Below are 72,089 nucleotides of genomic sequence, written 5' to 3' on the forward strand. Positions count from 1 at the left end.
CCTTTTCTGGTGCCCCCTCCATCCCCATTTTCTCCTATTTATTTATTTATTTATTTATTTTTATCTTTATTTTATTTTATTTTTGTTTCCAAAAAGCTATCCACTGTCACCAGCAAGGTCACCGGCTAGTCGCCGCTGGCAAGCCCTAGTCGGCTGGCAACCTTCTCCATTTTTCTCTCATTCTCTCACTTCCCCGTATCACTCATTTTCCATTATTATTATTATTATTATTATTATTATTATTATTATTATTGTTATTATTATTATTGTTATTGTTGTTATTTTATTTTAATAGTAATTGTTGTTTGTGAAATTTGGATTGTTGAATTAATATGAAATTTGGGGTTAATTTGTTGTTGGTAGATTAATATGTAATTTGGTTTAATTTATTGTTAGTGAATTAATTCGAAATTTGTTAATTTGGGTTTGTGGGTATATTGCATTTGGTGATTAATTTGAGATATTTGGATTATATCAATTGCTTACTATTTATTTGGACTTAAGCCTATTGTTAATTTGTTATTTGTTTAGGCTCGTTGGATTGGGCTTAGTACATTATTACCTTTGGCTATATATATTATTAATGTGGACTTGTTAATTGGATATTTGTTTGGGATTATTAGATTGGGCTTAAGATATTATTTCTTTTGGTCATGTGTATTATTAGTGTGAGCTTGTTAATTGATATGAATTTTGGGGCCCATAATGTGAGTTGGATTTGTTGGATTATTTGAATATTTGATATGAGCTTGACCAATTTGAGTTATTTAATTTGGACATGAGACAATTGTGATGTATATTAAAGTAGGCTTAGATTATGGAATATTAAATTTAGGCCTAGTATAATTTATATTAATTTATCCAATTTTAGGTTTGGTTGATTGTGTTTGTATTTTTGGTTATTAATTTGGATATTTTGGGTTAAGACCTATAGTAATTTGGACTCATTTTAATTAGCAAAACTTACGAGACTAATTTGAAATTGAAATTTGGGTTTGAATATTAGTTTGAGATTTTGCACTTCTCCGGATATTTACATTTGTGCTATTTTTGTTTTTGCATGAGCCCATTCCGCAATTATGTTGGTTGAGTATGGATTTATGACACATGGAGCATGGAATTTCATAGAAGAATTTGTTGTAAGTTTATTTGGATACATATTTATGGACCCCGCATTTCGTGCTCATGCGTTTCTCACTCGATGGCGAGCTCGATTTATGTTTGAAAAATTGATTTTATTTATTCAAAAATGACCTGGAGTCGCCACTTATTTTTGTTTTATTTTTAAGAGGGTAACCAAAATAAGAAAGAAAAACCCTAAATGTGACTCCTTATTTTGGAAAAGGTGGTATGCGAAAAACCGGATCGAGTTCGGGGGTCAGGTTACTTATCGGGAAGGTACGGTAAAGACCGTAGCACCCCTCTAAGCCCCTAAAGTCGGATCTCTACTAATAAAATGAAGCTGACGTGGCAATCAATAAGAAAAACAATGGATACCTAAATCGATCATGCACACGTGGGAACCAAAACATGCATAGACAATAATCATAGTAAAAGTGGGTGCGTACCTTGGTATCAAACGATTAAGGCGCTATCAAGAGAGGGGGGTTAGTGAATAATTAAAGAATAATCTCATACATGTCATAAAGCAGAATGGATCAATCAAGTGTGACACTCCAGTCAATCAATCAACCAATCAATCATCAAAGTCATGTATGTAGGGCCCCCACCAAAGCCCATTTATTTTTGCATGAACTAATTCCATAAATTCTATCATTTGGAATTACGCAATTAAATTCACACTTATTTTAAAAACATTTTTTTGAAAAACAGAGGAGATGTGAGGATTGCTCGCCAGAAAAGAAAATGGCGGCAAAGTTTTATTAAAAATGGGATTTTTGAGGGATTCTAAAAAAAAAACTAAAGATGAAAATTAAAAAAATAAATAAATTATTTGATAAAAATAGAGTTTGGAAAATTAAAACAAAGAAAACTAGAATCCGAGAAGTTATGTGGAAAATGGGAGTGTAGGGAATCATTTCAAAATTCAGATAAGAATAAATAATAATAAAGAGAAAAAAAACACGTGACTTAAGGTGGCATGGCCACCATGCAAGGCCTTCACCAATGAGGTTTGATTGGGTGTTTGTCTGGAGAGATTTCCATTGTTCCCATGAAATCCATCTAAAGAAAATTCATCATGGAACCTCGGGAAATTAAAATCCTCAATTGTTGGCTTCAAGAATAGTTGCAGCGGACATAGAGCAGTTCCTGTGGCGTCTCAAACGCACCCTTAGCACAGCATCATATGCACATCGAGGATAGAGATAGTAGCATTTGCCTAGTCGAACACGGCTAGCTATTCCTCTTCTCATTTAATGCCTACCTCTTGGGATTTTGGAGCAGCCTTGTCAAACAGGCTTTGAGGCTCTTTGTTGACACTGTCACCTTCTCAGCAACCAGAAATGCAGAATAGAACCCAACACCAAATTGACCAATCAACCCATTATCAGCCCCGAGATCCTGATTTTCCTTAAGAGCCTTCATAGACCTCAGACTTGATCCGCTTCAGATTCTACAAGTGGGAAGGCGGTGAGGCGGCAGCAGCCACCATAGGGTTCCTGGAGTGATAGGTAGTGATGGAGATGGCAGGGGCGAAGATGGGGTGATTCTGAAAAGGGAACCATTGAACTTTTTCAGTGGGCGTCGCCGGAGACGAAACTCGCGACTGTCGCTCCTCTGAGCTTCCTTAGTGCCGCGGGTGGTATTAGTCAGACCCGAGATCCTCCTGCAGTAGTGAACAAGGCGTCCAAACACTTGTATCCTTCTCAAATATTCATTCGGAATGGTCAAGGTCAGCTAGACTGGAGTGTTATCAAATCACCCACGTTCCGCTGCCCTAAAGTGGTCCAACACTTGGCCATGTCCTTCATCATGTAGCTGCTGTTAAGGAGCACGTTTCTCTCAACTGCTCATCGTGTGGCAAATCAGAGAAACGTGGCTTTGATGGGAAGCCACGTTTTCTTTGTATTTTAAATATCGGTCTTGGTCCCGAGCTCCTCTCTCATGCTGCTGAAAATCTTCAGAAATTACACCATCCATAAGGAGAGATAGAGCTTTGGAAACCAAAGACTTGCAACCCAACAATGGCTGGAGGTAAGTATGGCATAAGTTACATTCTATATGCATTATGAATTGGCTACATGGAGTAGTTCGATGAAGACAGCAGCAAGATTGCACTCACGGCAAGGTGCAATGGCGTCTGGTTCGTCAACCAAAATCAATCATATATGAAATAAAACTCACAACTCAGAGCACATGATTTCCGGGCGTCAAAGAAATCCCAACAGGATAAGCCCCGTGTATTCTTGTTTTCACAGTCGACATCTTTTGGCAGGATCATCATTGAGATTAACTTCCTTGCTACCTCGGGCAGAGGTGAGAAAATAGATGCTCACCATGACCAATATCAGAAACAGGGAAAGGTAGCTAAAACAGGGCACACATGGTAGAAACAAAAAAAAAAAAAGAATTCATACAAGCCACGTTCCATATTTTTATCAACGGGCTTTGATGGTGGTGAGTGAAATCAAGCCAAATATCCCTTGAAGTTGCAAACAAAACAAAACAAAACAAAGATTTCTATGTGATATATGGTGAAGCTAAAACAGAGCCATTCTCGAAACCAACCAGAGAAGTGAAGAATGTAGCAGTAATAAACCATTAACTCAAACATGAATCATGAAATCAAACACATAATCAAACAATCAACCACCACTGTTGAGAGAAAAATAACAAGACCATCTACTGATAAAGTAAATCCCAGGATTTATGGTATCCATACCTCTCTTTTCTTCTCCCAAAAGCCCTCTCCCGTTACTCCTATTTGGTGTCTTTTCTTCCAGAAAACTTGCCCTTCAAACTCCCTCTATCTCTCTCCGATCACTCCCCCTCTCTCTCTCTCTCTCCGTAACAGCCTAAGCTCCAAGGAATCCTCTCCAGAAAAATCTCCTCCTCTCTCTAAAGCTCTCTGCTCCGTCACCAGCCTCCCCGGACTCTCTCCAACAGAAACGCTGCAATATCTCTCAACAAACACGTCCAAAAAGCAACCTGCACCCTCTGCAGCTGCCAGACGCTCCTCCATAATGGCCTGAGGATTTTAGAATATCTCCATGCCATGCGTCAAACTCTCACTCGCTCCTCAATTCCACTACTCTGATTCCCAGCAGTCATCCATGAGCAGACAAGTGGTCTCTCGAAGCTTCTCCTCGTGGCAAGACAAACTGCATGAAGAATGAGGCCCAAGTTGGGGTCTACAATATTTTATTTACCACTTTTATTTTATTTTATTTTTATTTGTTCTGGTAAATATTTGTTTGTATATGTTTATTTGTTGTGTACAGAATTGGTGGTCAAACAAATTAGAAATTTTGTTTAAATAAGGGAAATAATTCAGTAAATGTGTTTTAATAAAATAATGATTTTATAATATTCTAATAAGAGAGTTTTTGTTTATTTATAAATATTCAGAAAAATGCATTTAGAAAAATCCAAAAGAATTGTTTTTGATAGAATTTTAAAAAATTGTCCAAAAATTTCTTCCTTTAATAAAAATTGTCAAAAATTGTTATGTAAATAAAGTTATCCCAAAAATTATTTTTTAATAAAATTGTCCAAAAAGTGTTTTTTTAAATGAATTCTTTTTTTTTTCCTCAATTAAAATGTGATTAAAAGTATTTTTTAGAAATAGAAGATTTATTTTTTTTCTTTTTAATTAAGATTTCTTTTGCAAATAAAGTTTTTTTTAAAAAATAATTTGTATAAATCACTTTTTCTAAAATGAAAATGAATCAAAATGCTTTTGTAAATAAAATCGTAAAAATTCATTCTTTTTTTTAAAACAAGCAAATGAATTCTTTTGATACAATAAGTGTAAATAACTTTTTTTTTAAATTAAATACAAATGAAATTGAATCAAATCACTTAAAGAAAATATTTTGTAAATAAATAAATTGAAATCACTCATTCAAAATCATTTTTAATAAAATCCTTTGAAATTTCTTGAAAACTATTTTTTAATATATATTTTTTTATTATTTATTTATTTAGTTCAATAAATCATGTTGCATCATTATTTTGTCATTTATTTTGTGTATTCTTATAATTAGATTTCGTCATTATATTTGTATATATTAATTTTCACCGTGACTTCTACATTTATTATTTTTCTCGGTATCCATAATTAATTGTCACAATTCCCTTAAATCGTTTAGTAGAGGTCGTATATATACGAGCTTAGAGGGGTGCTACGGCTACGGCTCACCACCGTACCTTCCTAATAAGTAACTTGACCCCCGGACCCAAACTTGATTTTTCACAGACTTGTTTTTTCCTTTAGGAATCACACCTAGGGTTTTTATTTCTTATTTTGTTTTTCCCTTTAAAAATAAAACAAAAATAAGTGGCGACTCCAAGTCTTTTTCTAAAAATCAAATTTTCATCAAATAAAAATAAAAAGCAAGTTTCGCCATCGAGTGGGAACGCATCGAGCAAAAATACGGGGTCCACAAAATGGCGACTCCGCTGGGGAATTTTTTTAGAGGGTCAAAATTGAACTCGAGTTGAAGGAAATGTGGCATTTGATTGGTCGATCAGTGGATACCCCTCTTTATGTGTTTTTGTATGATTGAGTGTTGATTACACATTGAGAGCTTTGATATGTTTATTCGTTGGGAGAAAGTTGAACACAATATCACAATTAAAATCAACCACACATGCACCAAAATTTTTAATGTGGAAAACCTCCTCAATGTGAGAAGTAAAAACTACAGGACCAAAGTCCACTCAGAAAGGCTTAACTATCAACCTAAGTGAGAGTACACAATCTGTCCCAACATTAATTGGGGACTATCAATAGCAACAACCATCAAGAAAAAAAAATTCTTAGCTTCACAAACATAAACACCAAATAATAAAAGAATAATAGAAAGAGATCACAAATTTGGTGTTCTGTCCGGCTATACTAATCTGTCCAAAAAACTCCAATCAACAATCCAATCGTTAAGATTTAATTACCACAAGTTTCGAACCTCCTATTAAAATTTCACTTCAATCAGACCAAGGATCAAAGAAATATCACTCTTCGATGAAGACTGCACAAAACCAAGATTTTCTCCTCTCCTTTTCTGTCTTTCTCTGTTTGAATGATTATATATTATAGCCGACTACTTTGATCGATGAGCCAACCAACTAGAATTAAGAGACATAAGAGACGAAGATACTGTACAAATTTCAACACGATCCAACGGTGCAAAATAGAGATCAAGAAGTTGATTAAAACAACTCCAAAGTGATTCTATTTATGATCAACTCTGTTTAGGCGGCTATAAGGTGAAATAGAAAAGTTTAACCAGACTGAAGAATTGCGAGTGATAAACCAACTGACCAAGTTTCAGCTTAAACAGGCCATAGACCATCAAGATCTATTACTTGGATGAAAATGGCTCTTTCACACTCTTCAATTTCTTATTTATTTATTTATTTATTCTCTCAAAATCATCGGTTTCACTCTTCTCACTCTGTATTTCGAGAAGTGAATCCCTTTTGGGGTTTTCGAAAAAACCCCACACCAAAAGACAAAAATGCCCATATCATATGGGCTTTGTTGGGTTTGACATATATGGGCCATCCTCCACATGAGAGGGAAACCCAACTCAATAATAGTTTAGTACCTCATAATTGGAGGGATGACTTGTCTTTGTCATCACGATGAGTTTCCCATGGTAAGTGCACTAATGTGTATGATTACACATTGGACAGAACCTATGATGAGTCATGATGTTGACTATCAAATAGTCATGATCTCATAAAGCTACTATACTGTATGAGCTCTTGACCTTGAGAAGATATTAAGCTAGTAGTAAAATTTTTAATGACTTTAACATATAGGTAAGATCCTAAAGTGGTAATATATTCTCTATGGATTGAGATACTATTAATAGAGGTTGGTGGCAACATGTATACTCAAGATAGACACCATGATATCTCCTGGGTTTTAGATAATATATCCCTTTGGGTGATCCTAAGAACATGTGATTAGGAAATCTGTGGTTATAGTAATTCTTTAATTGGAATTTGACATATGCTTCTTATGAAATAAAGTATGTCTATTTATCACATAAGAAGAGGATTAGAGACTTAAGGACTCTAAAGGAAATTTTGTAAGGTAGATAGCATTCACTTTGTTAGATTGCAATCAATAGTTTATGAGCAGTTTGCATATAGTAGACAATGGATCATAGACCAGAGGTTTGTATCTCATAGTTATAATATCATACGATAATGGAGTATAGTTAACTCTCTATAGTAGGATATTAAGTCAATTTTAGAATTGAAATATGAGGTAGCCAGTATTTTCTTATGAGTCTTAGCAGTCCTCACTTAAACTCATACTCCATGGTGGCATGATTTTTTAGAGAGATTATGAGTTCTATATTCATATGTATGCATACAAACATTTTGGTAAACATGAAAGGTTGCACAAGAGTTTATGAATGTTTTTGGGTTGAGTTAATTAATTAATTAGAACCCAATTAAGTTAGTTAATTAAGACTCATTGGGCTAAATTAAGTGACCTAACTTGAGTCACTTAAACTTACAGGTAAGTCTATATAAACCTCCTTAGGTTTCAGGGCTTATGTTTTGATGCATTCTATCTTTCAGAATGAGAGAATCCCACTCTTCATTCCCAAGTGAGAATTCCACCATTTTTAAGTGCCAAGGTCTAGGAAAGAGCTATTGGGTGGAAGATCGTGAGGTTTTCTAGATCCATACCATCATTTTCTTTTATTGGAACTGATCTAGGAACATTTATTAGTTTATTGGCCATTTAATCAACAAAGGACTATAATGTAAAATTGTTTCATGCGGTGCCTCAAAATCATTATGAAGGCCTATAAAAGAATTGAAGCAATGGTTGTTACTTTCTAAAAACAATATAAGGCGTAAAAACCTAAAGCTCGGTTGATTTTGTGAGAGCCAACTAGTCCAAAAAATCAGTTATAGTGGAATAGAACTCTTGAATACTCATCTTCTTTTGTTCAAGAGCTCAAATATCAATCTTTAAATAATATTGATTTGCAAAATTAGGCTAAATGTATAATCTTTCCAAATGTTCCTAGATCTTGTTGACAAATTCATACTTTGCCAACTACGTATTTATCAAATTCTCAATAAAGTTGTTGATCCAATTGATAATTTTTGAATTGTTTGCTATTTAAATGTTTAAATTTTCTATATATTTTTCATCATCTCCATTTCTAGGTTTATGTAGAGTGTCAATATATAACACCACATCTTTTTTACCTTTGAAAAATTTCCCATTACATAACTCCAATGTTAGGATAGAGCCCTTAAAAGCATAGTATGATATAACAAATTCAAATTTATTATTCATTTAATAAAATTTTAGTTTCCTATTTCTATCTATCCTATTACATGCATTATAACTTATAGCTATTTTAGCCTAACATTTTTTGCATTGTACATGTTTTAGGTGCATTAGGAGTTACACAGAAGATCCAAGTCATGAGTTGCTTGCAAATAGATGATTTGTTCACAACTAGTTCATAGAATTAGGCAATTCATTGAAGGTTGTAGTACACTACCTACTAATGGAAGGGATGACTAGTCTTGGTCATTGGGATGAGTTTCCCATGTTTGGTCCATTAGGTTGTACAATTCAACATTAAATAAGGCCCATGGTGAGTTATGATGTAAAGTTATTGAGTAGTCACGACCTCACCAAGCTACTATACTATATGATCTCTTAACCTCGAGAGAATATTTAGTTTGTGCCAAAGTTTATAATAGCTTTGACCTATAAGTGAGGTCTTAAGATGGTCATATATTCCCTATAAATTGGGTCACTATTGATGGAGGCCAGTGATAGGAGGTATTCTCAATAGGGATACCATGATATCTTATGGAGATTGAGACAATATGTCCCATTGGGTGATCATAAAGAAGTTTGATCAGGAAATCAATGGTCATAATAGTTTTTTAATTGGAACTTGACATATGCTCTTTGTGAGATAAGATATGTCACTTCATCTCAAAATAAGAGAATAAGAGACTCAAGAATCATAAAGGTAATCTTGAAAGGTTGATAACATTCATCTTGTTAGATTATGGAGACTATTTCATGGGGAACTTGCATACAATGGATAGTAGGTGTTAATGGAAACCTTAGATTTCTTTGTTCATAAACCCTAGATCATATAGGTACATGCAAACCTACCTAGGCTTCTCTAGAAACTAACATAAGTGGAAACATGGCTTTAAAAACCATTTAGATTAATAAAACTAGAGAAGAATGAATTATTCCTAGATTTGGATGTTCCTAGATCAATTCATTGCAATGAAGATGTTTGAATGTTCTAAAGGTCTTGTACACCCAAAGTCTTTTGTCTAATTACTCAAACCATGACCTTGGCACTCTAAAGAGTGGACTTTGGAAAAGAGATGCCTTAACTATCTCTCTTTCTCTCTATTTCTCTCTGAAAGTGGAAGACGACAAGCAAAAGCCTTAGAAACTCTAACCCCTAAGGGGATATTTATAGGGTTCCCCTACTAGGCTTAAATGACTTGAGCCTACCAAGGCTTAGGTTACTTAATCTAGCCCAAAATAGATCCTGATTGATTAATCAACCACACAAGGTCATCTAATTAATCAATTAGCTCAATCAAGAGAACTTGTTCTCTATTCCCCTATGCAAACTTGCGTAATTTCTAAAATGCCCTTATACATATCTAATCCTTAGAAATCGTGTCATCATGGTATATGAGCTCAAAGTGAGGACTACTGGGACCAATAGGTGTACTAACTCTGTCAAAATCCAATTCCGAAGTTGATTCAATATCCCACTATAGAGAATCAACTGCACTCTAGTACCTTATGTAAATAACAATAAGATGAAGTTTGGGTCTATGACCTACTATCTACTACATGCAAACTCTTCATGAATTGGTGTCGATAATCTAACAAGGTAGTGTTATCACATAATGTATGATAAGAAATATGAATTTGTTACATTAGATAATAACATAATGTATCCTGGTAGGAAGTATGAATTTTAAAAATACATACTCAATATTAAGGTAAAGTTATTTTTTTTTAAACATAAAATAATATATTTATAACAAAGTTAGTAATATGGATGAGGCATAAATTAGTATTGGTGTCAAGTATTTCAATATGTAAACCTAAAACATATTACATTTATAATTTTATTGAAATTCTACCCATAATATATCTTTATTAAAAAAGTCAATCTAAAAATTTTCAGATTTTTATTACTCAATCTATATCCATATAATTTTCTATTAGAATTATCTAAAATTTATTTAATATCTTTATATTCATTTACTTGAAAAATGAAAAATAACCAATAAAATTGTTTATTTTATTGAGATATTTTTATTAAATTTTGTTAAAAAAAATTAAATTATTCGGAATTTTAAATAAGATTTAATATGAAATATTTTATTTGAAAGTTTATTTGGTTTCATTAACAAATTTATTTGATATTTTTTATTGTAAATATATTAAATTATTAAAATTATAGTATTTTTCCTATAAAATTAGGGTTGCAATTTGGACGGGCTAACCCAAACCAACATAAACCCAACCCAATGATTGGGTAGGCTTGGGCGCCATTTTTTGTAACTCAGGTTGGGCTTGGTCAGATGACTTGGGCAACCAAAACTAACCCTAACCCGACTATATATATAACTTTAAGAAAATAATACATTGGTTCTTTCCATTCTATTCTTTGATAGAGAGTAAAAATCTTCAAGCCCTAGTCCAAGGTTCTTCCATCATTCGATATTGTTCAAATCCTCAAGCCCTAGTTCAAGATTCTTTCATCTTTCAGTGTTGTTGTCGTCATTCAAGGTCATTTGACAGAAAGCAAAAACCATCAAGCCTTAGTTCAAGATTCTTCATCGTCATTCAATGTTACAGTTGTCATTCAATACCATTATTGTTCAACGCCACCATTGTTGTTCACATTCTATTACCAGGTTTTTTATTGCCAACAATTTAGTTAATAAATCATGGAAATAATGAAAAAGGTTGATTTGAAAATAATTCTAAGATATCCCTTTTTGGTTTCAAATTTATCTTCCTTGAGTAATGAATAAAGAGGACAAGGCAAGTTCTTTAAGGGGATGGTGAAGCCCTTATCCTTTATGTGGAAGAAGTGTAGAATTGTTACCTATACATAAATTATATTGTAATAGTCTACTGTAATATGCTTGGCTTGGCATCCCTCATATGGGGCATGCCATGGGAGAAAAGTCTTCCTTTTGTAAAAGAAGGGTTGTGCAACAAATGAATGTTGTGTGTTTGCTTTTTGAACTAATTTTTATTGGCCCAACCCGACCCAACTCGGCCATCATATAATCAACTCGAGCTCAACCTAAGTTAAATAATTTCAATTCGAGTTCAATACATCAGATTGGAAGTTGAACCTACATCATTTGGGTTATGTATTTCAAGGTCAGATTGAGCTTGGGTTGGCCAACTTGTCGAGTTGCAACCCCATATAAAATTAATTTTTCTTAAACATTTATATTTTAGGAAATATTAAAAATTATATATTTTATTAATTGTTTTCCAAAAATCGCAATTTTGGTGATTTAGGCTTTGTTTGGTAATCGTTTTTGAAAAAATAGTTTTTAAGAATAGTTTTTGAAAATTGTTCTCTGATGTTTTTTAGAACAAAAGTCTATTTGGGAACCTAAAATTATTTTTAATATTTTTAAATACGTTTTAAAAATATTTTTTATATCCATAACTTTATTTTTAATCATTATATATATATATATATATATATATATATATATATATATATATATATATATATATATATATATATATATATATATATTTGTATAATTATTCTTTAAAATAACTCTCAAAAAACAAGTGAAAACAACTAAAATATGTTATCTAAAAATACCATGTTTTCTATTTTCTATTATTAGAAAATAGAAAATAATTTTTAATTGTTAAACGTGTTTTTAAGTTTTTTTTTCTAAAAAACAAAAAACTATTCTTGAAAACAGTTTCCAAACAGAGCATTAATGCAAAGTTAGCCAATTTTTTGTGTTGCCTACCATCCTGTAGACCCCTCTTGTTAGCCACCCAGAGGAGCTAAGTTTTTTTTTTTTTTTTTTTTTTGGAGGAGTGAGGGACGACTTCTATGAACGAGTTGCATGGGACATGTGGTAAAAAAGAGATGGCCACATTGCCATGGTGTTGATTGAAGATGGAGACTTGTTGAGCGGTGAACCATGGAACGGGAAGAAGCTTATAGGAGGAAAAAAACAGAGCAAAGGGACTGGGAGAGTTGTGGGTGAGTTGATTCAAGAGGAAGGAAAAAACAAAAAAAAGGTTTTTGAGGGAAGGTGAAAACAAGGAGTTAATTTGGAAACAACAAGGAGGAGAGTTGTGGGTCGACTGATTGGAGGAGGTTTTCAGCAAGAGCTAAAGAAGAAGACCTTTAGATTCTACCGGAAAAGTTCTCTTGTCTCACCGGTGACTACGGATCTAGAAAGCTAGAATGCGCAGGTGGTGGTGCTGCTCTCCCTGCTATACTTGCGGAGTTTAAGCTCAATGGCTACGAAGGCCTCGACTTCTACAATGTGCACTTGGTTGACGGTTAAAACCCTTCTTTGATGGTGGTGCCACAAGACAACACCGAGGGAAACTATACCAAAACCAGGAGTTGCTCCGGAATTGGGAAATGAACAGGTTTGTTCATTTTCTCATTACAACTTCTTTCTGAATCTTTCTTTGATGAAGACAAGTGTGATTTTCCAAGTTTTGGTTTTTGCTCTAAAAAAGGGTCTTTTTGACGATTCTACCATTTTTTTTAGGAGTTGAAATGGGTTTTTGATGAATTCAAGTGGGCGTCTTTTGTTTGTTAATGGGATGTTTTTGTTTTTGGTGGTCAAAACATGAACTTTTTTTTTTTGATATGATTTTGTAGTCATTTTAAGGAGCTGTGAAATGGGTGTTTGATGAATTGAACTGGGTTTCTTTTGCTTGATGAAATGCCACCATCCGTGGGGTTTGGTTATGTAAACATGAATTTTTATTATTTTTTTTATGATTTTGTAGTCATTTTAAGGAGTTGTGAAATGGCTGTTTGATGTGTCGAACTGGGTCTGTCTTGTTTGCTAATGGAATAGGTTTTAGTTTCTGGACTTGGAACATGAATTTTCTTTTTTTCATATGATTCAGTGTATATTTTGATGAGCTTGACATTTTGTATGATGAATTGAACTCAGTTTTGACTAAATGGGATAGGTCTTAGATTATGGTTCTTGATTTATTTTAATGATTTATTGAACTTTGGATTTCCTCTGTTTTGGGACCCACTCCAGTCCTGCATGGCCACCTTTGGCAAGCAAATCCCACCAAACACGTGTCATCCTCTTTTATTTTTCATCTTCATACGTCAAAATATAATTTTCAAAACTCCAATTTTCACGTATAATTTTCAAACTTTAATTTTCAAATTTTCAAAACTCAAATTTCCAAATAATTTTTTTAAATTCACGTTTTTTTTTTAATTTAATCTTCAAAACTCTAATTTTCAAGTTTAATTTTCAGATAATCTTCAAAATTTAATTTTCAAAACTTCAATTCTCAAATAATTCTCCAAATTTCAAATTTTCAAAAATAATTTTCCAAAATTCCTATTTTCAAATTAAATTTTCAAAACTTCAATTCTCAAATAATTCTCCAAAATTCCAAATTTTCAAAATTTCCATTTTCAAAAATAATTTACCAAAATTCAAATTTTCAAATTTAATTTTCAAAACTTCCATTTTCAAACAATTTTTCCAAAACTCCAATTTTCAAATTTTTTTTTTAAATTTCATTTTCAAATAATTTTCCAAAATTCCAATTTTCAAACTTAATTCTTAAGAAATCCTATTCTCAAATAATTCTCCAAAATTCCAATTTTCAAAATTTCCATTTTAAAATAATTTTCTAAAATTCCAATTTTCAAATTTAATTGTCAAAACTTCTGTTTCCAAATAATTTTCCAAAATTCCAATTTTCAAATTTAATTTTTAAAAATTCCATTCTCAAACAATTCTCCAAATTTTCAATTTTCAAAACTTCTATTTTCAAATAATTTTACAAAATTCCCATTTTCAAATTTAATTCCCATAATTTCCATTCTCAAATAATTTTTCAAAATTCCAATTCTCAAATTTAATTTTCAAAACTCCCATTTTTTGAATAAATTTTCAATTTTTCATTTTTTTTAAATTTAATTTTCAAGATTTCAATTTTCAAATAATTTTCAAAACCCTAGTTTTCTTTGAAATAGTTTTAATCTCATTCCAATTTTCAAATATTTTTAATTCTACAACTTTTCATCATTCGTTGAGGTTTTAAGTCACCAAAAATCTCATTTTTAAATAAACTTGCTACTTTTCCTTTCAGGTAAGCACTTTCATAAATTTTCTTTGATTTTAAAATAATATTTTGTTTCTCTTGATTTTAAATAAGCATGAAGATAATTTTCATAATTTCAAAATAATAGAATTTGTGAATTAATTCATGCAAAATAAATTAGGCTTTGGTGGGAGCCCAACATTCATAACATTTCTTTCGAAAATAATTTAAGTGAATTGCATGATCGATATTGTTTGATTTTGATTAGTTTTGTGTGAGATATTTTACACTTATCATTGTACACTAACTCTGTTTCATCATGATAACGCTTTATTACCTGCAGTCAAAGTACGCTTTCACTCTCATTTTGTTTATTTATTCGTTATCATGATTTGCTTTTAATCTATGGTCTTTTTCGTATCCATTGATTTTCTAGTTAATTGTTATGTTAGTTTCACCTTATTTAGTAGAGACCCATTTTTCAGGGGCTTAGAGGGGTGTTACAGTCTTTACCGTACTTTCCCAATAAGTAACCTAACCCTTGAACACGACTTTGGTCTTCCATAGAATGTTTATTTCAAATAAGGAGTCACATTTAGGGTTTTCTTTCTTATTTTGTTTTCCTTTAAAAATAAAACAAAAATAAGTGGCGACTCCAAGTCTTTTCTAAAAATCATTTTTTTTTCAAATAAAAAAAAACGAGTTTCGCCATCGAGTGGGAACGCATCTTGCGAAAATGCAGGGTCCACACATCCCTTTCCATTCCTTCATACCCAATGAAATCCAAATAAATTGCCCGCCCATTTTTTCATTCATGCTTTCAACCTCTTTTCTAATATTTAAAATTGATAAATATAAAATCTCTCCACATGATATTGCCCACTTTGTCATGGAATTGAGAACAATAATAAATCACAATTTTCACACAAATGAAAGTCATATACTTTTTTGTTGTAAGAAATAATATTGTGTAAGGAAGCATTAATGTAAACATATTGAAGGAAAAACATAAAAAATAAAACAAATCACACAAAAGATATATAGGTTTATCTCCACTCTAAACCATGAATTCTTTTGATCTATTAGATGTTTTTCACTTTTGGGTGTTTCTTACTCCTCTCATAATTTTTTCCCATCATAATTTAGAATATTTATAAAGATATTTCTACTAACTTTCCTTATTTTATAATGAATTTAATTACAATCACATCTGAAGTTAGAAAATATTCATAACTTTATTATATTCTAGATGTTTTTCACTTTGGGTGTTTTTTACTTATCTCATAATTTTCTCCCTTTCATAATTTAGAATATTTATAGAAATATTTCTGCTAGCTTTCTTTATTCTATAACGAATTTAGTTACAATCACATCTAAAGTTAGAAAATATTCATAACTTTATGATATTCTAAATAGGAATTTAAGACACCTTCATAACAAATAATTATTTAAATTTATTTTTTTCACACATTATACATTTCAATTTTTCAATAACAATTTCCGCACAAATAATTATTTTTAGATTTCTCTTTTTAAATTTTAACAACATTAATAATTGAATACTTCATTCAAATAAAAAAAAAAAAGAGAAATTAAGAAAAATTAAAAGAAAGAAAAATAAATAAATTAGTCTCATAAATATATAATAATTTTTCATAAAAATTATGAATTAATAATCCAACCAAAGCTATGGGGCCACATGTTATATATATTGAGAATCTACATGTTATAAAAAATGGATTTAAAATTTAAAATTATTTCAACATGTTTCTTCGAACTCGTGGTATATATTTTTCTTATTTATATAAAAATTAAATAGTTCAAAAATATATGGTTCCAAATTATATAATTATTTTAATTAATTTTGGTAATATTTGATTTTGTTTTTTAATGATAAACGAAATATGATCAAATGCATAAACCACTGAAGTATACTATGCATTTTATATAAAGTTTTTTTATATTAGTACCCATGTGAACTGATCATAAGAAACTGGGCACCATCAAAACTGTACATCTGGATACAGAGGATCAGCAGAACAGATATAATAAATGTTGATATTTTCTATAATGTCACATGGGACTTAGGATAGTTCTTGGTAGATAAGTTAATTGACTTGGAATCTTAACTTAATCTATAATTAAAAAATGGATAAATTAATTTAAGAATAGTAACGGTCCATATAAGTAAGGAACTCTGTGGTAGTATTCTGATATCACTTTGGGCTTTCAAATTGTTGTCTTGAATTGACATAAATAACATAATTTCTTTCCTAGTTGAGCTACTTCAACATGTTATTATGCTTCAAACTCTTTCAATTATGTGTTGTTTAGGTTTGGCAACATTAGTACACTAGATGTGTTGCCTCAAGTTACTTACACAACATAAAATTCATCTTTGTTGTTAACTGGCATCACTACCACAAGATGAGTTCCCTCAGCATTCTACAGACAACAATAATTTGGGACAATTCTGATTTGGCAACATTATCGAAGTTGATAGGCAGCCTATCTTCATTAACACAAACCTTTAAATTTATATTTATCCCGAACTAGCATCACTGTTGGAAGACGTGCATCCTTAGCACCCTATAACCACTCACAATTGGAGACTGTTATGGTTTGTAAACATTCAACAGACTTGATAGGTAACCTTGCACCACTTACAGATCTTCAAATTCATGGCTATCTTGAATTGACATCACTTTCAAACTAGATGGTTCACCCAAACCTCAATTGACACCCACAATTTAAGACTTCTCCATTTTGGCAATGATACCAGATTTGATAAGCATCCTCACTTCACTTACATACACTAAAATTGATAGCTACCTCGGATTCACATCATTGTCACAAGAGATTGGTTCCTTCATATCCCTGCAGACACTTGTGATCTTTTATCGTCCATGTATATTAGAAAGACTTAAAAGGGAAATAGGTGAAGATTGGCCCAATAATCTTTAATCTTAGATATTGATATTTGGTGAAGATTGGACTAATATAGAGTTAGTTCAGGTTTGAAATCCCAATCTTTCTTCTGATTTGTTATGGTTTTGTTTTTATCAATAAGCTCTGTTTACATTCTATATGGTAATTTTTGTATGTATTAGCATATAGATAAAAAAGGACTTAGATGATTAATTTGAAAAGTTTGCATCCTCAATTAATTAGTAATTAAAGACCAAATTGATGATATTACTTTAAGTCTTGCATTGTAAGAGGTTGGGAAAATGTTAAGGTTGACTGAACTACTATTTTATAACAGATTTTGTCTTACTCAAGAATCTTGTGATTATCCCTTGGCACAAACATTTCTCGTGTCTAAGAAATTCATATCTACTATATGGCTAAAGAATTTAGTAGCATTCAAAATTTATGTTTTCTTTCAAATCAGGTGTATTGCTTGCAATTCTAACATGTTTCCTATTTTGAACATTGTATTGTTATTTTACTATCAATGTGTTAAGAGCATTATACTCTATTTTCTATAATGTTGTTTACTTGTCATATGTATTAATTATTTTATTGCAAATGTGCTTGTTGCCAAGTTAAAGCAAAAAAGGAAAGTGAGGATTTTTCATGGACCAATGCCTCTCTTAGTTGCTGCCACACTTGACTTCTCTCTAAGTTGTTGAAAATTTAGAAGTGTGATAGCATAAAGTATTAAGCTCAAGTGCTTTAGTGCCTTTCTACCCTTGAAGCTTTAGAAGCTGTCAATACAATTGGGGTTTCAACATGTAACCATTTTGGAAATTCTAAGAAGTGTAAGTATTATGGTTTTGCAACTTTATTAGACTAGATAGGCAACTTCAAATTGCTGAATGCCCTGAATTAAAATCACTACTAGAAGGAACCCATGAGCACTCTATAGAAACTCATAATGTACTACTCTTGCCACTTATTAAGAATGCCAAAAGGAAAAAGTGAAGATTGGCCTGAGCATGATTGATTAATAAACCACACATAGTCTCCTTAATTCAAGTGTGTCTTCTGTTATATGTTTCATGTCAATAATCCTACATTTATCTTGTTTGTATTGGCTCTATTTTTTGAATTATTTTACAATCAATCTTCTAACAATGTTCTACTTTTTTTACAATTTTATTTTTTGATTCTAAAATGAATTAAGACATATAAAGAAAAAAAATCACCTTGTTTGATTTTCATATACTATATGCTTATATGTACATGTGTTAAAATATTTTGATTTTTTATTGATTACTTTCTATTTAATTTATTAAAAATTGTTAGTCTATTTGGAGATTTTTTTTTTTCATATGTAATAAGATACCAACAAATTGAGTGAGGAACACATCTTACTAAATCGCTTGTCAATCTATCCACCTTCCTAATCTCAAGATTCTTCATGTTTGAATTAAAATACCATGAAGTACAAAAAAAATGATGAAAATGAGTCTTTCTCATCATCTTTATTTTTATTAGAAGGCAATTTGTAGCATCCTTTTTCCCATTCCTAAAAAATACTACAGCTTTGTAGGTTGAGAAATCAGACATGTTTTCTTAAATGATCTTCTTGGTCCATGCATGCTTATATTTGGAAGATTTTTAAACCAAGTATTTTATGACATATATGATAGCTTTCAAGTTAATGAATAAATGGTGATGGTTAGGATGCAAAATATAGTATATGCTCAACCTATTTATTGACAAACTACCAAGGGCTAGTGCTAAGGTAAACACCCATCACTTGCATCATACTCTTTCTTCTCTGTCCTCTTTAGTTGTTATCCAAAGTTCATATATAATGTCTTTATCATTCAAGTTTTCATTCTCAACCACTTTTTAAACTTTTTTCTTTTTATGGTTTATTACACGACAATCCATTTCTAAGAAATTGTTGTACTCTATTTATAAATCTTATCTTTTTGTTTTTATAGACAATAGAACAACATGGTAATTGCATGACATACAATTTGTAATAGATGTTCAACTATATATTAGGTAATATTTAATTGCCTTGGAGCTGAAACGTTTGATGTTGATAAGGTTTGATAATTCTCGCTTTGGTGCTTTATTGGATTTCAATTCAGGTGATTCTTTGATTGTTATTATAAGTATTGTGATAATCATTCTTATTTTATCATGGTAATTGACTTCACTGACTTTTTAACAATTATATCATGAGTGAAATGCCCAACCTATTATCGTTAGTATTCTATTAACATACCTCTAATGCCACCACTAATAAACATCATGTATTAATATTTATAACACGTTTCATTACTGAAATAATTTAATATTTTCAAATTTCATTTTAGAGTGTGAGAAATAACCATTAATCTTTACAACAGCATAAGTATCATTGATTCGATATTGCTTTCTTGAGTAATTTGGCAATTTAATTATGAAGTTTAGTTGGACATTACTTGAGATTCATGTCTTATGTATATGGTCTATTTTCCAATCTTCAATTATATTTAGTAGACTTGTAAGTGGTGTTTGTCTATGAGTTTCAACTCTTTAAAACTACTACTGGGGCCTAAGTTCACTTTCAGTAAGGATAAAAAATAAAAAAAATAAAAAATCAACCTTTTCCTCAATTGTGTAATTTTATTCACTATTGACATGCCCTTAAATGGCTTTGCTATTATTTGTAGGGAACATTGTCAAGTTCTATATTTGTCTAGAAAGTTAGAAGAAGCATTTAATTTGACATGGTTTGGACATCTTGCTACTATCTTTTTAAATTAGTTTTCAATAATTTTTCAAAGTTGACCTTTTTGTTTATCTCATACTCCTTTTATATTAAAAGGTACCGCATGGGTATTGTGTAGAGGAATCATGCCTTCTTTAATTGAGGTGAGCCTCTTGCAAAATATTTTGGGTTTGCTCTCTTTCCATTTGTTACTTCATGTCCATTTTTTTGTAATCAATCAAGCAAGAGTTTCTTACTTGTGCAATGGTGAACTTGCTTGCATGAATAATACTCTTTTTACTATTTTTTCTTTCTTTATTATATTCATGGATCACGCTTAGAAGTGAATAGTGAGCCAGGTTTTTTGTTAAAAGAAATCAAATTTTGGTAATTATTTAGTATCATGTTTGTAATAATCAATTATTGATTGTAAAGATACTTGGCTTAATCAATTATTATATTGAAATCAATTTAGTACTATGACTAATACCAAAAGGACAATATTTAGTCTTGTTTGACCATTAGTCACTATTCTATAGACAAATGCTCACAAGTTTTGCATCTTTGAAGCATATGAGAAACATTGGCTCAACTATATCACCAACTTACAAGCTCCTTATAGTGTCCATATATATAACCTTCGTTGTTCAGCTTTATGATTCCTATCTCATTTTTTTTTTCATCTTTTTATTGTTTATAATTTTTTAATTGATTTGTTTATAAATTTTTAAACTTTATTGGCAATACTAATTTTTTTTATTCTCATGTGCAATAGAATAATAAGTTGAATAAGAAGCACAAACTACTTACTTGGTATAACCGTTTACTCAATCCTCTTCTCAGATATTTTTGTTCAAGGTAATCAAATTATCATTCTTTTTATTTTTAAAGGTACTTGAACTCAGTGAGGACCATTCCCAAAACAAGCAATAACTACAGTTGGATTACTGATATCATATCCTTGATTGACATCTATTCCATTACATTTGCATCTAAAGGATTTATGATGAAAAAAATATCTTCTTTATTTCCATTTTCCTTCCTTCTTTTGACCATAATTTGTGTGCTTATTGATAGCATTCATACCCTAATATATTTGCTAGCATATATATGCATGTCATAATCTATTAAATTTTTTAGCATAAGGTCTTAGAGTATTCACATATCTCTAGGTTCTATATATTTATAATTTTTACAACATCAAATGAAGTATATGAACCTTATCCTGAAGGTGAAGTCTCTTTAAAAGGAGTTTCAACATGTTAGCAATTACCTAACTTAATAATCTAACAATTTGGCACTATATATAATTTTGCAACTCTTTCATAAAGTAATTGTGTTACCTTTATTCACATTTTCTATCTTTATTTAAAAAAAAAAATGAATTGGTAATTGTGTGTCAAATCTTGCTTACAATCATTAATAGGTACTTATATGCTAAATGGATAAAGTTATTTTACAATTGTTTCAACATATTTGACACACAAGTACCTATTAATAAGTATATATTTATAGGTGTAATCAATACCAAGCCAATGTGAAAAGCTATAACAATGAGGATTACAACGCTTCAATTATGTCTTGGAGATTCATATTGAAAAGTTGTAAATGGTGGGTGAAGTCTCTTTAAAATGAGCTTCAACATGTTAGCAGTTACCAAACTTAAGAATCTAACAACTTGGCACAATATATCATTTTGCAACTCTTTCATAAAGTAATTGTGTAACCTCTATTCACATGCTTTATCTTTAATTTTTTTTTTTTTAAAAAAATAGAATTGGTAATTGTGTGTTGAATCATTCTTACAATATTTAATAGGTACTTATACACTAAATTGATAAAGTTATTTTACAATTGTTGACAAAAAAAACCATAACAAAAAATTAACTAAAAATCAAAAAATTAACTGGAATAAAAAATCAAGAAAATATTTTTCTAGGTTAATAATTAATTATAATGAAATCAAAATCAAAAGAAAAAATACATACTTCTTCCTGGCTTTGCCTACACTGAAAGCCATGAAAGAATTGGGAAAGCAATAAAGAACAAGAACCATATCCATATTCTAGGGGAAGCAAATCCTCTGCTGTCTTCTTCAGATTGAAGGCAACTAATAAACGGGTTGAGGGTTATGAGTTTGACTTGGTTGATTTGAAGCTACAAAAGTAAGAAGAATGGTAGTAATTTTGGAAGCATTTCTAACTCTTCTATAACTTGAAAGATAAAAAATTTTAAGTGTTAAAAATGTTAAAAGAGCTTTTTAGAATCACCCCCAAATGTACTCTAAATTATTTATGACTTGATGTCACCTTCACACTCATTTTCTAGTGTCATTTAATTTTGGTGTTCCCAATTGAAGATTTAGGGTAATGTTATTCAAGCCTTCACATTTTGCCTTCACTAACCTTTGAATTTTAATTAAATTATTTGAAGGATATTTGACCACTTCATTGTCCAAAAATGCTTATATTGCCATTTTTTTTTTGTCTTTTTCTACAATTCCAATTTTACTATTTTTCTTTTATTTATTCCTATTATTATTTAGGCTATTATTTATTATATTCTAATTATTATATTTATAATTGTTAATAGTATAATTACTCTTTTTCATTTATTTGTCATTTATATTGCTTATCTTATCTTTATTCATGCATAAGACTCAAAAACTGCAAAAAGCATTAATAAGTAACAACTAAACTTCAAAGTGATAATAAAATTCAACTACATTGATATTACAATAATACAAATAAAATATATAGCAACCAGCCCTTAAAGGGGCTTTTAAGAGATAATGAGTCTACTTGAGATCGAAATTTAAAGTAGAATCACCATCTCTATAGATAAATATAAAGCCTAAAAAGAATAGAACATCACTAAATAATATTAATAAAGCAACAACTAGATCAATGGATAGTGAAAATAAAGGTTTACAAGATGAGTCACATAAGTAAGAACAACTAAATTAAGAAATGAATTACATGTCTAACAGATCTAATGAGGGAAAACATTGGATCTAGGTACCCAATGACTGGCTCCTTGAAGTTGACCTACCTCCTCAAGAGGTACATAGGAGTCCTTACTTGAAAAATATTAAAATCTATAGGGTGAACATAAGATCTAATAAATAGGCACGATATGCAGATGTTAGGATGGCCAGTCCAAGGTAAAAAAAATAGTTCTAAAACATATCACGTAATAATTTTGGTGTATTATGAGAGGAAAATTGATTTGTGAGAACTATACTTTATGAATAGAAATGTGAGGAAGAGTGAAAAACACTCAGTAGAGTAAGAGGGCTAACAGTTCAAGGTAGTCATACAAAGTGTGGGGAAATAGATGTATCTATTTTTGTCCCTTACAATATTTTTTATTGTATAGTGAAATATTATCTTTCAAATATGGAAGTAAGCATGGTTAGGTGTACCATGTTAAAATCTTAAGTATTTGTTTTATTTTGTGTTCTTCCATTAATATATTTCAATATTAGAGCTTCCATTGACTCAACAATTTATTATACTATGAATCGTCATAAGTGTATATTTTTATATTAGAATAAACCATTTTCTTAATTATAAGTATATTTGAATATTTTACTAAACTATTTTAAAATAAAAATGTAGTAAAAAAAAATTTAATATATATAATAATAACATGATAAATAACATATCCCAAACCAAATGCAACATAAATTTCTAAATTGTCTCTTCTTTCTTAGTTCTCTATAATAATATTGCCATACCCATTGTTTAAGCTGTAAATTAACATTTTATGTTCTTTGAAACATATGTATTACCAACTCAATATAAATAGCTACGAATACATATTTATCTTTTTCCCAATCAAAAAGCATTGTGAGTTGAAACCTTTTTGTTTAGAAAGTTAACTTGCAATGTTAATATTCTTTTTTTTATATTAGCCCCCTAGGAATATCATTGACTTTCACCACACTTTAAGTTTTTTTTTTTTTTTCAATATTCTTTTTTACTTCTACACTAGAATTTATGTAACTTCTTGTTCTTTATTTATATTTTATTTTTTTTGCAATATTTTCTCTTAAGTCTACCTTTTATATATATATATATATATATATATATATATATATATATATATATATTGTCTTTTTCAAATACTTGGTTGCTTCTCTTTTACAATTCATTAACTTCCTATCCTTTTATTCATTTTTATTTTTTGCAAAATTCTTTCTTAAAATACATAAATCCATAGTTTTTATTTTAAAAGTATCAAGTAAAAAACATAGACCTACTCAAACACCATTGTATAATACCCCTAAAATTTCCAAAAATGCTTAAAATTTCATAAATTCTCTACAAACTTATCCCTAATTAGATGCTATTACATTAAATATATCTAATTCACTCTAAACACATGATTGATAATAATACAAAAAACTAAAACAATATTAATATGCAATTTATTATTTTTCAACACACTGTAATAGTTCCCAAATATTTTCAAACATCAGCTAACAAACTTAAATTTATTCACTCAAAATACATAATTGATAACAATGGAGAACTAAAAAAAAGAAATTATAAATATAACAATTTTATTCTTTGAATACAATTCAATAAATCCTAAATTTTTAAAAACATTTAACTAATAAACTTAACCATACTCAAATATTATTGTATAATATCTCTAAAAATTTCAATAATTTATCAAATGTGAAGACTACACTCACCGGTTTAGCAGAATCACTTGCCTCTTCTATTGGTAATTGGGATTTTTGCTCAGTTGCTTTGCTTTCCTTTGCTTCACTTTCTTCTGCTTCACTTTTTTCTTCTGTTCGCAATTGGCATTTTTGTTTTTTCGTCACTTTTTTTAATCTTTTTATCAAATCACTCTTCAATGAACTCATTGTTTCCTTCGTGCTTGAAGATACAATATGAAATAACTTGAAAAAAACAGAATAACAATTTTTCTAAGGATTCAGAATGAAACAAAGGATGAAATGATAGACGAGAAATTTTCTAGGGTTTTTGAAGGAAAGATGAGATTTTCGTTTTGTGCATAAAAGGAAGATAATGAAATAGAAGAAGACGATGGAAGATGAAGACTCGTTCTATAAATGAAGCGAAAGAGGATATGAGCTTTCCTTTTTGTGCACCAAAGGAAGATAATGAAGTAGAAGAAAATGATGAGAATTTTTTTTTGGAAAATATGAGGAGTCGTTCTGTAAATGAAGCAGAAGAGGAGAAGTTGTAAGTGTTGGAGAGAAAAAAGAAGAAGGGCATTTTTGTCTCAATCAATAATTTTGTTTTGTTTTTTAACCGGTGGGTTATATTTGCAAATATGGGGGTTATTTTGACCCCTTTAACCAAATAACCCTCTTTTTTATCGAGTTACAACTTTAAATTAGGTGTGAAAAGAAATTTTGATATGGTAGATACTGTACAGTTATATATTGAAATTCCATGGTTCATTAGATAAACCATCCTTGAATTTCTTCGGTTTCAATCAAGATGATAGATCATCCTTCCACAGAGTGACCTGATATGACATTGATTTTCTAGGGTTTCAAACACGAAGGGTGTCAATGACTAAGAACTCCGTTTGATTACCGAGAAAATGAAGAAAAAACCCCTCAAATAAAATATAAATACAATTCAGAATTTCAAATTTACATTGCTAGGGGCCCCAAAAATGGGAATATTCACTTAACTAGCCTAATCCAACCACCTGCCTTAGTTCAATTCAGTCCCCACTTTCTAGAGACCAAAACAATATAACATTCCTGTGTTTAGCTGCTCAAAGAAAAGGACGGTGCCTCCTCGATCAAACAATCTTTTTTTTTTTTTTCCTTTTCTTTTCTTGCATTTTCTTTTTTCGACAACCAAATAGAACTTTTTAATTGAGCATTGTTGTATACAATTTAGATTTCTTTCCCTCGGTTTCTCTGCAACCAAACAGAATTTTTCTCAATTGAGCGAGGGTCTAGTATATCCTTCGTTTTCCTGCAACCAAACAGAACTTCCCTTGTTATTTTTTTTTTATCTTTTCTTTGAATTTCTCGGAAACCCAACGAAGTTTACTTCTAGTGCAACCGTGCAAGAAAATGGTTTTACCTGATCGCAATTCACCGAACTAGCCGAAGCAACAGAGGCTTAAGAAAAAGAGATTGAGCTTTGTTTGTTAGACCCCATCTATGAGTATGCAAAGTAAGAAGAATTGAAGCTGAAATTAGGCGGCTTCCAAACACGTCCTAGGAGTTGGTTTTAAAACCCATTTTTCCTCTTTTTGGTTGCAATCGGTCTGCAAAGATGCCATTAAAAGGTAACTGCGGTTGGTTGCATGAACAAGAAAATGAAAAAAAAAAAAAAGAAGTCAAAATTAATTAAAATTCTATGTATTTTAAAATTATTTAATATTTACATTGAAGAGTAAAAATAATTACAATATATTTAAATAAACACATAAAATAATAATTTATTAATTTTAAATCTATTTTAAAAATTTTCAAATTTTCATTTATTTTATTCCCTCTAAGCTTTCTAACTAAGGTCATAATTTGGACAAATTGTTGGGTTCATAGCAGATCTAAATAATCTAGTAGGGATAAATAAATAATTAATTTAAGTTCAACCCAACCTCTAAGCTTTCTAACTAGGGTCATAACTTGAACAAATTGGATGGTTAACATACAACTTGGACAAATTGGTGGGTTCATAGCTAATCTGAATAATTTAATAGGGATTAATAAATAATTAATTTAAGTTTAGCCCAACCTCTAAACAGAGGTATTTAATTCAAGCTCAACTAACTTCATTTCTTCGAGCTCTAGTTGATGAGGTTAAACTTGTGTTAGCCCCTAATTGTATAATTCAAAATACATGTAGAATGTTTTTTAATAAAAAAAATTTTATATACTTATATCAAATTTTAAATAGTTATATATCAAATTTTATATACAGAGGTATTTAAAAAAAAAAAAAAACAAAGTTATATATCTTTTTAATAAAAATATAATTTGATTTTTTTTATTATAAAAATTTAGAAAGAATAAAATTATTATATAAAATAACATATGTTGGAAATATTATAAAAACATTAAAAGTTTGTTCAGTAGTTATTTAAATAAGTGTTTCTATCCCTAATTTAAACTTTGGTTTTAATCTAACTCGAATTGAATTTGAGTTGAAAAAGTTTAACTTGAATATTAAAAATAATTGTCTAAACATATCGGATTAGATTCGACCAATCTGCCAAAGTTGCACTCCTACCAAGAACCATACACAATAATAAAATTTTAAGCTATTTTTTGTTCTAGGAAAGTACTCAAAAAGGAGAAATAAAGAAAAAAAATGATTTCATATGTATAATTAAAATTAGTTAAATTTTATATATTTTAAAATTATTTAATTTTTTTATATGGAAAAGAAAAAAAAAAGAGTGAAATAAGTTTGAAAAAGCAAGTAAAAATGATTTGTTAACTTTAATATTTTTTTCTTTTCTTTTCTTCTATTTTTTTCTTTTTATTTTATTTTTAGCAAATTTTTCAAAAAATAAACATAGAATTAAAAAATAAGAAATAATTACAGAATTGGAAAATCAAATTTAGAACTTGCTTATATGATTGCATTAGTTTGTGCAAATAATAATTTTATTGAATGGTAAGAGAGTGGCATTAAATGCACATTATTTAATATTTTTCTATGGATAATTTTATTTCTAAAGAAAGTAATCTTTACATGGTTATTTATCCATGTGGGCCAGCCCATTAAAAACCATCAAACCAACAACCCAAGGGGCGACCCTGATCATTCTCGGCGGCCCACAACCTTCATCTCAAACAAAAGCTCTTACTCACTGAAATATGGGCAGGATCACCTTTCACACACATCTTCATACCAGCAACCACGCTACCCCAACAATCCTCCTCCATGAAAGCCCACCTCCATCACAGCAAGCAGAAAATCCATCACGTCAACCATCAACCTCCACACAGACCTAACACTGCATAGCCGTGTTTTAGGAGTGTTAGGACGTGATTAAAGAGGATCTAATTTGAGTGTTCATGGAGTTTCGCTATAAGAGGGCGATAGATCAGAGTATCAATGCTCCCTTTGTAACTTTAGGGCCAAGGAGGAATCAGTTTACCAAAAATTCTTCATGAAACCATCCATTTATCTCAGGGAACATTTATTAAGTAGAGTCAAATAGATTTACAACTAAGAGATGATTCATTCCTTTTAATGAAGCTTGGTGGAGTCAAGATTGGCAGAGATGGTAACATACCCACATCCCAAAATTGCGTTTAAAAAGGATCTTTAGCTTGAATTTTGTGTGCCCAATTTGCGTTTTTGCAGGCATTTGCACTCGAGTCGCGTCGTTTGTTTGCAATTTCACAATCTGATTTCTTTTCTATTGTGCGTTTTTTTTTTTCCTGCTAGGTTCGAATTCAAGCATCCAATTTGCGTTTTTCTGGGTATTCTTATGCCCAACTTGTGTCATTCAATTTGCAATTGTCGTTATCAGACTTCCTTCTCTCTTTTGAGACTTACATGGTTAGAGACGTCATTTCTGTGAAATTAAGAATGCATGTTTCAACTTTCACTTCTTTCTCTCTTTTCTTTTTTCTTTTATTTATGTGAAATTGGAATTGAAGAACTTATTTTGCGTTTTACAAGCTTAGCGGGTTACGTTTCTGTTCTATTTGTTGTACTGTTGGAGGTGTTTGGTGCATTTATATAACTAGGCTTGCAATTTCGCCTTCTGATAAAGGTTAAATTTTCTCCCTTTTTATTTATTTATTTTTTAATGATGTATTTGTGTTGGGTATTTGGTGAAATGGGGATTCTGTACTGGGTTTATGGCATTTTTTCAATTGGTTTGATATCTGTGAATGTGGGTTTTGTAGGGAAGATGTGCAAATTTTTTGAAAGTAAGAATGCAATTACAACTTTGATTTCCTTTATATTTATATTTATATTTTTTATGCTTATTTGCGTATTGGTTGATGTCAAAATTCATCTAATGGGTTGTTTTTTATTGCTTTGGATTGGTTTAATGTAGTTGGATGGTGGATTTTGTTTCTAAAACTTAGGGTCAATTTCTATTTTTTTATTTTTTTATTTTTTATTTTTATTTTTTCAATTTGAAGACCTAGGAGTGAGTCTATGTGATTGGAATTGATGTACTCAAGTTTTTGGATTTTGCTGATTGCCTTGATAAACTTGGCTTGCAGAGCCTTAAAAAATAAACTATACTCACTAAGCTATATCTCAGATGATACTTCGTCAGGGCGTGAAATGCAACTTGGAGTCTTTGTATTTTTAAAATTATTTGGGTTATTCTATTCTGAATATTTGGTAAAATTAGAATTCATGTACTGAACCTTTTTCAAGTTCTTTTGGTTGGCTTGATATATTTGGTTGTGGGGTTTGTAGATGTGGTGAGGGATGATCCTACAAACAATGTCCTGGATGCAATTTTGTCGAAACTTGGAATGCAGCTTCACAGGAGGGATCAACACCCAATTGGAATTCTGAAGAATGCAATATATGATTATTTTGATGCCAATTACTCAAACAAATTTGATAAGTTTGACGACCTTTGCCCAATAGTCTCCACAAAAGAGGTTTGACCATTAAGAAATAAAATAGAAATTGTATGCATGTTTTTTTTTTTTTTTTTTTTTTTCACTTTTTTGAGCCATACATTGCACTATTTGGAACTTGTATTATCTTGCTATGACTGGTGCTTGACATTTTGCTACTGTTTATATTTATTTTGCTGTTGGTTTTTTCCCTGTCCTAAGCGTTTTAACATTTAAGAATCCATGAAAGTGGTATTTGCATATGTTGCCAATTATTCCATCGACGATGTTCTAAGTAGGGAGCCTAGTATCCAAACTTCTATCCAAACTTACATATAAAAAAAAGTCCAGAACAGGCATTCAGTTTACCAGGTTTATCAATTCTCTCCAATGTTATTCAACTCTTAAATGCAGTATTCTGGACGTACTCCAAATTTGAAATTCCTTTGGTAAAATAAAGGCATGGTACTTACAATGGTCTATTAAGGAAAAGGTTTGTTTGACCTAGCTTTTGTACAAAAAATTCAAAGATAGTCTTGCAGATATGTATCGTATGGGTGTATATTTCTCTATCATGATACAAGTGAGAAAAAATTCAGGAAAGTTGTTTTGTTTAAAAAAAAATTGAAAGTTAATTTATGTTTTGAGAGGGACATTAGACAACATAGGATTGAAAGGGACATGTTGTCTCTTAGGAAAATATAATTCATAGCATTCTCAATCACTTACAAGTTATTTTAGTCCTTTTAAATTGATTTATTTAATTTTTTTCTTTGTTGTAGGCAAGCAAAGAATATATTTACAACACCTACTATTATCATTATTTTGGTACTTAGCATTGATGGAGATTGTAAAAATTCTCTAATAGTATTGCAGGAGAAAAATAATATTTATGAATTTTTGTTAAACACAATTGTCATAATGATAATAATTAATTAGAATAATATAAGTTTGTAATTGGAAAATTTTTTAAAAATAAAAGCTTTTGGAAATAGTTTGAATAGGAGTAGAAATTCTTGGATTTCATGGAGAGCTTAGGTGGGATCTAATGCATGGGGTTGTTTGCTATCTATTTTAGTATTTGCTGCTCTTCTCTCTTATAGGTGTTCAGTTGCAGCTTGTATTCTCTGAGCGTACTTGGGTTGTGCCCCCTTTTGTGTTCTTCAATATAATCTTCAGGCTCATGACTAGTGCAATTTCTACTAATTGAACACTTTTCACTTCAAATAATATTCAGTAATCTAAATAGCATTTATCAAATTATTTCTAACTCACCATTATATTTATAAAGAACCCAAAATATGAAAATTTCTTCTTAGGCATGAGAAATTGTCATTGTTATAAACCCCATGTTTGTCTTGTACTTACAAGCATAATTATAAAGCATGATCTGCACGTCTTATCATGAAATATAACAATGTCATAAAATAGATGATTGATAAAATATCAGAAGTCCATTGCAAATGCTTAATGGAACCGAAAATTATTACAGAGCAAGTGCATATTTCACTCAAACTTTTATGCAGTAGTGGTAGCTTATAAACTCACAACTTGGACTTTATATGGTGCAAATGTATGTTATCAGCTATTGCTTTTGACTAGTCATGAGTAGATACTATTTATAAAAGGACACAAAGGAGGATATAATCCAAGTGCACTTGTAGTCGACAAGTTACTCTTGGCATCAAAATTGAAAGAAACAACAATGGAGAAAAGCAGCAGAAAGTGCCCCTACCTCCCAAACTGTCAATGAACTACTGGAAGGATCTACTACTATTCAAGATAACTTCTTCTAAGCACAGCTACATGTAACAGTTCTTAGCCTGCGCTATGGTATCAAGAGGTAGGCTCATTGGAACATGCCTATTTTGATGGATTTTAGTTTGTGGGGATAGTTAAAGTGTAAAGTGTTTGATAAAATAAATTTGCTAGTTTTGATAAATTGAAATTACTACTGAATGAAATGTGAAGCTAGATATTAGGAGGAGAAAGAAAGATAATTAATTTATTTGTATGACACTATGACTTATGCATTGTGAAGCTTATTGGTTGGGAATTGTTGAACAGGGGAACTTACTTAATAGGGGAGAAAGAACCACACATATTTCATGATGAGAAAATATAATTACAATAGCCAAAGGCCAAAAATATATGAGTAGTTCGCTAATTGCATATTATTGAAAAGAGAGCTGAGCAACATATGATTCATAAACTTTTTACAATTTAAAGGCCTAGGTCCAATGAGATATGTTGCATCATATTACCTAATGAACCAATGAAGTTTATGGATTTCCAAAACTTCTTGGAGAGGTTCATTATTATATGGTTTTTTTTTAGGGTTCTTTATTTTCTCTTTGCCGAGATATCTAGAATATGGCATGGTAGGTACTTTTTGCTCCATACCTCTTTGGAGCTAAATTCTTTGGCAAAGCAAGAAGAAAACAAATTAGCATCAACTTTGGCTTGACTTGAGATCACAAATCTGACTAGATATTTTGCAGTAGTGTGTTGAGGTCTAATCCGAATCTAGGTTGTGATGTGTGCATCAAAGAGTCTTTCCAGAAGCCATGAAGCTTTGAGGTGTTTTGTGATGGCATGACTGGATAATGAGCTACATTTTGGTCTGGAATTTGGAGTTTGGTTATGCAATTTCTGTATCTATATCTCCAAAATTATTAACTAATTTTAATTATTTTATCTATTTTTCAAAATAAACATTCAAAATTGAAAGTTTGTGTCACGAGTCTTCAGGCTTATCCGGAATAGAATGCCCTACATTACTTTTGCTGTTAATGCATATAATACCAGGTCATCAACACGGCCATTTGCTTGCTTATGTTGACTTTCAATGGCTTAAAATTTATGGCTTCAATGGTTATTACTGCTAAAACTCAAACTATTTTTTTTTTTGCTAGGTAAATAAGAGCTTGTATTAGAAGTGCCTAGAAGTGGCGAAAACAGTACACATGAAGTATACAAACAGATTGCCAATAAACTAGGCAAAGAAGACAAAACTTCCCCTAATAGACATATGGCCACTCCATAAAATAAACATAGACAAAGTATGATCCTCTATAACAGCTCAATTTACAAGAGTATACAAAAGGATGTTTAAAGCTTGGTTGGACTGTTGATATCATTAAATGCTCTTTCGTTTCTTTCATTCCATAAGTACATTAAGCATAAAGGGGCGACCCTCCAAGACTTCTCCCTTCTCTTACCCACAAAGGCACATACTAACAAGAAATTCCTTTTAATCGAAGAATGAAAACCACTGCACCCAAAGAGAGAAATCAAACTCCAAAGCATTGTAGCCTTTCTGCAAAACAAGATTAAATGGTCACTGGTTTTCTCTTTCTCTTTACACAAGCATATTCAAACTAATAACTAATAGTTATTGGATTTAAAGCTTGTTTGTTAATGTTCTTCATGGTTGTGCTTCTATTTTTAATCGATTCTCTTGGCCATCACCGTTTCCCCCTTATTAAGATTGGATATTTAAGTTTCAACAAAACATCCTACTAAATCCTCAAGATAGATCCTATTTATAAGGCATGGAAGTTTTGGTCAATGTCTGCTTCCAAAATTCTTATCCATATTTCTGTGAATTCTTTTGCCAGAAATTCTACTTCTTGCAGAATTTTGATGATGTCTTGGTTCCTCCTGATCACATCACTAGGAGTTACAATGATACATACTACATTGACTCTCAAACTGTCTTGAGGTGCCACACTAGTGCTCATCAAGCAGAGCTGTTGAGGAGGGGACACACTCATTTCCTTGTGACTGGAGATGTTTATCGTAGAGATTCCATTGATTCAACTCACTACCCTGTTTTTCATTAGGTTTCTTGTCTCTGATTTGATCAATGATTGTTTTCTATTAACAAGTTTCTTAATGTTTTCTTCAGTTCAATAACTTATCATGCAGATGGAAGGTGTTCGTGTCTTCTTTCCAGGTGATTGGGAGACATCTGGAATGGATGGCACGTCTTATGCGGCTGAGGATTTAAAGAAATGTCTTGAGGGTTTGGTGCAGCACTTGTTTGGTAAACTTGGATCAGGAGATTGTCTTAATCAGATGCAAACTTAATACTATCAGTTGATGCTGCAGTGAGAAATATGGGTTAAGGAATTATTTACCAGGTCTAATAATTCAAAATCTGGGAAATACTGCAAGTAAAAGGGGGGGAAAAATAATGAAATAATAAAATAATAAATTTAAGTGGGGAAAGCAATTCATGTTATGCAAAAGCAGTACAGGTTGGTCATTTAGAAGTCAAATCAAGATAGTCCAGAATAATATAGGGAATTATTTGTGATTCTCAAGGTACTTGTTAAGAATCATTGACAAATTACCTAAAGAAACATTTAAGAGTGCTATTATTATTGAAATTTCTGAAATCTATCAGAAAGGTAGTTTTCATCTTGGGGTTTACCATATACTGTATAGAATCTGCATGGGCTAAATCTGTTGAAATTTGCAGGTAGAAATGCGCTGGATTGATACATATTTCCCTTTCACCAACCCATCATTTGAACTTGAGATATATTTTTAGGTGTGCTTTTGATCTGGCTGGTGGTTACATTTTAGCACTATATATTTTGAATTTCTTTAAAACTTTGTTTTTGAACTAATTTTAGTAGAAACAGGCTCCATTTCATTTTTCTGTTTTTACCTTTTGTAAGAAAGGGTAAAAATCATTTAAAAAATGTGAACTTCAGTTTATTCCATTGCTGGCATGTGTGGCTTTCATATGTTATTAGACACTAAGATTCATAGACTGATAATAACAGTAATAACAGTAATGTTGATGATAAAATAATATAAAAGTAGAAACAAAATTAGTTGTCACCCTTTGCTTTTCTTTTAGTTTCTTTGTTTTTCTTACTCCTCTGATGTGGGGAGGGGGTGTGGGGCTCTTTGTTGTCGCCAAATGTGAAAAAGAGGATGCATTATGTCCTTTTATTTTGGACTTATAGGACCTATTATGAAGGCATTGCTTTCTTCAATGTATATTTATGACTTAAAGACATTTTTGTATTTTATTTTATGGCAACATTTTTTAGTGTCACTATTGAAGGAGAAATTCATAAGCATACATACACACATGCTAGTGGGCATACACAAACACTGATGTTCCACACAGTAATTAAAAAATTCTTGCTTTGAGGAGTATCTTTTTCCAGAACGCATGTCCATGTCAAATGGCAACATGCCAATGACTATTTGCCAGCAGATGGAATGTTGGCAACACTTTTATGGATTGAATGTTTTCCTTTCCCTGTTCCTTGTAGTGAATGATATGTACACTTTAGTTGCTCTTACATATTTGATGCATTGTGCTTCATGCCCTAACTGATGCAGAACAGAAAAGTACCAGAAAAAATGATGGGAGTCTAGGAATTACTTCCAAAAACCTTAGGCTTCGCATATAGGTTTAATTTTCATCACACGAAAAAGAAAACAATGAAAGCTGGAAGGTTTTGTGTTTTCATTCATTGATCCTTGTTAGAAAAATTAGGAGAACCCAACCTATGGTAATCACCCTAGAGGGGGGGTGAATAGGGTGATGGTCTCTTTTTGCAAATTTAAACTATGTGAATGTAAGAGACAATTATATGCAAGTATATAATAAACAATGTAAAGACAATTGCATATAAATTAAAAGAGTAGAGAAGAGAGAATGCAAACACAAGATTTTATAGTGGTTTGGCGCAACCCGGCCTACATCCACTCTCCTCTAGCTTCAATCCCAAGCTTGAGATTCCACTAATTCGAGGCTTCCAAACCAAGCTTTCAAGTAATATAATTGGATTATGGTTTCAATTCACCCTCTTGGACTTTTGGCTCCAAGCACCCTTTACACTTCTCAAGAGATATCCCAATCTTGAACAACCCCTCAAGTGATACCCCACACTTGAGAAACTTCCTCTCAAAGATTTACAAATAAATGATTTTACAAAATCCTAGTACAAAAATTTTAAGCTCAAATGATACAAGAAAACTAGGATTGAAAGGTGCACTAAGGATATGCAAGTTTTAGAATAATGATGCACTCAAAAACACTCTTCCAAGGCTCAAATATATTCAAGAAAGGTTTGGGAAGGTTAAACTCTTGAAACAATGAAGATTAGAACCTTTTTATAAAAGAAAAAAGCCAAACTAGCCGTTGGGGGTTCGACCGGTCGAGCTAGGGGTCGACTGGTTGACTAGCCGTTAGCATTTAATACTTGGCAGGTAACTGTTGGACCTCGACCGAACCTCAATCAGACCTCAACCGGTTGAGGTTCAACCTTGACCGGTTAAACAACCGTTCTGGAAGAAAGAGAAAGTTTTTTACACCCTCGATCGATTGAGCTGGGGGTCGACCTGGACCTCGACCGATTGAGCTAGGGGTTGACCCAGACTTAGACCGGTTGAGTTGGCGGTCGACCAGTTCCTCATCCAGTTCAACCGATTGAGCCGTTTTTGGCTCAACAACCAAGTTTTTTCAACTTAAAACCTTTTAAAACAAGTTTGAAAAACATTTAACACAAGGTTTTAGTTGAAAACATGAAATCATCCAATTTTTAAAATATTTAAAACAAAATAACTCTTGATGATTTTGGTGCATAAGTAAAGAATGTAATGCATGAAAATCCTAGTGCACCAACAACCTTATAAAGAGATCTTATGAAACTTGGGTCTTAAAAAACACTTCTCTTTGAGGTGGTCTTCTTCTTCATGATTTCTCCTTGACTTGATTTGTCTTTGTGATTGCCACTTTGGAAATCGTCTTGCCTAATCACACTTGAAATATAATCATTAGTTCTAAACCTTGTTTTGTTATCATCAAAATCAAGATTAACCAAACCTTGGTTTCACAATCCTTTTAGAAGATAGAGTGATCAGCTTTGTAAATACAACCCTAAGACCCCTAAGACTCTTAAGACCCCTAACACTCTTTGGAACCAATCACAGTAATAATAAAGCTGAGAAATCAGAAACTTGAATTGATAAATAAAAATTAAAAGGCACTTGCAAATATAAAGCATTAATGACTTTGGAAATAAGAACACTCCCCCCACGCCCTTTGGAAAACTCAACCTTGACAAGTTAAAGGCATGAAATTTCTCATAAAGATCACAATTCAACTACTGAAATTCATTGCTTGTGATCCACATACAATCTCAAAGTGGTCTTTCTCTCCATTTCACAAGATACTTTTGATAACCTCCTCTTCTGGTTGAAACAATTTAGTGATTAACAACTTTTCAATCTTCTCTTTCAATCAAGGGGCTGGTAGAAGATGACCATTTGGACCATTAATTGATGTAGCAGCTTTAGGATTAGCATAAAGGGTGTGGTCTTCAAGATTAGAGATCTTATTAATGCCCATATTTTCTGGCAAGTCAAGTACATAAGCGTTGGGACTTTTTTTCCTGAGAATTTTATAGGGACCAACTTTCTTTGAGTGGAGTTTCTTATAGGCACCTCTAGGATATTGTTCAGGCCTTATTCACACAATAACCATATTACCTTCAATAAGTTCAGCAAATTTTCTTTTCACATCATTGTATGACTTATTTATTTATTTGATGGGCAAGCAGGAAAAACATGTAATCATATGACTTATAATTTCATTGATGAAAACAATTTTCATTGAACATGATAATGTATGTCATCTATATGCTCACTAAAAGCATCGGCTTCAATGCTAGGTCATGCATCCATTGTTAAAGGAATGAAATCCATAGGCTTTCTAGGAAGTGATTTAGTCACAATCTCAAAAGGACTGTGACTAATAGACCTGTTCAGGGAGCTATTATTTGCAAATTCCGCCATTGATCTGATCTCCAGCTAGGCAGTGAAGTAAATGATCCAAGCTTCAATTAACAACTTCTATTTGGCCATCTGTTTGAGGGTGAAAAGCAAAAGAAAACTTTAGTTTGGCATTCAGTATTTTCCATAAAGTTCATCAGAAGTAACTCATGGACCTACCATCCAGTTTAGGAAAATCATGAAGGCGAACAATTTCCCTGAAGAAGAGTTTTTTTTTTTTTTTTGATAGGTATTCCTTGAAGAAGAGTTTAACAATTAGGCAACATCTTTAGTCCTTAAGCATGGGATAAATTGTACCATCTTGGAGTAATGATTTGTCACTACAAGTATGCAATCATGTCTCTGATAGTTTTCGGCAAACCAGGGACAAAATCCATGCATAGGTCTAGCCATGGCTCATGTGGCACAAAAGTGGCATGTATAGACCTGTATTCTTCCTTTGCCTCTTTGATAATGTGTAGGTTTGATGTTTGGAGACATTCTTAGCCACATCTTTTTTCAGACTTGGTCAATAAAAATGATTTTCCACCATTGTAATGGTTTTATCTCTTCCAAAATGACCAGTTGTTTCTCCAGCATGACGAAATGATGTTTTGGGTAAGCAAAGCCGAGTCCCTTTGAAGCAATATCAATCATGTAAAAAATCACCATATTCTCCCGAATTTCCAGGCACTAAAGCAACGCATATAGTGCTAAAATCTTTGGAAGAAGGATAAGGTCTCTTGAATGAGTCAAATCCAACAACTTGTACAGCAATAGAAGAAAGAGTGTATGCCAATTTGCTAAGAGCCACTGCAAAGAATTCTTTGTCATAGGTACAATATTTCTGCTTTGCTTCATTAAGCTTTTTGCTGAGAAATGCAGTAGGGACACCTCTAACTCTTATATTTGATGCATTGCATGCCGCTTCTAACACCTCCCGGAAAATTTGGAAGCTACAAAACCAGTGCTTCAATTAACATTTTCTCAATTTCTTTGAAAGCCTGTGATATTGCCTTGGTCCAATTCAACTGATTTTTCTTCATACAATAAATTATAGGGGTTGTAACATTGCTGAAACTTATGATGAAATGTCCATGGAACTTTTCTAGCCCATGGTAACTTTGTACTTGTTGTGATGTGTTGGGAATTAGGATGGCTTTTACTTCATTCATACTTCCAATCCTTTTGCCAAAACAACAAGCCTAAGAATACTACTGCTGAGATCATGAAAGAGCATTTCTTGAAATTTATGTAGAGCTTTTCTTGGCGAACAACTGTCATAACTTGCCATAGATGGGAGATGTGATCTCCTTTGGTCTTGCTGTAATTAAGATGTCATCAAAGTAAACAACTAGGAACTTTTCAATAAATGGCTGAAGTGCTTGATTTATGAAGCACATGAATGTGCTAGGGGCATTTGAAAGGCCAAAAGGCATGACTAGCCACTCATAGAGGCCATCTTTTGTTTTAAAGTCCGTCTTCCATTCATTTTCCAATATACTGCTTATTTGATGATATCCACTCTTTAAATCCATCTTTGAAAATATGCAAGAGCCAGCCATCATGTCATATCTAACATATGATTGAATCAAGGGATAGAAAACTGATACTTGATGGCTATCTTGTTAGTAGTGTGACTGCCAACTACTATCTTTTTTTTTTTGTGTTAGCAAGGCAGGGATAGTATGAGGGCTTAAACTTTCATGAATAGTTCCCTTGGACAACAGCTACTCCACTTGTCCTTTTAGTGCTTCATGCTCACTTGGATTCATATGATAGGCTGGAAGATTAGGCAATTGAGGCCTTGCCATAAAATCTATAAGCATGCTGAATGTTGTGCAGAGAGGAAAGTTTTTGAGCAACATCTAGGGTAGGTCTTTTCGAGCAACATCTATGGTAGTTCTTTTTGAGCAACATCTATAGTCATCAGGATCATAGGCTCTATAATCAAATGAATTTTAGTTACTTCATCTTTTTGTTGTTCTTGTTCTTCTTCATGCTCCATTCTGATGTACAAATTGTTCTTTGGACAATTTAGGTTATTTGGCCAGGTTGTTGACACTTAAAACACCTATTAACCTTACCCTTAGGATTAACGGCATTAGAAGAATGCAACTTAGACCTTGTAGGTTGGATAAATGGCTTGAATTGGCCTATTCTTGCACTGCAACCTACATCAGTGAACCTTCTCTGCACTGGTTCTATGGATGAAACTCACATCCCAAGTACTCCTCCATATCTAATGCAAATTGAAAAGCATGTTCTAGGCTATATAATAGCTTTCAAGGGAGATCTGGCTGAGGGAGGGGGATAGAAACATGGGTTTCTTCCATCGTATGGCAAACGCTCATCGTAGAAACAATTCTTTGGACATAATTAAGATCAATGGGGAATGGCTTTCAGAGGAGCAGAGATTAGGGAAGGAATTGCTAATGCTTTTCATTAGCTGCTATAAGAAGATACGGGGTGGAAGGCGGACATTGGGAGGCTTCAGCTTGATCAAATCAGTCAATAAGAAGCAGAGAATCTGGAGAGTCTTTTTACAGAGGATGAAGTTCATACGGCTTTGATGGAGATGAATGGGGATAAAGCCCCTGGTCCGGATGGCTTTACTATGGCTTTTTGGCAAAGTTGTTGGGATTTTGTTAAAGAGGAGATCCTAGAAATGTTTAAGGAATTCCACGAGCATAGCTCTTTCCTCAAGAGCCTCAATAAGACTTTTCTGGTTTTGATTCCCAAGAAAAGTGGGGCTGAGGACTTTGGAGATTTTAGACCTATTAGTCTTATGGGGGGGCTTTATAAGTTATTGGCTAAAGTGCTAGCTAACAGGCTTAGAAAGTGGTTGGAAAGGTGGTCTCCACTTCTCAAAATGCCTTTGTGATGGGAAGACAAATTCTTGACGCTTCTTTAATTGCAAATGAAGTGATAGACTCGTAGCGGAAACGAAACGAAAAGGGTCTTATTTGCAAATTGGACATAGAAAAAGCTTATGACAACATCAATTGGAAGTTTTTGTTGAAGGTTTTGCAAAAGATGGGCTTTGGGTCTAGTGGTTGGGGTGGATGTGGAGTTGCTTGTCTTCAACCAAATTCTCAGTTTTGGTTAATAGGGTGCCTGCTGGCTTCTTCCCTAGCACTAAGGGCCTTAGACAAGGAGATCCCCTATCTCCTTATCTCTTTGTTATGGGAATGGAAGTGCTGGATGTTCTTATTAGGAGAGCCGTGGAGGGGGGATTTTTATCAGGGTGTAACATTAAGGGTGGCAGTAGATCCTTTTTGAACATCTCCCATTTATTTGTTGCTGATGACACAATTGTGTTTTGTGAGGCTAGTAGGGAGCATCTAACTCACTTAAATTGGATTTTACTCTGGTTTGAAGCAGCTTTAGGTCTAAGGATTAACTTAGCCAAAAGTGAAATTATTCCAGTTGGAGAGGTGGAGGAGATTGAAGAGTTGGCTGTTGAGTTAGGCTGTAGGGTGGGGTCCTTACCCTCTCAGTATTTGGGACTTCCTCTAAGGGCTCCTAATAGAGCTCCTTATATGTGGGATGGGGTGGAAGAGAGAGTAAGGAGGAGACCTGCGCTTTGGAAACGGTAATATATCTCCAAAGGGGGAAGAATCACTTTAATAAAAAGTACTTGGCTAGCATGCCAATCTATCAAATGTCTATTTTCAGAATGCCCAAGATTGTTGCTAGAAGGCTAGAGAAAGTGCAAAGGGACTTCCTATGGGGAGGGGGAAATCTGGAGGGGAAAATTCATCTAGTTAATTGGGAGATGGTTTGTACAGACAAGGAAAAGGGTGGGCTAGGCCTTAGGAAGCTAGCCATGTTGAACAAAGCGTTGCTTGGAAAGTGGATATGGAGGTATGCTTGTGACAAAGATAATCTTTGGAAGCAAGTGATTACGGTGAAGTATGGGCAAAAGGGTCTTGGATGGAGGCCAAAGAAGGCTAATGGGGCGGTTGGAGTAGGGGTTTGAAAGGAGATTTGGAAAGAATCAAATTGGTGTTGGGATAACATGATATTCCGAGCTGGGAAGGGCACCAAGATCAAATTGTGGATAGATGTTTGGTGTATTGATACAGCGCTGTCCCATTGCTTTCCTCATCTCTTCGTCATGGTCGTTCAAAGGAGTTCAACGGTTGAAGAAATGTGGGACCAAAATTCTGGTCAAGGAGGTTGGAACCTAAATTTTTTGAGGGACTTCAATGATTGGGAGCTAGATATGATTGGGGATTTGCTCCATGTGCTGAGGGGTCATAGGCCTTCTTTGAAGGAAGACTTAGTTTTTTGGAGGCAAGGAAGAATGGTCAGTTCAGGGTCAAGGAAGCTTATAGCTTGTTGACCAATCCTAATGAAACCGGCTTTCCTTCAAGAAGTATTTGGGTGGCTAGGGTGCCAACTAAAGTCGCCTTCTTTGCTTGGGAGGCGACGTGGGGGAAGGTGCTTACTCTGGATAGACTACAAAGAAGAGGGGTGCAACTTCCGAATTGTTGTTTTTTGTGTGGGTGTGAAGAAGAAAATGTAAATCATATCCTTATACATTGTATAGTGGTTAGAGCTTTGTGGGATATTGTCCTTGGGTTAATAGATGTTAAATGGGTCTTTCCAGAAACTGTAAAGGAGGTCTTAATTAGCTGGAGGGGCTCCTTTGTGGGAAAGAAAAGGAAAAAGGTTTGGGATTCCATTCCGTTGTGTATTTTTTGGACGGTATGGAAGGAGAGGAATAGATTAGCTTTTAGGGGGGGTGTGTTGAATATTCAGAAGTTAAAGAATTTTTTTGTCTGTAATTTGTAGAGTTGGGCCAAATTGTATTTAGGTGAGGAGACTTTCTCTCTTATAGGCTTCCTGGAGTGGGTAGCATCCACTTAAGGGGAGGCGATTCTTTTTATCTTTGTTTTTTGAGGCCCTAGCCGCCTTGTATACCCCCTGTATGCTTTGTGGCTTTTTGCCTATTTATTAATGCATTTCCTTTGACTTATCATAAAAAAAAAAAAAAAATGTTCTAGGCTGTATAATGGCTGATGCATCAACTCTCTTCTCATTTTAGGTCTCAATCCAGCTTTGAATCATGCAAGAGTTTGCCCTTGGATCTTCTACTATTTGACTCCAAGTCTTTAGCTCATGATATCTTTGCATGTACTTTGGTCTCTGCAACAGACATGTTGTTCTGATTCATAGTAATGAGGTGATTACATAACTTATTACAATAATTGATCCTGCATGTATTTTTCACATAGCTTATCCTTCATCTCCTGCCATGTGCTGACAGGTGGTAGCCTCATCTTCCCATCTTCCTAGTATCTCTTTCAACATCTGTCCACTAATCTTTTGCTAAGCCTATTAGTTTCATTTTAGTAAACCACTCTCTCTGTTCATCATTCATACATACCAATCAAAACAGTCCTCAATTGTAGCTAGCCAATCAAGAAATTGAGTAGCATTGCCCTTCAAATTAGAACTTCTCCTTTTACTTTCCTTGTGATATCTTCAGCAGTTTCACAAGGTTTGCACCTTGTTTCAGGTAGTCCTCTAGCCCATTCAGATATAGGATATTGTGGTGCATGTCCGATGTTCCTCCAAGTTTTTGTTGTTATTAATTTGAGATAATTCTCCTTGCACAACACGTGCTAAATCATTAGTGGGCTGAGATATTTGTGTCTCAATGTTGCTTAGTTGAATATGCAGGCTATCAAGCTGTTCCATCACCACATAGTATCTCATCATGTTGACTATTAGATAAATCTATTTTGAAACTCCTGCTAGGTCTTGTAATCATGATCTCAGCTTGCTCTGATGCCAAAATTGATGCCGAACAGAAAGGTAAAAGAAAACATGTTGGGACTCTAGGGATCACTTCCAAATCTTAGGCTTCACACTTAAGTTCAGTTTGCATCACGCAAACAAGTTGAACTATCACAGTACGATTGGTTCATAATAAGGTGTCATCTGATTGGTTCTCGTGGAGACAACCTGTGATCATTCAAACTGGAGGCTGCACCTGATTGATTACATTGAAAGTTGGAAGGTTTTGTATGAGATAAATGAACCAACTTTATACACTATAACTCTAGACCTTAGACTCTTTTGGAGCTAATGGCAATACTAATGAAGTTGGAAAATCAACAATGTGAACTGATAAAAAAAATTGAAAGACTCTTGAAAATGTAAAGCATTAATGATTTTGGAAATAAGAACACTTGTGATCCTTTGACTAGACTCATAAACAAAACTTAGACTGAAATCCACATTGAAGTATATAAAATCCCGACTGGGCCTATTATCATCCAAAGTGTGCCAAATCATAATTTGGGCTTTAAGAGTCCAATCTCTATGCATTTGTTAACCTTTCACAGGTGATTGCCACTTGTCTTCATCGCTAACAAACACGATTATAGCATCAGAGAAGAGCCATGTCCCCAAATCTGGCAGTAAAAGTTCTTTTTACAAGCTAACCTCAGGGATCCAATTACTACATTATTGTGTTAACCATGAGCATTGGTGCTCCTGTTCTGCTTGCATGGTTACACTGAACCTGCTATCTAAATGTGTTGGTTGACCAAATGAGAAACTCTAGGAAAATGAAGGAATTCATAGTGACATAGCTACATTGAATGCAACTTGTGTGTTTGTGTGAACAGGATTGGGCGAGTTAAAGAGAGTTTTTAGAAGGGAGAATACCTTTTTAATTGGTCTTAGTGTTCAGTATGCAGCTGGTTCAGTGATCATGAGGCCAGTTTATAATACAATTTTCTTGAGATTTTTATTGAAGTGATCCCTTGAAAAGTCAGGCTACTTTTTCAAGAAGTAAATGTTTTTTCTTGTAGGTTGTAAAAGATGCATTCTCAGAATAGGTGCCTTGATTATGTTTCTTCAGCAGAAGAACCTACAATTAGGGTCCTGTGTATATCCTTTCTTTGAATTTTCATAAATTTACCAGTATTAACTTTCTATTTTAGGACTAACTGTTCAGAAAATCTATGGAAAAGACTAAAGAGTAAGTACTAGGTAGTTCCTCCAAGGGCTGCTAAAAAGCACTTCCCAGGGCCATGAGCCAAAACTGGGCCACATGGAAAGGGGTTGTAACAAGTCACTTGAGTAGGGGTTGTTAGAAGCCATCATTAGTCAAGATTGGTTTTAGATTCAACTTTAGGAATTTATTTATTTTTCCTGATTTCTCTTTTATTTTTAGTTACATAATCATATTTGACTCTTGTTTTCCACTCTAAATTCACAATATGTGAACCTTATGATAGAAATTTTTAACTTCAGAACATGAGTTGGAATGTATCAGAGAAGAAAGTTTCAAATCCCTGGACTAGCATTTCTGTAATGCCTCAATGAAATTGTATTGTATGATTATCTACTTGAAGTAGCAAACCATTATCCTTTTACTGCCATTGAATTGTGAAACCATTATGCCATTACATTGATATTTCCAAATGAATGGTTTTAATTTGAATAGTTTTGTATTAACTTATTATTTGACAATTATTGCCTATAGTTTTTTGGCGGAACTGCTATGATCTCACTAAGCAACATCCATTGATAATTTATCAGGAGAAATGGTTGGAAGTTTTAGGTTGTGGGGTGACAGTAAGAAATATTAAAGAAAAGTGGGAAAACAGGTAATGTTGCTTGGGCTTTTGGGCTTGGATTGGAATGGCTAGCAATGGTTCTGTTTGGGATACCTGCTATGTGAGGTTGTAAGAGGAGTTGCTGGAGATCTTGTCCAGGAGGTATGCCTTTTTATGTTTCTTCTTGTAAATTGTTCATTAGCTATAGATCTCTTCATGGTTCACTTGGTAGAATTTTCCTAACCATTTGTATAGTTACACTGAAAGCACCGAACCAATTTGTGTTTTAATTAGGGGTGTTCAGGGTTTGGTTTGTTTAGTTTCGAACTTTAAAATAAAACCAAACCAGTCTAATTGGTTTTATGTATTAGGAACCCAAACCGGCCTAATCGGTTTTATGTATTAGGAACCAGACTAATTGAACTTAAAGAGGGAACTGATCGGTTCAGTTCAGTTTAATAACAATAATTGATGTAAGTTAATTTACTATATTTCGGTCAACAAATAAAGTGATTTTTTTTTTTTTTTAATCAATTTGGGTCAAAACCAAAAAGCTCATAATAGGACATTGTTGGTCAAAAAGCTTAAAATAGTTTATTACAAGAAGTTGCTTTAGAGTTTGCTCAAATTACATCATTGTAACTCATTTCAAATCATATTATTGTAACACAGCCGAATGAATAACTATTGTTATAGTCTATGCTTATCATACTAAGTTTGGTTTGGGATTCTATCGAGTGTGAAAGAAGTGCACCAAATTAATAACGTAACCAATGGTTATTGTATATTTTAGGTGAATGTATATAACTTTTGGTTTGGTTTGGTTTATTATTTGTTTTCTAAATGGCATACTTCGGTTTCTTTTAGAAAACCGAAATTGTTGAAAAATCTTTAAAAATTGATTGGTTTAGGCCAGTTTGGCTCAGTTCTATCATTTTTGTCCATTTAATCGGTTTTTTACACACCCCTAGTTTTATTTCACTTTTTAGTTCTTGGACTTTCTATGAAAATAATATTGTTGTCATGAAGCTACTGAGGCAGTTATGGACCAATTCCATCCTCTGAAGCTGCTCATAAAAGAGATCCTCTCTCTTCTTTTCTATCTACCATCAGTTGCAATAATAGATCCAGTTTGCACAAAGCCAAGCTTAGAAAATCTGGTCATTGACAACCTGAATAGTCTCTGGGAGCATCCAGTATCTTTTCTCCTTTGTGAGGGTGGATATGCTAACATGTTCTGGGTCCCCTGCATAATTTTTCATAGGTTGCAGAGCTGCTGTGTCCGTATAGGAAATAACATGTTCTTCCTTCATAGCTTTAAATGCCATCAGGAATTGGATATGCTAATATGAGTGGGAGGACTGCAGATGGGGGACTTATGAAGACCTCCACTCTGATTCATTGATGCCAAACATATAATTGTGATAAAGAGAGGCTTTGGAAGTTAATATTCTTTTAAAGTGTTTCATATATTGAAGGTTTATAAAGAGGTCAAAATTGTGAAATTACTATTCTCTATATAATAGGATCGTAGTCAATTTTTCATTCAAAATTTGTCATATATTCCAAGATGATTGTTAACAATCTGATCTATAGTGAAACAGTGGCCATAAAAAGTCCCTATTTTCCTAGTGCCTGAAAGTGAAGCTCCATTCTGAAGTTTTCTAAACTATAAGATACATTTTTGACTTCCAGGTGCAATTGATCGACAATTTCACCAAGAAGAAAGGAATGACCAGTCAATGTTATCGGATAGCATACTGGTCCATGGAGCGTTCGCTTACAGATGAGGAGATAAACGAGTTGCAGGTATTTTATGTTTAGGGGATTTTGTACAAGTGATTAGTATTTCATCTTGATTACAGGTAATGACTAATAACCCGAAATTTGGCTATGATTCTGGGTGCAGTGGAATGTTAGGGAGCAAGTGCAGAGCGAGTTGAAGGTTGTTCTTAGATGATATTTCTGATGCTGACAACCTAATTTTACTATCTCACTCTTGTAAGTTTCCTTATGGACATTTTCTATTATTATTCTTTTTGTTCCTACCTTGTACATTTTACAATTGTCAACAAGAGTTTGAACTAGGTACAGTCGGGAAATTAGGCATTCAAAACCAGCTTCAATGGGAGAAACACTTTGAGGAAAATAAGGAAAATGTACTAGAAAGAATAATGCATATGTTGTTCAATGTGAAATTTATTTTTGTATACAATGTTTCTCTAATAATTTTAACAATGCCTGACCTTAAATATAGTAATTAATTGCTCTTTTGCAGTTGTATATCCATAAGGTAAAAAATCTCTTATAGAAGAAACCGAATGTCTTACTCCATGCTTTGCTAACACTCCCTGCCCAATTGCTTCAGCAATGAACCTAACAAAATGGCCATATCAATTCTGATCTAATATCAATAATATGGAGTTATGACCCCTCAAACTTCTAGGGTTCTCTTTTTTTTCTTGGTCATCCGTGATATTACAATGGTAGAAGCTACTTCTAATAGGAGATTGGAGAGGCCTAAAGCTTTTGCTTGCAATGAACTCTCTAAAAAGGTTACGATCTTTGCCTCAATGGCTAAACTCTGACTTGCATATATAGAGAATTCTCTTATTATTATACCTAACTGGTCATTGAGTAACTCTCTAATCCCCAACTCCCCTAGTTACCCAAAGAACTCCATTAACAATTAGCATATAACTTATGCAGCACATGCTACACTGATGGAGCCTTTAGGAACTATTTTCATGTTTGTTAGGCTAATTCATCCTCAATATTATGTCAATGCCAACTTTTAGCTTGAGTTTGAATTGCCTATATTATGGAAAGGAAATAAGATAGGAAGAAACATGAAATTCTCTTGTTTGATTTACTATGAAAAATATGACGAAAAATAAAATATAGTAGTGTTTGAAGAAATGGAGTAACAGAAACGAGGAGAAAGAGAAAACAGAGTAAGAGAAAAACAGAGTAATGCTACTGGTTCTTATTTCTCTGTTGTAATATCATTACACTTCTGTAGTTTTTATATACGTAGTTGTTGATACCTATAACTAACTTGAGAGATTGGTTTTAAACAGAAATGATCAGTTGAAACTAACTGAACTTAGTAATTCACTGATCTGAACTTAGTAACAAACACAACTGAGTTCACTAACAGCCCCCCTCAAACTCAGGGTGGACTTTGGTTGACACTGAGTTTGGCACGTATGGTGAGGAATCTGGAGTTGGGAATTGCCTTAGTGAAGACATCTGCTAGCTGATCAGAGGAAGGTACATGATGGATTTGGATTTGTTTCTGAAGAACTTTTTCTCGAACAAAATAAAGATCAATTTCGATATGCTTAGTCCGAGCATGAAGAACGGGATTAGCCGAGAGGTACACTGTGCTGAGGTTGTCACACAAAATAACCGGAATTGTGGAGGAAGATATGTTTAATTCTTTGAGGAGAGACTGCAGCCAAGAAATTTCAGCAACTAAGGTAGCTACACTCCGATATTCTGCCTCGGTGGAAGACTTAGAGACTGTGTGTTGCTTTCGGGAGTGCCAGGAAACCAAGTTTGGACCATGAAAAAGGCAATATCCCGATGTGGAGTGGCGATCATCAACATCTGATGGCCAATTCTGCATCACAAAAGCCTATCAAGTTGAAGTGTGAGTTGGAGCTGCACTGAAGATGGAGTCCATGGTGAAGAGTGCCAGCCAGGTAGCGTAGAATTCTCTTGACAGCCTTCCAATGAGCAGTCAGAGGAGCTTGCATGAATTGGCAAACTCGGTTGACACTATAGGTGATATATGGACGTGTGATGGTGGCATATTGGAGGGCAGCAACAGTGCTTCTATAGAGTTGAGTGTTGCTGAATGGAGCACTTCCAGAGTTGGATAGGGACTGGTTAGATACCATAGGTGTGGGAATCGGCTTTCCATGAAGCATCTTGGTTTTTTGAAGTAGATTGGAGATATACTTGGCCTGTGACAAGTGCATTCCAACAGATGTATGCTTGACTTGAATACCCAGAAAGTAATCAATATCTCCAAGATCTTTGAGAGCAAATTGGTTGTTGAGCTGAGTGATCACATGTTGAACAAACTGATCATTGCTGCCTGTGATAAGAATATCATCCGCATATACTAGAATGTAAGTGGAGTGAGTAGGTGTGATGTTGATAAATAGGGATTGATTTGATTTAGTGGATGAGGAACCAAGAGTGCCAAGTGCTTGATGTAGCTTTTCGAACCAAGCTTTAGGGGCCTGTTTGAGGTCATAAAGAGATTTATTTAGCTTGCAAACATAGTTCAGGTTGAGAGGGTCGATAAAGCCTTCAGGTTGATGCATGAATATTTCTTCATGTAGGTCGCCATTGAGAAAGGCGTTATTGACATCTAGTTGTTGAACTTTCCATTGTAGATTAAGGCAATAGTGAGAACAATGCGAATGGTAGTCGGTTTGACAACCGGGCTAAAGGTTTCATTAAAGTCAAATCCAGCAACCTGATGAAAACCCTTAGCAACTAAACGGGCCTTGTATTTGTTTATAGTTTCATTGGGATTCTCCTTAACTTTGAACACCCATTTGCAGCCGATCAATTTGCGATCAGTGGGAGGAGGGACAAGATTCCAAGTGTTGTTTCGGAGGAGAGTGAGATATTCATCAGTCATGGCCTGTTTCCAATGGCTAAGTTGGAGGGCTTCATGGACTGAAGTGGGAATGGTAGAAATGAGATAGGCCTTTGGTTTAAAGATGCCATTTTTGGATCGAGTGATCATATGATGGGTGGGAAGAGGAGAGGCAGAGGATGGTGGAGGATGTGATGCTACGTTGTGGTTAGAGGTGGCAAGAGATATTGGTGGGTTGGTTGGAGAAGAGGTTGAACAAGATGTTGAAGAAGGGAGAACCATTAGTGGGAAAGAGGTTTGATAGGGAAGGGAGGTGGATGAAGAGCTGAAAGAAGAAGTTTTCTGTTTTTGGGAGTGCAGCTGGGCAAATGGGAAGGCATGTTCATCAAAGATAACATCACGGGAAATCAATATGTTACCATTAGGGTTGAGACATTTATAGCCCTTGTGGTTGAGACTATATCCAAGGAATGTGCAGGGAATGGACCTAAATTGTAGCTTGTGGTGGTTGAAGGGCTGAAGGTTGGGGTAGCACATGCAGCCAAAGACTTTGAGCTGAATTATGATGGTTTTTGGTGGAAGAGAACTTCTAAGGGAGATTTGTTTTTCAAGACTGGAGTAGGCAATCGATTAATGAGATAAACATTGGTGCGAAATGCTTCATCCCAGTATTTAAAGGGAAGAGAGGCTTGAGCAAGAAGGGCAAGGCCATGTTCAACAATGTGTCGGTGTTTACGTTCAGCAAGTCCATTTTGTTCGTGAGTGTAAGGACATGAAATACGGTGGATAATTCCATTGGAGGTAAGGTATTGAGTGAATGAACGATATTCGCCACCCCAATCAGATTGCACAGCTTTGATCTTGTGGCCTAATTGAAGTTCAACTTGAGACTTGAAGTGAAGAAAGACTTAAAATGCTGCAGACTTATGTTTAAGCATGTAAATCCAAGTGAATCGGGAGTAGGCATCAATGAAGTGAATATAGTATCGATGTCCATGTGAGGAGGGTGTTGAGGCTGGCCCCTATAGGTCAGTATGTATAAGTTCTAAGGGTTTGGTTTAGGAGGATGTTGAATGCAAGAATGGGGACTTAAGAATTTTCCCCATGCAACAAGCAGAACAGATAAGAGAAGGAATTTTATTAAGATGAGGGAGATTACATTTATTGAGTACAAGAGAAACGATATGTGAGGAAGGGTGACCAAGTCTATTATGCCACAATACAAAGGGAGATGTAGGTGAAGCAGGTACTGTTGGTTTCTTGGACGGGAGAGCTGCAGAAGCAAAGCATGAAGAGTTGAAAGTTTTTGCACTGTGAAGGCAGGGAGTTGGATGTTGAAGTGGGAGTTTCAGTTGTGTGTTATCAAACACATATAATCCTCCCTTAAGTTGGCCATGCATGAGGACTGTCTGGGTGGCAAGATCCTTGACAAAACAAGAGGTAGGATGAAATTCAAAGAATACATGATTATCAACAGCAAACTTAGAAACACTAAGAAGATTTTTTGTAATTTCTAGTACATGGAGAAGTTGTTTTAAGGCAAGTGTTTTAGAGGGAATGAATGAAGATGAAAATGAGGTGTGACCAATGTGATGAATAGGGAGACCCTTACCATTTCCCACGAAGACTTCGTCTGATGAAGGAAACTGTGATTTGGTCAGGAGATTGTTGAGATTTGGTGTAAGGTGATGAGTGGCTCTAGAATCCGGGTACCAGTTGTTGTCTTGGATCATTTCTGGTGTTTTGGTCTTACTGATGGAGATGAGGTTCCTGGGAAAAAAATTTCAGATAGTTGTTGCTGAAGATGAGCCATGTTTCCTTGTGGACGATTTCCTTGAAGTTGTGAGGGCCCTGTAAAAGATTGATCAAATCGGTAGTAGCACTGCATGACAACATGACCACTTCTTCCACAAAGTTGACATTGAGGTTTGTTGTTGCCTTTCTAGGAGCCTCGACCATGGCGTCCTCTTCCTCGTTGAGTGAAGTTCCCATGGAAGTGTTGCATTCCATTTCCAAAATGTGTAGGTGGATGGAAATTTGAGTTTCTAGTACCAGCTCTGTAGTTGAAATGTGGAGAACCATTTTGAGTAAAGTGTGGAGAGCTATTGGTTGTGATGAGATGGGCCAAGCTAGGAGTGGAAAGATCTGCAATCTTGATATTTTTCTCAATACGGCTTTCTTGAGCAAGAAGAAGGGTTTCAATTTCCTCAACTGTGTATGGATCAAGTTTGGAATTGACAGAGATGATGAAGGTTTCATAATCTTGAGGGAGACCTTCAAAAATTGCATCTATGTGATCTTTGACAGAAATCTTGTGGCCAACCTGGGCAAGAAGATCAACTACATTTATGATCTTAAGGAGGTAATCAGTTATAGACAAGTCCCCCTTCTTGGTGTTGTGCAATTGCGTTTTGAATTGAGTTACTTTGGCTATTACTTGAGTAGCAAAGTATAGTTCAAGGGTTTTCCATACCTGGGCTGAAGTGTCACAATTCACCATTCGAGTGAGAAGAGCATCAGATATAGATGCAAGAAGCCAAGACATAATAAGCTGATCTTGTTGTTCCCAATCCTGGAACTTGGGATTTACATGATTTTGGGCGTCTGAGGAGAGAAACTCGGAGGGTAGAGCTGAAGTTTCAGAAACGAAGTGCTGCAGCTTATGGCCTCTTAATGTGGTGAGTATCTGTTTTCGCCAAACCAAAAAGTTATGATTGTCTAGTTTGGATGAGAATGGATGGGGAAAGGAAATTGGGAGAAAACTAGTGGTTCTTGAGGTTTCTTCCATGGCAGATAACTAAGCTATGGCCTGCTCTGATACCATGTTTGAAGAAATGGAGCAACAAAAACAAGGAGAAAGAGAAAACAGAGTAAGAGAAAAACAGAGTAATGCTACTGGTTCTTATTTCTCTGTTGTAATATCATGAGACTTCTGTAGTTTTTATATACGTAGTTGTTGATACCTATAACTAACTTGAGAGATTGGTTTTAAACAGAAATGATCGGTTGAAGCTAACTGAACTTAGTAACTGACTGATCTGAACTTAGTAACAAACACAACCGAGTTCACTAACAAGTAGAAATTACTTAAAACTGTTATATGTTCGAATTCTTTATTTTTTCTATGATAGAAAAATAAATTTGAAGAAGCGAGTAACTTTATTGGGTTTGAACTTGTTTCTTGTATTGCCCTTCACATTTTATTTCTCTCTTTTTCCTCCCAATTTTCTTTTTCACATACTTTCCTTAATCTGATTCAAGCCTTAATGAGTCTAGTACAACTCATAGCAAATACCTAAATACTAATGCCCCCATATACCCAAACACAGAGATCTTAGTTAATGTGTGGGCTATGGGAAGGGACCCAAGACTTCACCCCGGCTTTACTGTACTCAGTAGACAATCATCCCAAGACTGCACTGTTGCGGGTTATCACATTCCTGCAGACACGGAGTTCTTAGTTAATGTGTGGGCTATGGGAAGGGACCCAAAATATTGGGAGAACCCACTCGAGTTCTCCCCCAGCAGGTTTCTTAATGAGGACGGAAGTATAAAGAAGGGGTTGGATGTAAAGGGACAGCAGTTTCTTCTGCTGCCGTTTGGGAGTGGAAAAAGGATTCGCCCCGGAGCTTTATGTTGTTTACTACATGTAAGGATGAAGAAAATAGTGAAATATCGAAGATGATTTGTAGAAATTTTGGATTTTAGTTGTCATCAAAGTTGATTGATCGATCTATTATTGATATTTTGCAGAAATTTCGGGTTTTAGTCATCACTAAAACCAATTGATTGACCGATTATCAATTTATTCATTGATTTTTCAAGCATATTCTCCATTTTAAAATCAATATGAGCTCTCTTGCTTGTTTAAATTGGCTTATAGGGGGCGGGGGGCCTTTGATAATCAAAGGGAGCAAGTTAATTTGTCCTCACTAATATATGTATATATATGCACAAAAATATATGAATATTTTAATAAATAAATTAATTTTAATCATTTTATTTTTAAATTCATTTAATTGATTATAAAAAATATAAAAAATCATGACAATTTTCTTAAGAAGTTTTTTTTATATATTATTTCTATATTAATTAAAAAAATCATATATCATAATTTATTTTATATCATGGAAACTATTTGAATTAAATAGATAATTATTTTATTTTCAAGTTCTACATATTATTATCAATTATCACAAAATTTATTATAGTGTCATTTCTTAAAAAATTTCTCGACATTTTTATAAGTTTTGATTAATTTTTATTTTATTGATATTTTTTTATCAAATTTTTTATACCAATATATCTATAAAAATCTATATTTCCATCATTTATTAAATAAACCTTTTATTTATTTAATAGTGCAACTATTACATCAAATTTTTTATTAATACTTTTTTATACCAATATATCCATAAAAATCGATATTTCCATCATTTATTAAATAAACCTTTTATTTCTTTAATAGTGCAACTAGTACATCAAAATTCTTGATATTTATGAGATTTTTAGACTTTGTTCCTTTTTCCTTTGTTTCCTAAATTTATTCAAATCCTATCAAACAATGCATATACGTCTGCAGATATAATTATTCTCCATTAAAAAAATATACAAATTCGACACCAATTGCAAATACAAATTGAAAATAAAATATAAAAAATTTGAAACACAACTGGATGGGATGAGAAGTAAGAAATGACCATTTCAATGCAAAACTTGATACCTAATAAAATCTTTAATAATAGTAATTTGGCCAAGCATGGGCACGAGAAGTGGCGTACTTGGTTTGTAAGGAACATCCATAAGAACGAGGAGTTGCAATATCCAAATCTAACAAGAACATAGCAGCAAATAACAACATTAATTCATCGGTCATAAAAATGAATTTAGAAAGACCAAAAAAAGGGTATAGGATCGCGCGAGAAGTAAAACATAGTTCAATGCAAAATAAAGTAAAAAGAAACTCCACCTATTGGGATTCATGGATGAGGTTGAGAAAGTCGCGAGACAAAAGTGGCAAAATCAACAATATGGTCGGAGAATGCAGTAGTAGCAATTGGTCTTGTTGAAAGAGATGGGTGTCAAGATTAGTGCATCATGTGCTATGGGGGCTCTCTTACCTTACAAATTTGACCAAAAACAATTTCTTTAAAAAAAAAAATTCTACAAAGTAAATCATCTCGCAAAATAATTCTTAAACTAGTACTTCTCATCTATGTGGATATTCGTGTCATAAAACTGTCATTGATAATTACAGTTTTAAATTTATGTTAAAATGATTAAAACTATAGCTACCAATTATAGTTTTAAATTTAAACTTAAAACTGTAGTTAATGATAATGAATTTAAAGATAATTAAAAATATTTAAAATTGTAGTTAGTAATTATGGTTTTGTGATGTACAAAAAATTAAATAAAAAATTCTTAGGCCACCATATGGATGCCTAGGTGGCTGATTGAGATTGCATTAGTTTGGAAAATATTTTGATAAAAAATTTATTTTGTAGATTTTTTTTAATATACTATTTTTGTTCAAAACTCAATTTTAAATTTTAAGCCACCCTATCCAACCACTGGCCATCAACCTCCACATGTATCTTTCCATTTATTGTAGAATGAGGTGTTTCTAAAATAGTTTTCTATTCTTAAAAACTGAAAATTGTTTTCAAGACTCGAAAACATGTTTTGTATTTTTTTTTTTTTTTGATGAAAAACAATTTTATGAGAACTTGTTCTAGAAATAGGGTATTTCCTAAGAACAAATTTTGATTATTTTTAGGTGCTTTCACTTGTTTTTCATAGATTGTTTTAAAAAATATTTATAATAATTTGTACAAATATAGAGAATGATTGAAAATAAAACATTATCAATAAAAGACATTTTTAGAAAATATAAACATAGAAAATAGATTAATAACATTTTAAATTCTTAAATAGATCCTTCACATCCTAAATTCATTGTCACTCTTTATTCATTAGTATCAAATTTTGTCTAGTGTTTTTCAAGAGCCACCCCTCATGTTACCTTCAACTTCATTGCAGCCCACTAATATTGACATAAAACTTGAACAATAGGCTACTTAATTAAAGTGCAAGTGTTTTGAGTATTAGTTGACCAAGAAATTCATGGGGGAGACAATAAGGCCTGCTATATAGGGCAAATGTGTTAGTCTAGGTACCATTAGATGCACATCATTATTAGGAGTCAAGATGTTGATATATATTTTCATAACCCTATCTAATTCATCTTTTTATAGAGGATTTTGATGTCTTCCTCCTCCATGGAGAAGTAAATTGTTTGACTATGCTAAATTATGCTCTTATTGGATAATTGCTTACTTGTACTTATATTCACTATCATTGGACTGCTCTAGTTTAGACCCGACAAAATAGCAAAGAATGAACACTTGCTTTCTTGTTGCATGTATTTTGATCAAATCAAGTTTTAGTAGTAGTTGAATCTATGTCTCTGAAACCAGGTTCTTTGACATGAAAATGATATTGAATTGGCTTTACTTGAATATTTTATGAGCATAACTTCCAGTGGCATTGACTGAACATTACATGGAAATTATACAAGAATTTAGTGGCCAACAACTTCACATTTGATGGCTCAAGCAGAAGGTGAGTTATAGTCTCTTTAATATAATTTAAGTCAAGGAATAACATAGATGAGAAGCATAATAGATTCCAAAATTGTTGAGACATACTTATTCTTTGTGCTTGCAGTCTTTTGCTAGGATTGAATTGTCTTCAAAGAAACTTCCCATGCAATAAGAATATGCACACTAGCTATAAGTCTCTTTTCTCTTGCATAAACAATATGAAAATAAATATAAACGCGATCATTTAGAAAACAATAAGATATAAGTAATGGCAGACACCAACTTCTCGATCAAGTGTGGTGGCTTAGAGATGAGAACTGCTGAAGGCATACTGTATGAGGCTAAAAACTCAATTCTTAAAGTAAAATCTATTGGGATTGAACCCTAAAAAGTATGACATGATGTAATAGATTGAAATTCATTTATAAATTTATTATTTATGTTTTTTGGCTTCCCTTTATTATCCTATTTGCAATAATTTGTTATTTGAGCATATATACTCATATATCTCACATTGTACATGACTAAGGTGCATTAGGAGTTGTATAGATGATACAAGTCATGGGTTCCTTATAAGTAGATAACTTATCCATAGTTAGTTTATAGATTTGGGCCATCTAATAGAGATTGTAGAGTACTACCTCCAAATTGGAGAGATGACTTGTCTTAGCCATTGGGATGAGTTTTCCATGATATGAGTGCACTAGTGTGTATGGTTACAAATTGGACAGGATCTATGATGAATCATAACGTAAGGCTATTGATTGTTATGATTCACCAAACTGTTATACTGCATGAACTCCTAACCTTAAGAGAATATTGAGCCTATACCAAAGTCAATAAGATTGTAGAGATGAACTTGATAGGTAATAACACTACCTTGTTAGATTGTACACACCACTTCATGGGGAGTCTGCATGTAGTGAATAGTAGGTTACGAACTTGAGCTTTATCTTGTTGTTATTTACATAGTGTATTAGAATGCAATTGATTCTCTATAATGGGATATTGTATCAGCTTCAAAATTGGATTTTGAGGTAGCCAATACTCTTATGGGTTCCAATGGTCCTAGATTGAACTCATATACCTTGATGACATGGTTTATGAGGATTGGATTAACTCTAAGTTCACTTTTATGTATAAGAGCATTTTGGTAATTATGCAAAGTTGCATAATGGTTAGTGAACAAAGTTTTGGATTGGGCTAATTAGTTAATTAATTAATTAGATGATCCTATGAGGTTAATTAATCAATTACGACTAATTTTGAGTTAGATTAAATAATCTAAACCCTTGGTAGATTTACGTCACTTAAGCCTAGTTGGAGAACCCTATAAATACCCATTTAGGGGTTAGGATTTTCATAGAGTTGTCTTCCACCTTTAAAGAGAAAAGAAAGCTATAGCCTCCATCTTCCCAAACCTCCCCATTGGTTGTGTGCCAAAATCGAGTTCAAGCCATTGGGTGGAAGATCTAAGGGTTATGAGACTTCCTGCAACTACATGTTAGGATAGAGCTCTTAAAAGCATGACATGATGTAAAAAATTTAGGAATTTATTATTTATTTAATGATATTTCATTTTCACTTTTATCTATCTTTATTCCATGCATTGTACTTTATAAGCATTCTCGTCTAGCATATCTTGAATTGTACATGACTTAGGTACATTAGGAGTTATACAGAAGATTAAAGTCATGGGTTCTTTACAAGTAGATTACTTGTTCATAACTGGTTTATGGACTTAGATAATCCATTAAAGGCTATAGTGCACGACCTCCTAATTAGAGGGATGGTTGGTCTTGACCATCAAGATAAGTTTTTCATGATGAGTGCATTAATGTGTATGGTTACACATTGGACATGACCTATGGTGAGTCATGACTTAAGGCCATCAAGTGGTCGTGACCTTACCAAGTTACTCATTGTGTTGTCTCTCAACCTTGAGAGAATATTGAGTTTGCGATAAAGTTAGTAGTGACTTTGACCTATAAGTGAGATTGTAAACTAATCATATATTCCTTATGGATTGGGTTAGTGTTGATGAAGCCCGTAGCAATAGGTATTCTCAAAAGAGGTACCATGATATCTCATGGGATTGAGATAGAGTGTCCTCTTGGGTGATCCTAAGGAGGTGTGTTCATGAAAAATATGGTCATAGTAGTTCCTTAAGTGGAACTTGACATAAACTTTGGGAGATCTAAGATATGTTAATTAAACACACAATAGGAGGATATGTAACTCAAAGATAGTAGAAGTAGTTTTGAAAGGTTGATAGCTTTCACCTTGTTAGACTAGAGACGCCAGTTCACGGGGAGACTGAATGTAATGAATAGCAGGTCACATATCTGAACACTTAGCATCTTGTTGTTATTTACATAGGGTACTGGAGTGCAGTTGATTCTCTGTAATGAGATGTTAGATGAACTTCAAAATTAAATTCTAAGGGAGCTAGTACTACTATGGTCCCAATGGTCCCTACTCTAAGCTCATATACCTTGTTGGCACGGGTTATGAGGGTTGAATTGACTTTAGGTTCAGTTTTATGCATAAGAGCATTTTGCTAATTATACAAAGTTACATAGGGGTAAGTGAATAAGGTCTCTAGATTGAGTTAATTGATTAATTAGTAGGTCTTGTTAGGTTAATTAATCAATTATGACCCAATTTTGGACTAGATTAAGTGACTTAAGCCCATGTGGGTTCAAGTTACTTAAGCCTAGTTAGGAACCCTATAAATACTTCTTAGGAGTTAGGATTTTTCCATAACTTTTTATCTTTCACCATTTAGATAAAAGAAAGAGTCCTAGCCTTTACCATCCCAAGCTCCCTATCATTTGTGTGCTAAGAAATGAGGTTAAGATATCGGGTGGAAGATCATGGGTCTACGAGACTTCCAATGACATCGATTTGATTTTTCAATACTTGTATTCAAGGTTTTGAAACATCCAAACCTAAAGGTTAATATTTTAACCCTAAAGGTTAATTTTTTGAAAAATTGGTATTGCTTCCTTTAAACCCTCAATTTTGTCCCTTGCCACTTGCATGTATCTTGGGGGTGTCACCCGCACCCAATTTCTGTATGTCACGGTCATAGAGCCCTTATTGGGCTTAATCGATTTTCAGACCTCACATGAGTTTACTTATGGTTCGATTTAGTAAGAGCATTTGGTCCATTATGAAATGTCGTCGTGGCCAATTCCTTGGTTCATACCATGCTACAGGTCAGGAGTTAGGGTCTCCATAAATATTTTAGTTCATTTAAAACTCCCTGAAGCTCATCCAAGTCGGGAGCACTCTGTCTTGTTTTAGTCATTTCTCCCTCATCCGAGCTCGAAATTGTGCATCGTTGTTTTTTTTTGTTGGATTCCTTATTTCTTGAGGGATATTCTGTCAAAATTTGAGAATTTTTATCAATTGGCTCAACCGGTTTGTTTTTGGTTTTCTTAGCATCATAGGCCTATTAAGATACACCTGGCCCGGTAGGTACACTCCTAAGTCACTTAGCACGTTTTTTTTTTTTTTTTTTTTTATCACTTGGACACTCATTGGTTTAGTTTCCACTTAATTCACCTTGACACTTTCCACTTAGGTCACCCAGGTCACTTAGATATTTTTTGTGAGCTTAATTCTCTAAGATTAGTTTATTGATTGATGAATTTTTTAGACTAGGTGAGTATTTAGCTTGATATTTCTTTATTATTTTATTTGAATTGCCTGAGATGAGTTTTCGATGTTTAATTGTATCAGCTTGATGTTCTATTTTTATTTATTTTTATTTGTGTTTTAGTTTAATATTTAGATTATTGTTACGTGCGTGTGGTATTTATTTATTTTTCCTTCTTTATTTGTTTATTCATCCACTTATTTATTTTCAGAAAATTATAGGTGATTGGGGATCTTATATTATTATTATTATTATTATTATTATTATTATTAGTACTAGTATTATTAATTATTTTTATTATTATCAATATTATTATTATTATTATAATCATTATTATCATTTTTATCGTTATCTTTGTTATTCTTATTATCATTATTATTTATTTATATTATGTTTTTACTGTCATTTTATTTTCATTTTTTTATTGTATTATGTTTTTATTGCTTTATTTACTTTAAAAAAAAAAAGTAGAAAAGGAGAGTTGGTGGACTACATAAGAAGAAGAATAAGAAAAAAAAAAGAGGTTTTATGGAAAAATTAAAAGTCAAAATTGATACTTGGGAAGCCGGCAAGATGCATGGGGATGAAAGTTGTTTTTTTTTTTTTTTTTGGAAAAAGAAAGGAAGAGTAAAAAAAGTAGCTTCTTGGAGAGAAAGGAAAAGTGGGGGGGTTTCCCAAGGAGGTTGTGGGAAAATGGAGCTGCATGGGAAGTTGTAAGGGAAGTCTTAAGGGGAAAGTCTGGGAAGAGAAGATGAGGGGTTTTAAAAAAGAAAAACAGAGAGCAAACAGGGGAATGAGGAAAAAACAAAGAACGGGGAGGGCATAGAAGTCTGAAGAGGTTTTCAAAAGAGAAAAGGGAAGAAAGAAAGCGGGGGTTCGGAGACAATCTTGGGTCCAGCTTCTCTCATCGGAGACACCATAGCCGCACCATTGAAATGAGGAAGGACTTACAGCCAATTGCACCATTCTCCCGATAAGGTTAGTATTCTTTGACTTTGTTTTAGTAGATTTAAAATGCAAATGAATGTGAATATATGATGAGTCCTGATGTGAATGATGTCATTGACATGTTTTATTTTTTATTTATTTGTTAAACGAAATGAAATAGGATCATGGTCGGTTGTAATGGGATTGAATGTAAAGTTTCCTGTGAGTGTTCGTGGAAACTTAAAGATTAGTGGAGGTGCGTTTGGATGGGATAAAAAAAAAAAAAAAACAATGAGTGAGGTGCAGCCGGCTATGGAACATGTTGTTGGTGGTTGAGATGCTTATTGAATAAAGAAAAAAAATGGAATGGAATGGAATTATGGCCGGCTATAATGGGATGTTCAGTGAAGGGGTGTTTGGTGGTTTGGGTGTTTATTGAATAAACAAAAATGTAACGAAATGAATGTGTGAAATATGGCAGATTGTGGCATTTTTTTTTTTTTGGATGTTGATTTGTGAAAAAGAAAAAGAAGAAATGCAAAAAATTCCCATTCCAAGTTTCTCAAAATTCAAAAAAATCTCGGATTCCTTTTTTTTAAAATTCTCATTCCAAGTTTCCGAAAATTCAAAAAAATCCCGGATTCATTTTAAAAAAAAATTCCCATTCCAAGTTTCCAAAAATTCAAAAGAATCCTGGATTCATTTTAAAAAAAATTCTTGTTCCAAGTTTTCAAAAATTCCAAAAATCCCGGATTCATTTTTTAAAAAATTCTCGTTCTAAGTTTCCAAAAATTCGAAAAAATCCCCACTTCATTTTTAAAAAAATTCCCATTCCAAGTTTCCAAAAATTCGAAAAAATCCCGGATTCATTTTTTAAAAAATGCTCATTCCAAGTTTTCAAAAATTCCAAAAATCCTAGATTCATTTGTTTTAAAATTTCCCGTTCCAAGCTTTCGAAAATTCCAAAAATCCCGGATTCATTTTTTAAAAAATTCCCGTTCCAAGTTTTCGAAAATTTCAAAAATCTCAGATTCATTTTTTTTTTAAAAAAAAAAATTCCTGTTCCAAGTTTCTGAAAATTCGAAAAAATCCCGGATTCATTTTTTAAAAAAGTTCCCGTTCCAAGTTTTCGAAAATTCCAAAAATCTCGGATTCATTTGTTTTAAAAATTCCTGTGCACAAGTTTCCGAAAATTCCAAAAACCCTGGATTCATTTTTTAAAATTACCGTACACCCAAGTTTCCGAAAATTCCAAAAATTCCAAATAACGTTTTAAAAATCCGTGTTTTTTGTCTATTTAATATTTAAGTTTTAGTCCTCAAATAGTTTTTTTTTAACGTTCCTAGAACTCAATTTTTTAAAATACAAACTTTAGATAGTATTATATAATTTAGTTTTCCTTTTTTTTTTTATACGATTTTCAAACTTTGAATAGTCCTCAAAACTTATTTTTTTTTAAAAAAAAAGAAAACACCATTTTTAAATTTTCAAAACTTGCATAATTCTACATCCAATTTTTTAAATACTAACTTAAAATTAATTTTCCTAAAATTCCATTTCTCTCAAAATTCCAGATTCATTTTTTAAAAATTCTTATACACCAAATTTCCAAAAATTCGCAAAATCCCGGATTCATTTTTTTAAATTCTCATACGCCAAAGTCTCCAAAAATTCACAAAAGTTTCGGGTCCATTTTTAAAATTCCCATACCCAAAATTCCCAAAATTTCTTAAAATTCCAGATTTAGTTTTTTTTTTTTTAGTGTCATTTTCCAAAAATTTCCAAAGGTTTCAAAAAGTATGAATTTATTATTTATTTATTATTATTATTTTTATTTTTACTGTCATTTTCCAAAAATTTCTAAAGTTTCGAAAAGTCCAGATTTATTTTTCTAGTGTAAAATTTCCAAAAGTTTCGAAAGGTCCAGATTTGATTTTTTAGTGTCAATTTCCAATAATTTCCAAAAGTTTTGAAAATTCTAGATTTAATTTTTTAGTATCAATTTCCAATAATTTTCAAAAGTTTCAAAGATTTCAGATTTATTTTTTCTAGTGTCAATTTCCAAAAGTTTCGAAAGTTTCCAAAATTTTGGTTGTTAGGGGATGAAGTTCAAACGGGAAAGATGTCAGGCCTCAGTTGAAAACCAGTGAAATGGGAGTGGCTGAATTGTAGCCACGTAGTCCAGAGTCATGGTAGCGCTTGGTGGCCATTGGGTAGAGCCTAAAGATTACATATATATGGTTTGGTCATGCTAGAAATTTTAGTAAATTTGGAATTTACATATATTATGTGCTTGTGCTTATTGACTAACCTTTTTCTCGCAGTGCACGGCTAGGGACCTCAGGTACGTAACTTTGTTCTGGTCATTAATTTCCTATGTGTGCTGAATACCAACTAGAATTGCAAGTCTTGTCATTCATGTAGCCCGAGGAAGAAGTTGACTGATCTTCGACCCGTATGCTCCGATGTACCCAATTCACTAGTAGAGACTGGATTCCGGGTCTAGAGGGGTGCTACCTTGTATGAAGTACCTTCCTGATAGGTAACTTGATCCCTGGACCTAGAAATCTAGTTTCGCAGACCGCTTTTTCCTAATTGGAGTCATTGAGGGGTTTCTGTTCTTACTTAATTTTCCCCATTTCAAAAATAAAAATAAAAAATAAGTGGTGACTCCAAACGAAAACCGTCCCTCGTCAGGATGGATTTTCTGAAACTCGAAAACCACTTTTCTCCACATTCACTTCATTTGTTTTAATTCGCGAGTCGCGCCGGTAAGTGGATCGGGGGAGGTTCCACACTTCCGTTACTTAGATCTAAGATGCCAACACTACGAAACTATTCTTCATCAAAAGAGTTGATTTGGGAACATCCAAATAAGAGGTAAAGTTTTTTAATGCACACATCTAGATTTTTTTTGTTAACAATGTAATTTTTGTTTTCATTGCATAGGATTTAAATGCCCTAGGGAGTATTCATGTACCCAACTTGAGCTTAGGATAGGGAACAGAGAGATCTAGGATTCCCTATAACATGGTACTATGTAATGAGTATAGAAAAATGGCCACTTAGCAATATAGGACCTTACATTGTAAGTTTGGAATTTGCAAAAACAGTGTTTAAGGATCATGATACACAAACATGGGAGAGTCTAGGAAGGTGTGTTTTGATATTTACCTTTAGGTAACAATTGTAAAAGCCAAAAATCTAACATCCTTATTTGGACTTCAACAATCCTATGAAATTTCTTTCATTTACAATCCCATTTGATTATTTTAATCTCTTTTCTTATTTTGTAGGGAACCCTTTAATTCAAAGACTTTGTCATGTTAAAAGAGCTTGGTGGGGTTGTGAGAGCAATTGACAAAAAAAATTTTAAGCTATTGTATCAGAAAACAATCTTAAAAGTCATTTGCCTTGAGTTGGTAAGGGAACTTGCTGCAATTCAATCTAGGGTTATTATAGACCATCCATTTCAACTCTCAATGTTGTTTTAGGTAACATATTTGAATGATATTTTATGAATTTCATTTAATATAATATGTGTTCTCAATGATGCTTCTTTTTTATAATTAGAGTTAATCCCTATTTACTTTTCTTAGATTTTACCAACTGTAACTAGAATTCCACCCATTCCTCTTTTAAAGAAAAAACAACATTGGGTTGATTGTGGGTGTTGCAATTTCTGTTGGATGTGTGAGAATCATACTAATATGTGTAGTTTTTTTTTACATAAAAAGGAATTCTTTAGATGTTAATGAGAATGAAAGCACTTCTTTTGCTCAACATTACTAAATTTAAGCTTTAGATGTCAATGAGGATGTCAATGGGCTCTTTTCTTCAGATGTCATGGTAGCATCTCCAGTTAGTATTATTTGTTGCCCAGTTACAGAAGACCCAAGAAGCTGGATGGGCTTGAGATGCATGGAGTGGTAGTTGAGTGATTTATCTTAATGTTGTTGATTCAAATTTTTGTATATAATGTAGCAATGACATTTGCCTAAAAATAACATCATAGTTGATTCAACACAACATAATTAAGCTTAAGCTTCTATATTAGGCCCAAACAGATCATGTATATTCTTATATTTAATAAAAATGGGTCATATCACGACCATGTATTGTTCAACAGATCATTTTTCACCTATGAAAGTGATAATCATTTTAATGGTTACTAGGCTAGGTTTAAGTAACATTCTTCACCTAGCCATTACCTTGTCCACATGATAACCTCTAGTAGCAATTGAGAAAAATTTGCATCCATATCAGGACTTATAGTAGCAGCCAAAGCATATCCATCTCCATATTAGCACATATGGTTGTGACCAAAATCAATTCACACTTTTAAGCATTATAGGCTCAATTTTTTTATAATTTTATAACCTTATAGTTGCAGCCACTCTTAACTACAACTATACACTACCTTTAGTTGCTAGTAAAATGAGGTTGTGGTCATAGTTTTAATACTTATGGCCACATTTTTACATGTGGCCGCAACTATAACATTTTTCTATACCCCCATATGATCACACCTTGTTGTGGTCTATTTTGTTCGCATCCATATCTTATAGTTGGGCTAAATTTTTCTTTTAGCTAGCTGTGGTTAGTGGAAACAACCGAAAACCCATTTTCTTGTAGTGATTTAAGAGTTTTGAGATTATAATAACTCATTTGATCTTCTCTCCTTATGGATATAAGTGTATTTTCATTAAATCCCATGATTCTCATTTATTTATTTATTTTTATTTTTGTTTATTGTTCCCTTAATTGAGCATAACATATTGAGATGATTATATTTTGAAGTTTTCAATAATATATAATAGGCCTAAAGGATATGGAAGTTTATGATATATACATGAATAAAAATACTCTTTGACTTATAAATCATCTAAATATGTAAAAAAAAAAAAAAAAAAAAATTGTAATAATTAAGTGTGTTTAAAAGGGATAAAGATTCCATAGTATATATTTTTTTTCCTTCTCTTTTCATAATATAGGCAATATATGTGTATTCTCTTCCATGGACAAATTAGTTGATTAAGAATATTAAACAACATGCAAAATATTTATTAGAGAAAAAATGCATTTCTTGAATATTCAATATTTAAAAAAAATTGAACAAAATAAAAAACTCTCTTATTGCTAATTAATGTCTATGTTAAACACTAAAGAATTCAAATTTTAATTTCTCACTAAAAATTATTTTTTCTCATATCATGTGAACATATTGGAGGAGGAGATAACTACCTATCCATATCTTATTTATCTTCTTTAATGGGAAAAAGGTGTTAGAGAGTGAAAAATATATGAACAACTAAGGGGTAAAGGTTCTCTAGTCTACAAGTGAGTATGTGATTTTATCCATTTGATATTAGGCCTTGGATAGACTAGTGAGTATATATATATATATATATATATATATATATATATATATTGTGAATTTGGTTGCTATGGCTAGAGATATGATCTATGACTTTTGCTTTTATAATTTTATGTTTTTGAAATATGGAGATTTTAATATTTATTTTTATATATATTTTGCATACTTTGGTAAGGTAATATATTATTATTATACAGAGGCAAATTAAATTTTAAATGCATTTATTATATTTTGAATTAGAAATTTAAATGTATTTTCAACTTCAAGCCCAAGTTGATTTTAATTACTTTAAAAAACAAGTTGTTCTTACAACCTAAATTAACTTATAGGAAATCAACTGTCTAAATTGAATCAAACTGACCTTAAACAAGATTGATTTTATTGTCGATGTAGCACAACTTGAAATAGGAGTCAATTTATAGGAAGCTTTTGAAAACACAGTGCACCATACCTAGGGAAAAAAGAAATGAGGGTTTTTCACTCATCACTAAAAAATTAGTTTGATTTTGATTCAAGTATAAACAGACCATGTTAATTTAGTATTTTTTTTTCCTAGTTATGTAAATTTTTCATCCATTAAAACCCATAAGTCTCAATGCAATGGCTGGATTTTATAATCTTAATGATAATAGACTTACAAATCAATTATATATAAAGATGGTTAGTGAATTGAAAAAGTTGTTGCCTCATAGTGTTGAAGTAGAGAGAGAATTATTGAGAAACAATGACTTGACTTTTCCATTGATTAAGAATGAATATATATACACAAAACCTAAAACACAAAAATAGGAGACAATCTTAGAATTAGGGGATTACAACAAAAATAGGAAACAATCTTAGAATTAGCCCAAAACACAAAAATAGGAAATTACAACTAATTATAAGAATTTGAAAATAGAAAGAAAATCTATTGTAATGAAATCTCTAATATGCCCCCTCAAGATGGAGCTCCGGATAAGACGTCAATCTTGACTCGTAATTCTTGGAAGTTGCTTTGTGGAAGCGGTTTAGTAAGAGCGTTGACAAGTTGATCTGCTGAGGAAACATGAGTAACACAAAGAGCACCTGATTGAACTTGATCCCGAATAAAGTGATAGTCAATTGCCACATGTTTCATGTGCGAATGAAAGACTGGATTATAATAGAGATAGGTGGCACCAACATTGTCACAATAGCTAACAGGTAGTGTAGGAAGAGTGACGCCAAGCTCCGTGAGAAGGGAACAAATCCAATTGATTTTTGAAGTAGTAGCGGCAACTAATCGATACTCAGCCTCTGTGGATGACGAGCAACTATACGCTGTTTATTAGATGACGACCAAGATAGACAATATAGGCACTCGTAGAGGTATAGTCGTCTTTGTTGCCAGTCCAATCTGCATCAGAGAAGGTGATTACTACTCAAAAAGTGCTATTTCATAGCTTGTAATTAACTCTTTTAAACACTTTTGAGTAGTAGTTATTGCCTTTTAACCCAATTAGCATGTTAAGGCCCCTTTCAATCAATTCTAATCAAAATGTGTAAGTTTTGGTGTTTTTGTTGGTATTTTGATCACCAAAGCAATTCAAGATTGAGGAGAGTTATTTGGAATCCATGGCAAAGCAATGGAGAGCTCAAATTCATGAAGAACCAAGATTTGGAGCTCCATAGCCCTTTGCCAAAGTCATTCAAAGCAAGCAAAGGAGAGAAGCAAAGAGGAGAAAGCAAAGAGAAAAACAGAGTGAAGAAAACAGGGACAGCAGCTGCAGTCTTCCTTTGCACTTTTGGAGCACTTCCCGAAGTCCATTTTCTACATGCTATATACCATTTCAAAGCTCAGGAAGTCAAGAATCCAATGCTTCAAACCGTGTACGATTTGGAGCTGAAATGAGGAATTTACAGCCGTTGGAAGCCAATCACTCCAAGCTGAAGGAAGGCTTCAGAAAAGTGCTGCGAAATCACCCTGTTGTTGCGAGATATTTCGCAACACTTTTGCACAGTGCTATGGAGTTCCCCTGAAGCTTCACGCCGCGATGGAAGCCAAACACCACAAGATGTAAGCCAGCTTCACAAAGGTGTTGAATCAGCCTTTTGCTATGAAGAAATTTCGCAGCCCTTTTTGTACATCTACAAAATCTCGCAGACCTCATTTTCACCTGCGAAATGGTCCTGAAGCTTCCCGATAGCTGTGCACCGACTCTTTTAGATCTTTTCTTCTGATATTTTTGTGTCTAAATTTCCATTTTCTCCTTGTATTCAGCCACTCATGTAATTCCTTAGTTAGGAAGTATGCAAGGAAGGGTAAATTACCTTCCTATATAAACTCTCAGGAGGACTCTCGGAGGAGGTTGTTCCAGGAGAATCCATCATATAATATATGTAAGCAACAAACAGAGCACTTGCTCTGTTTCTTCTATATATTCTTATTTTCTCTTTAGTTTTCTTTCTAGCCAACCAAACTCTGAGGATTTTTCCTCAGAGGATGAGAGGCTAAGCTCTTTGTCTCTTGGAGTGAAGAAAGCCGGGTAAGTTTCCTCATGCATAAATTGGAAGTTTTGTTGTTTTAGTTTTTAATGAAGAGAAAGTGTGACCCGTTGATGGTTTTTATCTTTTTAGTTAACTTAAAACGCCTTTAAATCACCTGGGCCAACACTTGGTAAGGCAAGTGATCTCCATCCATGGAGATTCACTAGTTTACCCCTTGCGAGCCTCTGGTAGGTGACTTGAAGGTAGGATTTTCTAGAATTGCCAACACTTGGTAAGCTTTTGGACTCCAAGGAGACATCCATTAGTTATCTCGTGCGAGTTTGTGACGGATAATCCAAGGTTAAAGATCACCTTGAATGGCAAGTGCTAGGTGAGAGGTATGAGCCATTGCAAGGTGCATCAGTGAGAGGGATTTAGTGTTTGAATCCATTAATGGGAAGCATCTGTACAACACCGGTTGGAGAAGAAACTATATGTTAATTCTCTAATGCGAGGAAAAGAAACAAGTGACCGGAACTCCCTTTTTGTAGGAGGAATCTGAGCCTAGTGATCTGAGACTCCAAGAAACACTTTTCTTTATAAGTAAAATCAGTTACTACTTTTGGTTAGCTTAAAACCAAACCTTTTTCATTCAAACGTCTTTATGTTTTCTTTTAAAGCTAACCTTGAAATGAAAAGACACCAATTCAGCTTTGAATTAATATCATTTGTGAAGTGAAAACCCATCCCAGTGAACGATCCTAGAGCCACTATGCTATAGTAGCTTTGTCTTTGCTACCCTAGTATATGGTGTAATAGGTTATAAATTTTGTTGATTAATCCCTCAATCAAGGAGCACCAGCTGAGACACCAATTAGGCATGAATCAAATGGCGCCGTTGCCGGGGATGGTGCCACTTTGCAGTGATATGATCTTTTGAGAACACTTGTGATCTTCATCACAAGTTTGGTGACTTTTCTTTTCCTTTTACTAACTCTTTTTATTTGTTTATTTTTCTTTCATATTTTAGTATATCTTTTAGTTAGCTTTTAGTTTACCTTAGTTTTTTCTTAGAATTGTTTTTCTTTTGTTTTCTTTTGTGTTCTCTATTTTTAATTCACAAATTGCTAGTTGTGCATGCCATATTGAATACGAGATAGCAGAGGAAGCCATGAACTTCATGAGTTATGTGGCTGAATTTTCAAGAAGATGGGATGAACCAAATGCTAGAGATATGGGAAGAATGATGTCTCAACCTAAAGCTAAGGGTGAGATGTATATTTTGAATGATGGCATAGACATGAAGGCAGAGATTGCAGCTATGGAAAGGAGATTGGATGAGCTAGAAATGAAGAACATGCAAGAAGTGTAAGCCATCTCTCAGACACCATTGCAAGCTATCCCTTGTGCCATTTGTCTATCTTATGAGCACTTGGTGGAAGAGTGTCCTATCATTCCAACAGAGAGGGAAATGTTTGGTGATTGCAACACCTACAATTCCAATTGGAGGGACCATCCAACATTCTTTTGGAAATCACAGCCACCTCAGTACCAGCAACCTGCTCAAGTACCACAGCAAGCCTCAAACCTTGAACAAGCTATGATGAATCTTAACAAGGTCATGGAAGACTTTGTTGAAGCTAACAAATCCATCAATGCTCAGCTCAGTCAAAGAAATGACTGTGTAGAGAAAAAGATGGATGAAGTGCAAAATTATCTATCTCAGAAGATAGATAATCTCCAAGATTCAATCTCAAGGTTTGCCAACCTCAACACAGTGCAAGAGAAAGAAAACTCTCCTTCTCAACCTTATCAAAATTCCATGAGTATCCATGAAATGGAGGCTAAGGAGGGAGAATCTTCACAAAAGAGGGAAGTCAAAGAAGTGATCACTTTGAGTGGTAAAGAGGTTGATCTGCCCACATGCAAGCTAGAGCATAAGGTAGAGAGTGAAACAGAGAAAGAAAATAGGGAGGAAATCAAAGGAAAGAAAAATGGGAAAAGCATAGAGAAAGATGACTATGATCTTAAATTGGATGAAGAACCACAGAGGATAGTCATCAAGGAAAAAGTGAAGAAACACATGCATCCGCTTTTTCTCCAAGCTTTGCATGTCAAAAAGGGAATTGGTTTTGTTGCCATCATACTCAGCAAATCTCTAGTGAGAGATGCAAACTTCATATGGGATCCGGGCAAGCTGAATCAGGATCAAATTTTTTGATGGACTTAGTCTTTCTAAAGACTAACTAGTCCATAGCTTTTTGTTTTATTTATTACTTGTTTTAATTTTGATTTCAATGTTTTAATTTTGATTTCAATGCTTTAATTTTGATTTTAATGCTTTAATTCTAGTTTGTTTTGTTGTAATATAGGTTTTTGGATGATCAAAATCAAGAGGAATTGCAAAGGAAGAAATCGGGAAGAAATCGGAGCGAAAACAGAGCAAAAACAGAGCAAAAACAGGGGAAAAACAAGGGTCTGCGAGATTTCGCAGCCTCTGCGAAATCGGCTTTTTGCTGCAAAACCGTTTCGCAACACTTTTGAGCCCTCTGCGAACGATTTCGCAGCTGCGAAACCACCTTTTGGCACACGAGTGCCACTCCGCAGTACAGTGACCCCAATTTCGCAGCTGCGAAGTGCTCTGCGAACCACTAAGGCGTAAAAAGCCCCAATTCCGCAGCGATTTCTCAGAGATTTCTCCATTCCGCGGGGTGTTTCGCAGCTGCGAAACCACCTTTTGGCACACGAGTGCCATTCCGCGGTACAGTACCCCAATTTCGCAGCTGCGAAGTGGGCTGCGAACCACCAAAACATGAAAGATCCCATTTCCGCAGGGAAAGCTCCATTTCGCAGAGGATTTCGCAGCTGCGAAACCACCTTTTGGCACACGAGTGCCATTTTTGCAGCACAATGACCCTTATTTCGCAGCTGCGAAACGGTTGTGAAGCATAAAAACTCCCAATTTCGCAGCCAAAGTCCCAATTTCGCAGGGTATTTAAAAGCTGTAAAATGGCTGCGAACGTAAAAACTTCCAATTTCGCAGCCAAAGCTCCATTTTGCAGGGCACTTTTGGGCTGCAAAATCACCTCCAAGCTTCGAAATGGTTATGGAATGATCTCCAAGCTTCGAAATGGCTGCCAAATCACCTCCAAGCTTCAAAATGGCTGCGATATCACCACCAAAAGTCGAAATGGCCTTCAAATTGTGAAATTGACTTGAAAAATGGAGGGAAGTTTGCAAAAAAACCTTGCAAAGCTAAGGGAAGTTGCTAAAATGCCAACAGAGCCCCACACACCAGCTGAGTACCCTCTGGAACTATGAACAGCCACCTTTCTCCATTTCAGCCATGGCCAAGACTAGAGGAAAGCCCCGCGCACCC

At 33.4% G+C, this 72,089-nt stretch overlaps 1 pseudogene; it reads left to right on the forward strand.

Annotated features, from left to right (window-relative positions):
* The first annotated feature begins 28,004 nt into the window (after positions 1-28,004).
* LOC117909623 lies at positions 28,005-51,926 on the forward strand (annotated as a pseudogene).
* The last annotated feature ends 20,163 nt before the right edge of the window (positions 51,927-72,089 follow it).

The sequence above is a fragment of the Vitis riparia genome, chromosome 19 (assembly GCF_004353265.1).
Source record: "Vitis riparia cultivar Riparia Gloire de Montpellier isolate 1030 chromosome 19, EGFV_Vit.rip_1.0, whole genome shotgun sequence".
Lineage (NCBI taxonomy): Eukaryota > Viridiplantae > Streptophyta > Magnoliopsida > Vitales > Vitaceae > Vitis > Vitis riparia.